Source organism: Rhamphochromis sp. 'chilingali' (genome assembly GCF_963969265.1).
Source record: "Rhamphochromis sp. 'chilingali' genome assembly, chromosome: 3".
Taxonomy (NCBI): domain Eukaryota; kingdom Metazoa; phylum Chordata; class Actinopteri; order Cichliformes; family Cichlidae; genus Rhamphochromis; species Rhamphochromis sp. 'chilingali'.
This window is the reverse complement of record NC_137931.1, coordinates 34137801-34209889: the sequence shown is the minus strand read 5'-3', so window position 1 is coordinate 34209889 and position 72089 is coordinate 34137801. Positions and strand designations below refer to the sequence as shown.

Below are 72089 nucleotides of genomic sequence, written 5' to 3'. Positions count from 1 at the left end.
TTCATTTAGCTGTGTCTCATCACTCTCCTGTTTCGATGTCCCTTATGTCCCATTCACATTTATAGTCCTGTCTTCCTTTGTTCCTTCAGTTCCTCTCCTTCCCTGTGAGCTTCTTAGAGTTTGGGGTTATTCCACTTGTTTACCCTTCATGGAGTCTTGTTTTCTTGGACTTGAAATTTCACATGATAGAAGGATAGTTTTTTGTTCATTATCAGCATGGTTGAGTGTTGAGTTTGGGTCCTTAACAGTGGCAGCTCATCAATAGAGTACACCTGGGCCCTGAAGTCTACAGTCTGCAATATATAAGTACTTTTTTTTTTTTTTTAATTAAGGCATCCTAGCTTTTAAATCTTTTGAAACATATTTGTGACAACTAAAAGCCACTCTGAACCTTGTCAATACAGCTAATCCTGTCTAACAAACTAATCTGATTAGTACAAATCTATCAAAATGAACATGATAGAATGAGTGAATTCTGTATTTAAATTCACAATAAGTACAGATACATGAATTTCAGTAGGCTATTTAAGATTTGTGTAGTTATTTGTGTTTTTTACCTTTTTTAAACATTTTTTGACAATGACACAATTTTTTTAATTTTGCTTCTGTAGCTCACTGCTGTGAGCAAACACTCGAGGTCATCATTAACATCTCTTTGAACTACTTATGGTGGTCCTTGTTGTTTTGTTACAGTCGATTAATACATAAATTTAAAGAAAATGTAAACTCCGAAAATAAGGTGCCACCTTCAGAAAACTAAAGAAGGTGGCAGATTTCTGCTGCAGCCGGTCCGTGGTGTTTGAGGTGATGAGAAGGGGAAGGAGGACAGTTTCCTGTGGGGCTCCTGTGTTTCTGAAACAGAGTGCTGCAGGCGCACATACTATGGTCTGCCAGTCAGGTAGTTAGATAGTTCAGGTCAGTGGGATAAGGATGATTTCCTGTGGTGCATTGTGATGAAAGGAGTCTTTTGTTTTAACCTACTCCTGTCACTGTCCAGTAGGTCATGGAGAGGAAATGAAGTCTTGTCCAACACAGGATGCTGCAATATCCTCCTTTCTGATAGCCAAGCTACACATTCATAGCATTGCTAGCTTTCTGGATCATTTTGAGACTGCTACCCTCAGTCTGTCTTTAGTCTTGAGTGTGATTTATGTTTGGCTTCTTTAAGTTGATCTTGATGATATTTCTTTATACTGTATGTCGAGTCTTTAGTTCTTGGTAGTTCTGCTGCAAAATTGATACATATACTCTTTTTTTAATGAAGTTTATTAGCCATTTGAAAACTGGATAAAACTGGTGCTGACTGTGTGGAAGTTACTCAAAGCTCAAAATCTTATTTCTGCCTTATTAACTTTTTTTTTTATTAAGTTAACAAATGTGTAGGGGTAGAGGTAGTACTTTTGTTTCAGCTATATCTAACTATTCTCCCTGTTTCCCGTCCTTAGGATTTGCTACTTGACTACAAACCTTTCACTGAGACTATTTGTGATGAGTAGTAACAGTTAAAGTATGAATATATCAACTATACATTATTGGCATTATATTTACTAATGACATGCTACTTAACAACTGCTAAGAACAATGCCAAGTTTTCAGGTAAAGCTTGCAAAGATTGTTTGCAAAAATACATTTTTACATCTGTTAAACTGGCATTTTACACTGATCCAACCAAAGAAATGGGAACAAATTTAGTGTTTTTAGAACAGCTACCTGGCAAGCCATCTAAAGTTTCAATTTCCAATTGGTTCTTTGCTAACTTGTCTTATGTGTCGCCAAAACACTTCTTCAGCCCTTCTGTTACGTGCATTTTTCAGACTGAATGACTCACAGGTCCATGTTAACTGGATTAAAAGCAAAAACTTTCTTCTGAAAGACCTTCAGAAAGTCTGGAGAACACTTGCTCAAGAGCACTTTAAAAATTCAAACAAAAGTCAAGTTAAATATAAAGAAATAAATGGTGACTCGGGACTTTTACACAGTGCAGGTAAATACAGACCAAAGATTATTGATAGTGCTACAGTTATGTATGTTGATGTGTGAGAACTGATTCATGAACAGACTGCACTTGAGGCTGACCAGTGATAGCGGTGTTAAAACTGGTTTCTTCTTTACTCCAAGGCCAAATATGGGAGAAATACAAAACAAGAGTACCATTAAAAGAAGTGGACTTGTTTCTTTGAAACACTGTCTCTACTTTAAAAAAAAAAAAAAAAAAAAAGTAGGTATGTGTCAATGGCATGTGGCAACTTTATCAGAAAGGCAAGCAGAGAAGATAAAACCTCTCTCACCCACACACACACACACAATCCTCTGTTTAACAAGACAAATTGGACCACATTAAAACATACCGATTTGTGCTGCCTGCCTTTTATTCTTTTAAATATGCTGACAGCCTCCTGCAGCTTGCTACTTGGAGATCTTCACCTTCCTGCACTCCTTTCTGTTTAAAGAACTGTAAAATATTATTACTTGACTCACTACAGTTATCTGCTACACTGCCAAAAATGATTTACTACTAGCTGACAATGAGGAGGGTGGAGGATGCTTTAGAAGTGTTCCTTTAGCAAAACAAAACGCCTCACAACACATTATTCTGTATATACTAGTAAACTGTACGTAGAGTATCAACAGTGAAGGCCTTTAAACAGTGATCGCATTGCAAAAAGCATAAAAATAACAAATGTTTCAAATGCAAATTTGCTATGTAGCATATATCCACTGAAAGCATGGGGATTTTGCAAAAGATTTGTCCTTAAAAAGGCACTATGAAAACAATTGACATCAAGCAAACTCCAGCTGGTCCTGATGTTTCTAAACATGAGAAGAAAGAAACTGAGATTCTGGGTTTATCCAATTCTCAAGAGTAGACAGTGGAGTTTGGTGGATGCTAGCCGGCTAACCGATGTACAGAAAGGTTTCATGGTGCAATAACTAACTACTGGTTACAGTGCCATTGCATCATACACCAATTATTTACACTGCAGGAATGTCAAAGACATGAAACCCTGGATGACCTCTAATTCCTTTATAAATTCAGATAAAACTGAGCTCATTGTACTCGGTCCTAAAAGATAAGCTCACAGTAGACTTTATTGTCCTACATATGAAATATGTCTTGGGCAAACAGTAACTAACAATAGCAGCACCAAAATTCAATAAATAATTATGTTAATTTGCAGATAAATTCATTTTAAAATGACTAGTTTTTTACAAAAATGTCCTTTAATGCACATATTACACAAATATGTAGGACTTGCAACTGTGCGATATCTTTAAAATTAGAAACATCCTGTCTCAGAATTGCTGAAAAAATAGTTTTTTGTTCTAGGCTGGACTACTGTGATTGACTATTATCAGACTGTCCTAAAAACTCCCTGAAAAATCCTGCAGCAAGAGTACTGACAGGGACTAAAAAGAGACAGAGGTGGCAAAAGTACAGACATTCTGTACTTATACCTTTACTTTAGAGTTGAGTTATTTTGTATTACTTATGAGACAATGTTAAGTTCTAGTATTATTATTAGTTTGTCTGGTTATGTTTTTTTTTTCTGTGCTTCCTCGTCTACGTAGGTTACCCTTGTCTCTCTCTCCTCTGTGTCCCTCTGCCTCTCTCACTCCCTCTGTCTCTTGTGTCAAGCTTGCGTGTCCCATGTCTCTCCATGTTTTGTTTTATTTTGAAACTTTTGTTTCTATGTTCATTGTGCTTAGTTTTACCTTTCTCTGTGGCGTCATGATTATTTGAGTGAGCTGTTTCCCCATGTTTTTCCACTTGCCCTGATCACCTCCTGTGTGTATTTAGTCTGTGTTTTCGTTCAGTCTTTGTCAGTCGTCTGTGTTCCTTCCCTCCACGTCATGCCGGGTTCCATGTATTTCATGACTCGGTTCAGTTCATGTTCATCCTTACCATAGTTTCTCGCATGTTCCTGTTCAGAATCATGTTCATGTCCTTTGTCATAGTTACGACAGTTTAGTTTTTCCAGTTTAGGTTTTAGTTACATTTTTTTGCCCCTATTCGTTATTGCTTTATTTTGTATTCTTGTTTAATTAGCCTGAATAAATGGCTTGCCTTTTGTTTGAACTCAGTTTCGTCTCCTTCCGTGTCCGTTTTTGGGTCCTCCTTCTCACTCCCCCTACAGTCTGCTTCGTCAAACTGTGACATACTTTACTCAAGAAAAGAAGTTTCTTCTTCTGTACCGGCTCTGAAATGTACTCATATTAAGACAGTAAAAAAGCAGCTCTACAATTCTACCTGTTTTTGTGCTAAGCTAACTGAACCTTGTACTATATTAACGTAATAATAAAATAATATTAGTAGATGAGAAAACAAATTTTGTTTTAGTCTAAATTTTAATCCTAATAAATGTACTCAGCTTGAAGTGTTGAGTAGAACATGAGCACAGTTGTTCAGGCTCATTTTCAAACTCTACACTGACACTGCTGATGCTGTCTTCATACTAGACCCTATAAAGTTGTTATGAAGGTGGAAGTCAGTGATGCACTTAACTTTAAATTCATCTCTGCTACACTTGATGTAACTCACTTCTTACCTTACCTAACGCAGTTCTTACCTTTAAATCTAAGCTCTCTTCTTCCTCTCCTGTCCTGTTTTTATCTTTCTCCATCTTTGAGTGAATTTAGCTCCCTCTTACTTTTCTCTCTCTGTGAAATACAGCAGCTACGTTTACCACCTCTTGCCATTCTCTGTGTGTACACACCACTCTATGCTTAATGATTAATTATTATTCATCTCTGGCTTCTTTTCAAAAGCGTGTGTTTCGTTCTGTCTCCCTTCCCTCACCCCAAAACCATACATGGTCATAGCTGAGGCTCTAAAAATTGACAAAGAAAATTGACAGCGATCAGTATTTTCAGTTTTATGAGCCTTGCAAACATTGTAGATTTCAGTATTTTAGTAGAAAATACTGAAATCTACAATGTTTGCAAGGCTCATAAAACAACAAAACAACACAATTAAAACCAACAGCTCTACATTAAACATACATTCATTGTCATGACAGAACAGGGCAGAAGTACTTTATTTCTTTTGTCACATTATTTACGATCCATTTCTCACAGTAACCATACATAAAAATGCTGGTTTGCTTTTCCTTTAGGGCTTAGTCCTCAACAGAAACCAATAAATGAAACGTAAAGATTAATGGGCGAGCCATAAAGCAGGTTTCAGAGGTTTCATATCTTAATTTTACTTTAGTTTCCCCTTTAAAATTTGGGAAAGTGGTGACTCAGGTGGCAAAAGCAAACTTGGATACTGAGGTAGACTAATTGTTCACACAAGATATTTCTGGTTTCCAAGTGCCTCTTTAGTTTGCTGCTACCAGCAGTGATGCCCTGTGGCTGTGCAGATTCCTGGTCCAGATGAAGCTGTAAGTATTTCCTGCTGGTATTTGTATCTGCACTGGTGTTCAGTCTGATCCATTTTCTCTACTCTTAATGTTCTTGTTGTCAGTCTGAGCTCTATATTTCCCACCATTTCTATCCCTTTTTAATTTAGTTACCCAGCTGGTAAATTATTATTCACGTCACAGCATATTGTGTGGATGTACACTGCAATAATACTGTACAGTCATAACAAAGCCCAACTGGCATACCTGGACTTGCCCCATGGCACACCATTTTGGAACCACTGTGTATAAATTAAAATCCTGTGTGCTGGGGCAATGATTTATGGCCTCTCATAGCTGATAGCTCTGACCACAAGCATGGATTTTCCACTCATTACACTGACATTCAAATTGGAAAACTTCCATCATCTCTATGACTTCCAGGTATAATGATATATAAATTGTCATTACGTGAGCTTGACATTAAAGCCAATAAGACTGATGACCAGAAAGATGAAGCAATCATACAGCCTTAGTTTAGTCTGCAGGGGCACCTCACTTCATATAACTGTCAAATCAAACCACCTCATTACTGAATATTTTACCATTTTGTAATTCTACAGCTGAAACACGTAATTATGGCATCAATCAATCAGTCGTTGACTGATCAGAGCTGGTGGTTCCACCCTCAGGGTCAGTCACTGTTGTTGTGATTGTATTTGAACTAAACATCAGCCTGGAAACAGAAAGTGCCCGAACTGTCACATGTGCCTGTTACACTGCCCCTGCGGGTCAGCAGAGCTTAAAGGCCATAATAAATTATGATTTGTGTGCAATAACTCCTCCGCAGGTCTATGGGATCAATGCCTGCCTGAGAACAAACTGCTGTTAATTTGGAATGAAGTATTGATTTGAGTCACTCAACAATGCCAAAGGGCTCGGCAGCCGCTATTTTTCATTTAAAAGCAGAAACTAACATCAGTGTTACGTTTCTGTCCATCACACTGGACTGTTTATTCACTGCATTTACTTCAATAACCAGAGATCATTTACATGTTTAAAAAAATGTGATAAAGTAATACTAAAGTCTAAAAGTTTAGGTGTTGGGTTGTGATAAAAGGATATATATATGGGGTAAATAAAAGCCATCTACTCACTAGACAGCATCACCAGTTTCATTTCAACAACCACAGTCAGCTTCTTGTGCAGCAGCCATGTAAATCTTTGATTCAATGCTTATTTCAATTGCCATTTGGAACCATGTGATTTTATCATCTTGGAAACTCTTAGCCAAACAAGAGTGGAAAGTGGATTAGTGCTAACCTGCAGACAGTATAACAGTTATGTAAACTTTAAGCTCACTGTCTTCATCTTTATCCATCACTCACTCATAAACAGGTGTGACACCAGATTAGGATTGTCAAGCCATTAGTCAGTGAGAATCCTGGATAAATCTCTATAGAACAGGGAGCTGACGACTGCTTATTCTTAGACTTCTACAAAACCGGAAGTCTAACCAGAGGATTCGCCCCCTGCTGGACATTAGAAAAAAATACAGGTTCAGGACACTTCCACATTGGCTTCCCTTTTCAGTGTGTGATCTGACCCCACACATTTCTTTCTTTACAGGAGGAAGGAAAGCCAGATGTTACCCAGGTTAAAAGCTGCCAGTGATTCTTGGTCTTTGTCTGTGTGATGCTGCTGCTACAGCCCAATTTTTCGACTATTTAAACAGAACGAGAATGTTTATGTGTTTGTATGATTTATGCTGTTTTTTTTTTGTTTTTTGTTTTTTTTTCTTGGAAGTGACATCAGAAACAGCAGCATGTGACATCACGTGATGGCGGAGCTTCAGTTCATCCTTTGTCATCCTTTTCTTTTTCTTTTTTTTTTTTTAATAGGACAGGGGGAAAGAATGAAAGAAAGAGGGGGAGAGGAAGAAAGAAAACCAAAGGGGAGAAGAGACGGTGAGAAGGGGGGGAAGAGAGAAAAAAAAAAAAAAAAAAAAACTCCTGGGTCACCTGTATGGAGAGAAAGAAAAACAAAAAAAACAGGGGAGACAGCAAACAACAAAGAGCAACATAATAATAATTAAAAAAAAAAGCACCATCACAATAAACTAGCTAGTCATAGATATCAATATTTACTAAATAATAAACGATATTGTGCAGCACGCAAGATAGACAGCGCACAGTGTGCTTTGAGGCAGCAGCCAAGAAAGCTGTAGTCCGCATCTGTGAATACCCATGTGTACACCTGTGTGCATACCTGTGTGGATCAGCATGCTTGCATTCCAAAGGTTTCTCCATGTAATGATCTGCTAGAGAGTGTGGGGAGCCACAGCCCCGTCCTCTATGGTATCAAGCAGGTATGGAGGAGATCAAAACTCCAGACATCCAGAGGCCCCCAGAACACAAGAGACCAAGGAAGACCAACAGAGGGGCAGCCGCGCCACTGTCCCAGTAAGAGCTAAGGAGAGTCCCAGATGAGAGCTCATTCAGCAGCCGCGGAGCAGAAGCCAGGGGGAGTTGCAGTGACGCGCCCGTGAGCTCCGCCGGCAGCCAGCTGTGCCTGAGTGACCGAGCCCCAGGCCGAGAGGCCGGGGGCACCCCACCTCCAAAGTGGCCCGAGCGAGCCCCAATAAGCGGCCGCCAAGGAGTGAGCCGGTGTGTACCCGGACGCCCACCCCCAGATACAAAGAACCACCAACGCACCGATACCTGAGGGAGTCCGCCACCGGCAGGGGAAGTGGTGGTGGGTGGAGATAGGCCTCCAAACCTTGGAGGGCCCGAGATGTCCCCAGAGAGGTGGCGTCTGATACCCAACCTGACATATAGACACAGACATACAGGCACACACAGACACAAACATCCATTCCCACCCTCATGCTCTCATATGTACTTCACACTCAACCGACGTGGAGACAGACATAAAGGGACGCTGTATACACGATCACACTCCCCAAGCGTACTCTACAAACCGGGTCTAGGTACCCTTGCCCCTGGAGGGGGGGACTGCACCCAGACCCAGGTGGTGTTACCCTTTTCCCTGCGGTGGGGAGAGGCAGACCGCCCCGACTCCGCAGCAGCAGGGAGGCCCCAGACCGCAGTCGGACGGCCCACTCCTCCTAGCCCCCCCGCTCCAGTAGGCCGCAGAGAATGGGGGTGAGAGAAGACTCCAAACCTCCCTCCACCCGCTCATTGTAGTGTTGATGCATGTGTGTTCTAAGGTGCAATTAAAACCCAGGAGGGCATGGAGCTACCTGCCAGAGAGCAGCAGGTAAGCGCATAGTCCCTCCTGCTAGCCCTCAATGTCTACATGTATTTAAAATTGAGAGGTGGGCAACGACGCCAGGGGTGAGGCGTACACCCTGATGGTAACTTGGACTCCGTGTATCGTTCGATTTATGCTGGTTTTGATGTTTTGGAACTCTGGTTAAAAGGTGTTGTTGTGTGTGTGGAACTGCTTTCGACTTTCAAGGCTTTTAGTTCTAAACCCATCATGATGCTTAGCACTGTAGCTTTTTCATCAAAAAAAAAAAGGTTAATTTCTAACAATTCTTCCATTTTGTTGATCCATAGTGCTCAAAAACACATCGTTACTGTGTGCAGATATCACAGGATTTAGCTGACTGCCTCTTGAATGTAATGCATTTCGAAGTTCACTGTGCAGAGGCCCAAATAAATCAAAATAATTAACACAGTAATTGATCTGATAAATTTTCCTGCAAAAAGGAGACAGTTCTGCTGTATCTGCAGAAATGTGCAGCGGCCTCGGCCTGAGGAAATCACACAAAGGGAGGTCTTGCATAAAAAACAAGCATATCATGTCAGCGGATAGGGCACTTTTACAGGACCACAGTATTTAATGAGAGACTGAAACACGTCAGTCAGATGCAAAAATTAAAGAATGAATGACACCTTCTGTGAAGCAGATAGTGATTTTTCTCAAATGAGAAATTATGACTGTAAGGTATGAGCAGCCCAGTGTTAATGAGGATTTGTTGTTTACTGAAAGAAAGTCAGAGTTTGAAAGAGACAATGTGACAGTGACTGACACAGTTTATCTATCAGTGAATGATTTTAGTACTTATTCCTGTCAACTTCCTTCCTCTGGGTCTGCTTTTGGAGTGTGACCAGACAGGAAGCGAGGGGCCAGTTCATAAATAAGCACTAATATTTATTATATAAAATAAATCAACAGTAAAAAAAAAAAAAAAAAAAAGCCCCCAAAAATAAAATCTCTCTTAACAACTCATTAACTACTTTAACATGAAACAACTTCACTTTGTTTACCAAAACTCATTTTTTAGGCACACTTTGGGCTCCTTTGTACCATCTGAGCATCATTTAAACTGCACAGCCTGCCTGAGATTTCCCCTATAATTTCCTCTCCCCTTAAATAGAAAAGCCTCTTAATCACCTCTTCTAAACATCTAAAAACTTCTAACTTAATGTAATTACATATTCCCACGAGTGAAAATTATGTAGGTAATTTTCTTTCACTGCTATTTCTCCAGAATTGCAAATGTAAACTTCTCTTATTATTATTTTCTAGGATTACAGCATCTTGTGGTTGTATACAGCGCTTTGAGTACTCCAGGAGAGTAGAAAAGCCAGTATATGTCTGTGAAGGTTCTCAGTCATCCAGGTCATCGTAGTCAAAGGAGCTTGCAAAGAAAAGCGTCTGGACTTCTTTAAGTTGCTTGAAGACGTTTCACCTCTCATCCGAGAAGCTTCTTCAGTTCTAGTTCCCAATCAGCCAGAGTTTCTGGCTGATTGGGACCCACGCCCAGTTTCCCACGCCCAGTTTCCCACCTTGGCTCAGGCGATTAGAGGATCATCAGGGGGTCCTTTTGTCCCTCTGTGGGGGGTCACTCCCACTAGGTTTATATCTGGGACTCTCCACCATTTGACCTTAGAACTGAAGAAGCTTCTCGGATGAGAGGTGAAACGTCTTCAAGCAACTTAAAGAAGTCCAGACGCTTTTCTTTGCAAGCTCCTTTGAAAAGCCAGTATAAGAATCAGTCCATTTACCATTATTTCTCAATCAAATTCCCTCTGAAATGAGAAAGTGGTGGTTTCACGAATGTCACAGAACATCTGTCCTCTCAGTTCTTTGCTGTGTTATACTGACTCTTTGTCCTGTTTTGTCTGCCCATGGGTTTCATCGTTGTGTTCTTCCTGTTTGGATTTATGGACTTATGAGCCGGCTGGATTCCAGCTGTACAAAATCTAGTTTTTGTTTGTTTGTTTGTTTTAAATTAAACCAATTTAACTGCATTTTGTTCTCGAAACCAATAAGACACTCTTTACATGACAGAACCATTTTTATTTCCTCCCCTGCATCATTGTAGTGATTGTCTTCACCTGTGTTTCCCTGATCGTGTCGTTATGTTTGTGGGTTTTTGTGGGTTTTCTGCCACTCTGTTTTGGATTATAAACACGAATAAAGGCTCATCTCTTGTTCTGAACTCCGCCTCTCTTTTTTGTATTCGAATTCTGACCTGCAAAATATGACGATTATCCTTTCAAATATTTTCTTTGTTCCTGTGTTAAGCGTCTGATAGCTACATTCACAACAAGAAAGATGCCACAATTCAAGTTTTAACAAAGTGCTTCATAACAACAACATCACAAGCAATCAAAGCACAGCAAAGGAAAAAACACCTCATGTCAGCTGCTTTTGATTAACACGGAGATATGGGAAGATTTAAAATGTCTCCTGGCACAGGAATGACCCTGAACCTCAGTGCTAGTAAGTCATATGCATCACAGTTACTCTGTGATGCATCACCGTTTCTCCCCTCTCAGAACTCACACAGCAGCTTCATGCTGTGTTGTTAATGACCTGCAGTCTTACTGCACAAATTTAAAGTTTCATGTTGCATTTTATTTTAAATCCAGGAGTGCATTAAATATATTTAATGTCATGATAAACAAAATTAAGCATCAATGATAATAACAGAGCCCGAGTCCATTAAAAAAACTGTTTGGTTTGTTGCAGGGATATAGAATATAATTCAGGTCTGACCAAAGAGCAGTCTTTTGTGTATTTGGGGGTTTTATGTTGTTTGAGGCTGAAATTATGGCTGCTGTTGGGGAAAAAATCCTGTTAGTCTCCAGTAACACTTTATTTTCACTCCACATGGTTCACCATGGCTAGCTGAAAGTGAAAGTCTTCTACAGAGCAGACCGTGCAAAAGGGCAGAAATGACAGCAACTTGAGGCTCTCTTTTTAAAAAAAAAAAAATATATATATATATATATATATAATATTTAAATATATATATAACACCCAGCACGCCCCTGCGGGCGGTTTATCCTTCAAGCTCGGGTCCTCTACCAGAGGCCTGGGAGCTTGAGGGTCCTGCGCAGTATCTTAGCTGTTCCCAGGACTGCGCTCTTCTGGACAGAGATCTCCGATGTTATTCCCGGGATCTGCTGGAGCCACTCGCCTAGCTTGGGAGTCACCGCACCTAGTGCTCCGATTACCACGGGGACCACCGTTACCTTCACCCTCCACATCCTCTTGAGCTCTTCTCTGAGCCCTTGGTATTTCTCCAGCTTCTCGTGTTCCTTCTTCCTGATATTGCTGTCATTCGGAACCGCTACATCGATCACTACGGCCGTCTTCTTCTGTTTGTCTACCACCACTATGTCCGGTTGGTTAGCCACCACCATTTTGTCCGTCTGTATCTGGAAGTCCCACAGGATCTTAGCTCGGTCATTCTCCACCACCCTTGGGGGCATCTCCCATTTTGACCTCGGGACTTCCAGGTTATACTCGGCACAGATGTTCCTGTACACTATGCCGGCCACTTGGTTATGGCGTTCCATGTATGCCTTGCCTGCTAGCATCTTGCACCCTGCTGTTATGTGCTGGATTGTTTCTGGGGCATCTTTACACAGCCTGCACCTGGGGTCTTGCCTGGTGTGATAGACCCCAGCCTCTATGGATCTTGTACTCAGAGCTTGTTCTTGTGCTGCCATGATTAGTGCCTCTGTGCTGTCTTTCAGTCCAGCTTTGTCCAGCCACTGGTAGGATTTCTGGATATCAGCCACCTCCTCTATCTGCCGGTGGTACATACCGTGAAGGGGCCTGTCTTTCCATGATGGTTCCTCATCTCCCTCCTCTTTCTTGGGTTTCTGCTGCCTGGGGTATTCACTGAGCACTCGGTCAGTTGGGGCCATCTTCCCAATGTATTCTTGGATGTTCGTTGTCTCATCCTGGACTGTGGTGCTGACACTCACCAGTCCCCGGCCCCCTTCCTTCCGCTTAGCGTACAGCCTCAGGGTGCTGGACTTGGGGTGAAACCCTCCATGCATGGTAAGGAGCTTTCTTGTCTTTATGTCAGTGGCTTCTATCTCCTCCTTTGGCCAGCCTATTACCCCAGCAGGGTACCTGATCACGGGCAGGGCGTACATGTTGATGGCCCGGATCTTGTTCTTACCATTCAGCTGACTCCTCAGGACTTGCCTGACCCTCTGCAGGTACTTGGAGGTTGCAGCTTTTCTAGCGGCCTCTTCATATATATATATATATATATATATATATATATATATATATATATATATATATATATATATATATATATATTTTTTTTTTTTTTTTTTAAAGAGTTATATATATATAACATGCGATATATAACATGCGCATAAAGCTGCCTTTTTGCTTCAGCCTCCATGCATCTGTTAAGCTCTTTAATAGACTGCAGGGGGGTGAGGCTCTCCAAGAATGCTATTTGGCTAGCTAGCTTAATTTTGTGATATGTTTTTTTAAATTTTACAGTGTGACTGAGGTATGAGTAATTTTTTCTCTTACATATTTGAATACAACTGTGATTAAGGAGGGTGTGCAGTTAATAGGAGACCTTCACTCCAAACTTAACAGTGATAAGTGGGCCTGTCACCATGCTGCACTGGGCTGCCAGCAGTGTTACTTCCTGACTTTTGTACAATGACCTTCAGGTTAACAGCTATCCACACGGAGCATCCAGTAAGAAAAACATCAAATAAGAGATGATTTTACTCAAAGTTCTCTGGACTTTTGGGTAACAATGTCCATGATCTTTCTAAAGAACTGAAGAGTTATTCAGGCTTTTATTAATGCATTTCCCCAACAGTTGAATCCCCTGAGAGCTTTGAATGTCTGTGTATCCTCTAGGCATCATGATTGTCACTTTGAAGCATCCATCAGGTGTTAAATTATGTTCAAGTAAAGTTTAAACTGTGATCAAAAAGCCAAAAGACTAACTGATTCAAGAAATGAAGACAATCCACTGCATAATTCAAAATAACTAGCAAATTTGACACTACACAGGTCAAACATTAACTGTCTACAAAATCAAAATATAAATATAGAAAGTTTAATACCCAGTGAGTTGCTTAATAAAGTCTCTCGTGACACAATGATGACTTCGTTTTTTTATCCCCCACATTGCTGTTGTATGCTCTGCTGTGCTATAGTGGCTTATTTCCACAAGTTGATCGATAATCAGCCTTCACTCAGCTGCATAGGGAAGATTAAACAATTTGCATTGACTGTTAAAAAATGTAGCATAGGGAACATAGGATGTGCATCACACATGTCAACAAACGTGTGGAAGACGAACACAGTCGTAAGGTCAGTATTAAGCGTTCAGGTTTAACCTTCAAATGATTTATACACACCACATTGGCAACGTTTATGCAAAGGTTCAACGGCATTCAGACACTCCTCTAGAAAGAGATAGGAAACATACTAATATACATATATATTTACACCATGACCTTTATCTTTGAATGGTCCTTAAATGAAGCTTTCCAAGACAGCCCTACACCGTCATTCAAATCCTTCTTTCCTCCGTTATGTCTCAAAGTCATTTTCATCTTGCTAATTTTTGCCCTAATGAATTTTTCCCACTCCACTCTGTTGTTTGTGTCACATCAGTCCACATTCTCCGACGTGCAGAATTCATAATAAGGATGCTCGGGCGCAGCTGAGGGAGATACTAATTTTAAAGTCATCTTCATCAAAATGGCAACACGTTTTTTAATTAAGCAGGCCAGTATCAACTTCACAAACTCTCAAGAGAAATGTTAACTCAATGAGCTCTATTCATTAAACACACATCACACTTAATGCTCAGTACACAGGCGTTCACTTGATTCTTGAGTTGCTTTAGCTTCGGTGTCATGTTTTTATTTTATTTTGTGGCATTTTCCACCTTTGTTTAACAGTGCAGCAGTGAAGAGTAGACAGGAAGGAGGGGGAGCGAGTGCGAAGGAAGGCACGCAACAAAGGGATCAAACCCAGGCCACTGCATTTCAGATATGTGGTATCACATGTTCAACCAGTGAGCTAGTCTTGCACCTGTCAGGGTTTATTTTTTAAATATAAACAGCCAAAAGACATACGTGACTTTATTCATTCTCATTTCAAGCTGTTAATCTGATGTTCCTGCCAGCACATGAAGGTAATGCCTGCTGGACCCCTGCTGTGGTGATGATTTCAACTCAATTTTCAAGCAACCTTCCTGGTGTTCCCAGAGTAATATGAGGCCATACAGTAGTTGGAGAATCTTTGTTATGGGGGAATCCAAAAATGGTGTGCATGGATACTGAAGCTGCAGAGAAGACATTTCCTATTTTTGCAACAAGATGCTTTATATTATAAGGTAAAATCAGCCATCCGCTTATCCAGGGCCGGGTCATGGGGGCAGCAGCCTAAGCAGAGAAGCCTCCCTGTAACGGTCCTGGGTTGGTGACCCAATGTTTTCTGTTTTACATTATTAATCTCTAATTTCATGATGTGTTTTTGTTAGTTCTTAGGGTTTGGGTTCTTGTGTTTAGTGTTTTGTTGTATCTACCTGTGTCCTCCCCTGGTGCTCTGTTAGTGTCCCTGAGTTTGTGTTTATAAGACAGTTTTAATTTCCTGTTTTACTTTGAAAGTCTGTGTCTCTCATGTCTAATTAGGTTCAGCTGTGTCCTCCTCTGGTGTGTCATTCCCTTGTTACCTTGTGTGTTTATATAATATGGTTTCGCCTGTGTTCATTGTCGCTCCGTCTGCATTACCTGGTGTTCCCGGCGTCTCTCTGCTCTTCATCACGTGTGTCTCTGTATATTATGATTTCAGGTTTGGTTTCTAGTTTTCCCAGTTTAGTTTATGTCTAGCTCATTCCTCATTTCCTGTTTGCCACTTTGCCACTCTGTAAATAAAGCTCACTTGCAGCACAGCTTTTGCCAGTATTTGGGTCATCCTTCACAACACCAAACGACTGCTGCCGCAGCCGTGACGCTCCCTCTCCCCGGCCACCTTCTCCAACTTGTCCTGGGGAATACATAGGTGTTCCCTGGCTAGCCGAGAGATATAATCTCTCCAGCGTGTCCTGGGTCACCCAGGAGATGCCCAGGAGGCATCCTTGTCTGATGCGTTAACTACCTCAATTGGCTTCATTCGATGTGGAGGAGTAGTGGCTCTACTCTGAGCCCCTTCTGGGTGGCCAAACTCCTGACCCTATTTCTAAAGGAAAAGCCAGCCACCGTTCAGAGAAAGCTAATTTCTGCCACTTGTATCCATGATCTCATTCTTTCAGTCAGTACCCAAACCTTGTGACCATAGGTGAGGGTTGGGATGTAGCTCGACTGGTAAATTGAGAGCTTAAATTTTAGGCTCAGATCTCTTTTTATCACAACGGACTGGTACAGCATCAGCATCACTGCAGCCACAGCACCAATTAGACTGAAATTAGCCAACTTGTATTTGTGTGCACACAAATATATCATTGTGTTGCTACCATATCATTGTCACGTTTGGTGACGAGGAGCATGACTGAAGCATTATCTCAGCATAAAAACATTAAACTTGTGACAGATTTGAATCATTTTTTTGTTGTTTATGTGGCAGAGGTGGAGTTTTGGGGCTTTTTTTCCTGGGCTCTCAATGATGTGCATTAACTGATTACCAGAGCTCCAATGGCCCTGAGCAACAGTACATCTTTCTAGCAGATTGATCAGCAGCTTCAACACAATCAGCAGGTTACCTCCTGGCTCACCTGGAAATCGAGCTCGGCGGCTATTGCTCATCTGTGTGACAAACATCATATCAATCCCATGCTTTCATGATGAGAAGGGGATTTAAGATCCAGTGATTTATTAGATACAGACATGAGAGGCATGAAAGAATTTGTAGCTGATCCCCTATGTTTCTTTGCATTTGCATCGCTGTGTAGACGCCTATAGATGTGTTGAACATCTCCCTGTATAACCAGCACGAGTTGTTCAGTACAGACATGCACTCAGTGTTATTTCCAGTTTAGAGCAAGACTCGCCATCAAATGTTTCTTGAATGCAGTGAGTGATGTGTGTAGGCACCAGAGATGAGCAGTAACGCGGTAAAAGTAACACGTTACTGTAACTCAATTACTTTTTTCAAGTAACAAATAAAGTAAGGGATTAATATTGCAAAAAAGTAATTAGATTACTGTTACTTTCCCGTAAGCACGTTGCGTTACTGAACCGTGATTTTGTTTTTGAGAGTGTCTCATGACAATGATGTATGAGTGTGCGGCGTCTGTGGCAGCGACATACATGTGTGGATCAACAATAATGTGGAGTGCGGTAGAGAGTACGACCGTGCAGCGTTTAAAGCTTGAAAGTACTTACATTACTTTGAGTTTGATTCCATAAAAAGTGGCAAAAACATTAGTGTCCGCTGTACACTCTGCCAGGGAAGAAAACTTCTTTCTACAGCGAAAACAAGGGGACAGGACTTCGTGTCGCTCAATCTTTGATTTTATCTATTTTTTGCTGTGTTTTACTTGCATCTGTTTGAAAGCGTGAGTGTAAACGCGATAAATTATTTTATTTTGTATGCTGGAAAATGCAGAAAATCGGTTTAAATGTTACAGAATTTCTTCAAGTCAGAGAATGTTGCATATAATTTCATCTTTGGTTGATGCAATGTGCATAAAGTTAAAAGATTAAAACTATTTCTAAAAAGAGACTTTTTCATTAAATTCAATTTTATATGATGGATTATGCAGAAAAAATAGAATTGGGCTGAAAGGTCTATTGTTTTATTACATATTTATTACATATTATATAACTAAATAATAAAGTAACTAATTACTTTTGAAAAGAAGTAATCAGTAAAGTAACTTTCTTGGAGAAGTAATTAGTAACTAATTACTATTTTCAAGTAACTTGACCAACACTGGTAGGCACTGTAATTTAATTCAAATGAATTCAAATGCCTCTAACTTGATGCCTTGGTCATGTTCAACCTAAAAAGCTCCGACATGTTTCAGTATATGAGCTTTCATCAGAGAGCTGGGCACATTTCCTGAAAACATCGTTTTTTTTGTTCCACCAACAACAAACTTCAGTAAAATATTCCTCTAGTAGTTTTCTATTAATAGGAATCTTCACACTTGGACATAGTGTAGGAGTCAAAAAACATCAGAAAATATTGTGGGATATTGTGGGTCAAAATTACACTTTTTAGTTTTGTATTTTTTTTCTCAGTGTATGTTGACAGCTGAAAAATGAAACCCACACTTCAGTGCAAACACATGCAATACTTATAACGTCCAAAATTTCCCCATAGACTCCCATGCTAATGTCCAGTATGCCACAAAAGTTTCAGGCTCTATAAAAAGTTCCCCCTGCAGACATCTGAGGATTGCTGAAGCATCTGGATACAGAATTAGCTTTGTGGCCACTTTGACTGACAGGTGTGCAGACACGAAACTGGAGCAGGTCGGTGTCACTGAACTGGACCTCTTCACTGTGAGTTTGCAGTTTGTGCCCTTTGGAGCATTTAAAATGCGTTTTCTGGCTGATATTAGGCCATGCAGTGTGGGACAGACCATCCAAAATGCCTATGCTCCAGTTTGGTGAACGATTTCATTATTCAAATAAGATTTAAAGCTCTTTTCCTTATCTTTACATTAAACTATAATAGCCGAACAACAGCAGTACACAGTTATTCCAGCTGACCTTATGTTATTTATGCCCGCAGTGCAAACACTGTGTTTCAGTTCAGAGCAGCATGACTGACTGGAGCATCATGCCCTCTTCTGGCAGGCCGCTCTCTGTCCCTGATGGAGATGATCTATTAACCTTCACGCTGCTCGCACAGTCTTCACTGAGGCTTTCATCTGTTTAATTTTGTACTTTTCTGTAATAAATACAATTTGAAGGATTTCTCTTCATCATTCGCCACATTATTGTGCTCTGTAGTTTTACTTTACTATGTCTGAAAACCAAATATTGTACTTTTCAATTTTACTTCTTTTCTTCTGTTTTCGTTCTAGGTTTCTGAGTAAGATTTTAAAGGTAAAGTCTGTCATTTTTGAGATTATTTAACAGAAAAAAAAGTTTTGTACTCATAAACATAACATAAACACAACAAACTGATTAATGAGTAATTTTATCTTCCTACAAACTGATGCCTTCTCATAATTTTAGAATTAATCCATTAATAATACAAAGGACTGGGTGCCAGTTTGCAGAAGCTGCCGTGCTGCTCGCTATGTTGAATACAGTGGCCAAGTTGGACTTTGCCGTTCTCCCTGTGTCTATGTACATGGCTCCAGACTGGCCACATACAAAGTACAACAGAGAGAAGAGAACTCGTAGGCGTGAAGGCAAATTTTAATTAATGTCTGCACCTTCAGACTCAAGATATGAAGGCTCATACCTATGTTTTATCATCTGAGAAAAACACAAAAAATGTGACAAAACAGCATGATCAGCATCTTAAATAAATGCCATCCTTTTCATCCTCACCTCAAGCCTCATCTTCTGAAGGGCTAACACATAAAACTTGCATAAACATGCTTATTTATTCCTGATACAGTTGCAGATCCCCTTATTGTCAACAGATTAGACATGTGACACTCCCATCTGTGGATATCTGACAAGCTAAACCCTCTGATAAACAGTTTGATTACATTCTCACATCGTATGAGAGTTTATCCATGTCAAAGTCCAACAAAGTTAGCTCCACTTCAAACCTAGCCCTTTTTTCCACTAGTACCTACTCAGGTCGGCTCGACTCGACTTAACTTGGTTTTTAGGGTTTTCCAATAAGTGGTAGTACCAGATAGATATCTGGGTTTTCTGTCATTCTCCCTTTCAGACTCTTTTTTTGTGCAGCCCTCCTCCTCCCCACCTCCAGCATCACACAAATCAGTCAGAGCTCCATCCAAGCCTCAGTATTCATCTTCACCACCAGCGGCGTCTAAACTCCAGGGGGGTCCTGTCCTCAATCCATTTTGCCGTGATGGTTCATCGGGATCTAATCACTAAATACATTAAGTTCTCCATCTCAGTAAATCATGTCAGTTCTTCCAAATGATCTCTCCTTATTAAACAAGTGGCAAGATTTTGCACACTGTAACTTTAAGTGCATTCATAATACACTGTTTCTAAAATATGCGAACATGATTAGAGTTAAAGATTTTAATGGTAAATGGACAGGTTCTTATATAGCGCTTTTATACTCTGAGCACTCAAAATGATTTACACAACTATTATTTAGACTCAAAGGCCATTTAAATAATGGAAGACAAGGAGATGCTGAATTTGTATTTATTAGATATTCATACAAATCTTTTTTTACTCTTTCTGTGCTTCTTTAATGATCTCAAATCCTGTCACATTCATCCCCTGACTGTTTGGATGTGTCCTTCAGAGTGCTGTAGTTATTATGCTGTTTCTTTTTGCTGAATGTAAATGTGCACCCTTTATGAAGTCATTTTTCCAAGTTGTTTCTGCTTCTTTTGCTCCTTTTAGTAGTCGCCACAGTGGATCATCTGCCTCCATCTCACCCTATCCCAGCATCCTCCTCTGTTACACCTACCCTCTGCATGTCCTCCTTCACTACATCCACGAATCCGCTCTGTGGTCTTTTCCTCCTGCCTGGCAGCTCCATCTTCAACTTCCTTTGTTCAATATATCCTAATCCCACGGACAAAAGGAAAACTCCAGGAGCAGTTTTAATAATAAAGAAAAGGTTTCACTGCGCTGTGTGGAAGAGGAAAATACAGAATAACACTCATGTCATGATGGTCCTTTTAAAAACACTGCACACACGTAATCTTATTTTTAAGAGAAAGTTAAGGATGATTTTATTTTCAGCTAAACCTGATTTAGTCTTTTTTTTCTTATTGTTTCCTCTGAGCCATGATTGGTTTTTTGAGGCCGCCGTCTCACATCCACCTCACTCTGCTCATTCATCATGTGGAAATTGAATTGTTCTCTGTGCCAAGATGCCACAGCGTACAATCAGCCATTAGTTTTTAGCCCAACAGCTGGATGCTCCTGTAGCAAATTGCTGCAGACTGCCCTGGAACAGGCCTGTGATTTATCACCTCAGGGGAACCTGCTGGCTAAGGGGCCAGTCAGCCTCTGGGGGTACTAATCTTTCAGAGCTGCAGCGTATTGATGTTAATCTTTTCTTTTAGAATAGTTTTACTTAGACTTTTCAGTCCTGCCATCCAAGTGAAAGCTCCAGTTTGCAGGATTTTTTGTTGGGACTTTATTGACTACAAGTGGATGAATATTAAAAGCCAGAGCTTGCATGAAATCACTTTTTTCTGGGATAGTATTTACATGAATTTATGACTATTTGGTTTTTAAAAATATGTAATAATAAAGTACCAGTAAAGAAATCACTGTTATCATCCTGAAACCCTCACTAATAATAAATACCTAACCGTCAGAAAAGCGAGTGGGATTATTTATAACCATTTTTTTAACCAACCTCTTTTCTGTTATTGTCCTACATCAGAAATCTTAATGAGTTCATCAGAGTCTGACTGAAATATTAGTCGGCCACTGTGTGCACTCTGTGATAGGCCAAAACAGAAATGAGCCCCAAAATTTGCAAAAGAGTTTGAAGTTTTGTATTTCTGGTTCTCTCATCTCAAAGGTCAGTGGATCTCATTCATGGATTTTTGGTCAGACTTGTGAAATAAAGTCTGTTGTTAACATAAACTTGCTAATATTTCTTTATCAAATCAAATGTCAGTTACTTCCTGTTGTGGTCAAAATGGCTGCAGCTTGTGGATTTACGGTGCAGGAGAAGCTGTACATGTTGTCATATTTACAAAGTCCTAAATTTAGATTTTGGATTTTCCTTTAAATATAGACAGATCTACTCAAGTCCTGCATTTGTGCAAATTAATGTAATTTTAAGGACATTGTCTGAAGAGCTTGTAAAAGACATGATGACACAGGTACAGAGCCATTCATACCCACAATCAGACTTAACAATTGCTTTTTCCTCAGCGCTGTGACTGCTATGGACCAGGCCAGAATACACACATACAATAGCTTTGTAATACTTGAAATATCCTTGCAGTACAACGCACTGTTCTGTACACATTATCCACTATTCATTTTCACAGCAGATGCTGTTGCACATGGCACTTTACTCATCCTGCTGAACTGTTGCATAATATTATTGTATCATCATTGCAGTCTGTGTGATTACTGGTGTTATTTTGCTTTTTTATATATTATTACATGTATTAATATTTAAAAAATCCTACCAATGGCTGCACAAAGATGGATTGTAAAACGGCAGAGGGACACTAATCATGGCAGCACAGGAACAAGCTCTCAGCCCAAGATACATATAGGCTGGGGTCTACCACTCCAGGCAAGACCCCTGGTGCAGGCTGCATATAATAGCAGGATGCAAGATGTTAGCAGGCAGGGCTTACATTGAACGCCATAACCAAGTGACTGGCATCATATACAGGAACACTAGTGCCAAGTATGGCATGGAAGTCCCGAGGTCAAAATGGGATAGGGTTTTTAGGTTAGCCCTCTTGGGTGGTTAATGACCACACTGAGCTGAGATCCTGTGAGACTTCTGGATGACTTCCGGATATAGATGGACAAACTGGTGATGGCTAACAGTAGTTGTGGACAAGCAGAGGCAGATGACTGTAGTAATAGATGTAGTTATACTGAATGATAACAACATTGGGAAGAAGGAACATGAGAAGCTGGAGAAGTACCAAGGGCTGAGAGAAGAACTCGAGAAGAAGTGGAGGGTGAAGGTAACAGTGGTCCCCGTGGTAATCACAGCACTCGGGACAGCGACCCCCAAACTGGGTGAGCAGAACCGTCAGAGATCTCTGTCCAGAAGAGCGCAGTCCCAGGAACAGCAAAGATACTGTCACAGTACTGTGTCTGACACAGTGTTTTATGTTTATGGGTTTATTTATGTTCTTGGATTAATTCATGTTTTTTGCTTGTGTTTATTCTTAGTTCCTAGGATTTAGGTTTCTGTCATTTTTGCCTTCCCTGTGTTCCTCATCTAGTCACTCTTCTCTCCATGTTCCCCCTGTTTCCCCAGTGAGTAGCGTCTCTATGTCTCTGTGTCAAGTCAGCGTCTTTGTGAATGTTTCTGTTTTAGTTTGATAGTCCTTGTCCTGTGTGCCGTGTATCTAGCATTGGTTCCCGTTGTCACATTATGCCCAATTAGTCCCAGCTGTGTTTCCCTCCTGTTTCCAATTCCCTCGTTACTCCTTTTGTATTTAAGTCCTGTGTGTTCCTTTGCCCTTCGTTGTGTCGTACCACCCTGTGCATTGTAAGTGTCTCTAGTTTCCTTGTTCTGTGCTCCTTGTGTTCTAGTTTCATGTTCCGGTTTTGTTTTTTGGTGAGTTTATTTTATGAAGAACTTGTCCAGCAATAAAGCTGGCACTTTAAGTTTACATTCTGTGTATGAGTCGTGCGTTTGGTTCCTTCATCCTGCTTGCCACACTCATGACAGATACTGCCCAGGACTCTCGAGCTCCCAGGGCTCTGGTAGAGGACCCGAGCAAGGATAAACAAAAACTGTCCAAACATCCATAATATACCTTTGGCAATGACAATAAAGATATATTCAATTTTATTCTCTACAGGTATTTTTCAAACAGGGATTTCATTTTGAAAAATAACTCCATCAATATGAAAAGGCAGAAAATCATCTCAAGCACTGGAAAGAGCATGCTAATGAAACAGGTGGCACTGTATCTGTAACCATGAAGAAATGTTGGCCAATCAGAAGCCCACAAACATCAACGTAGTTTGACATCAAAAAAAGGTGCTGTTGTGCACACCTTTCACATTGTGACACAAAATCATTCACTCTCCACCATTGCACTATAATTATGTTGTTTTGCCTGTTCTCTTTTGCTGGCTTGCCCACACCCCACAGTTTTTAGCCTTCATCCATCCATTCAAACTAATATCCAGTTCAGGGTCGTAGAAAGCCCGTGGATAAGTCACGAGGCTGTTTATTGTCCATAAAAGACCAACTTTGGCTTTATGTTTTACTCCACCTGCATCTGCAGTGTGTCTTGTCCCAGCAGCGGGGTCGCCCATAGTTTGGGAACCACTGCTAGAGTATACAACGATTGCGCGCAAACTGATGTTCGTTTATATTTTTGTGTCAACTATATTTTATACATTTATTCTCTTTGGATGATTAACGGCGTGGTGATGTTGTATTTGCTGTATTATACAAACACCGTGTTAAAGAGAAATTCTATAATAAGGATTATTTAAACACGCATTTAAAAAAAAAACATCCCACTCTCACGATAGATTCTCTCCACGTGGAGTTCTTCTTTTAAGCGCCACAGTTTTTTTTAAACAAAGTCAAAAACACCGAGTTTGGATGTGTTGCTGCTTCCTGTGGGCCGGTGCAAACCCAATATTACCGCGTGGCACTTACAGACAAAAAACACCCAGGTTGGCTCGAGGAGGGACCTCCCTCCGGGTCAGATTTCCAGAGGAGTGCGACCCCCTGAACCCTTCACGCACGTCCTGTTTGCGCTCAGCCTGCGCACACGGGCTGATCTGCACACCCCGCAGCTGCGCACATCCAGCGGCTTAAGCCCATCCGCATGGCTCACAGATCCGAGCCGTCCCCCCTTTCCCCTTCCCCCCCCCCACCTCAGCATCCTTTTCCAGCAGCAGGAGAAAAAAAGCGGAGACGCTCAACAAGCAAAAGTTTTCCTCTGACTCTGGAAAAGAGGAGTCGACATGGAGGAAATGGAACTGCTAGTGTGACCCCACGGAGAGACTCCCGACCCCCGTGGAAGAATGATAACTTAGCCACCACTTTGGGAGGCGGCTTTTTTTTTTTCCTGTGCGCGTGTGTCAAGTAAACTGTGGGAAAGTTTGAAGCTGGGGGGAGCTGGCTATGGCGCGGCACAGCGAGGAGGACGCCGGGATGGCCAAAGCTCCGCCAGCCGCACGGCAAAGAAAGAAGAAACCCAAAGAGAACAAAACCAGGACTGTCCACGCAAACATCCTGCACGACTGCGCCAAAGGGGACGAAAACCCCAACCGACACTATGCAAACAACAAGATTAAGACGACCAAATACACAGTGCTGTCATTCCTGCCAAAGAACCTCTTCGAACAGTTTCACAGGTTCGCCAATGTTTACTTCGTCTTCATCGCTCTGCTCAACTTTGTTCCGGTTGTCAACGCGTTCCAGCCCGAGCTCGCTCTGGCTCCCGTGGTCTTCATCCTGTCCGTGACCGCCATCAAAGACCTGTGGGAAGACTACAGGAGACACAGGTCCGATAAAGAGATCAACCACATGGACTGTCTGGTCTACAGCAGGTAAGCTGGGCCTCGGCTCGATCCTGCAGCCAGCGGTGTCCAGCTGCTGCGCAGAACTTTGGGGGAATGTGTTTTTATAGCGTCTCTCTGCTAAGCCCCACTCACACACACACATTCATTCATGGCGTCCACAGCTCCCTAACTTTGTACTTTCTGCTGTTTAAGAGGAGAAAATGCACATCATTGAACAAGAGCCTGCTGTAAATGTGCTACATTTAACCACACAGGCTCGTGCCAGGCTGCTGCCATTCAAAGGAAACCCAAATATGTAAATATACACAGAACAGAGTGTGAAGCACCAGCTCACAGGAACACAGTGACACAGTATACAGTAGTTTATTATCTTAATGTTCACACATGGTCCAATATTATAGGGATTTTTAACATTTTGCAGTAACATATACTGTGATTTATCACCCTTTTCAACTGTGTCAGTAACTGTTTTATCCTATAAGATAAAGTTTTCTCACTTCAGTTGTTTGTTTGTTTGTTTGTTTGTTTGTTTGTTTTACAAACTGGTCAAGAGTACCAACACTGTCAGCACAACCAGTTGGCAATTCCACACAGTGTGTTTCTGATAATACAACAATTAACTGTGATAACTGTTGAAAATCACATATTTGTTGCTGTTCACAGACAGAAACTCACATTTAACTATTACAGCTATTGATTCGCACTGTTGTGTTACAGCAGCAGGATAAAGGATAAAACTAGTGCAGTCTACAATAAACAACAAAGTAAAAATAAAAGTGCCGCAGGCTCCCAGTAAGCTCTTATACTGCGAGAAGGTGCAGAAGTGTAAATGTGCAACAGTGATTTAAAAATCAAAACAAAGAAAAGTACAAATAAATTTGGTTAAAAAAGAGAAAAAGATTAGAGCAAATTGTATTAATACAGAATACTACAATACTAGAGTATTCGGATACAGTCAGCTGGCAGCCAGTGGAGTCGAGTCCCCTCGTGTTGTGCTCGTTGACAAAGACTCAGTCAGACTGATGGCAGCGTGCTGTCTGTATTGATAAGTTAGACACTTTACCCATCAGGCAAACCTATCACATGAAATTCCCCCCCCCCCCCCCCCCCCCCCCCACACACACACACACACACACACGCCCCTCTAGTATCCAGCCAGTAGGTAGGCACTGATTTACAGGTTTAAACAAAGCATTAAGAGATGCAGTGTTTCCTTTGCTGTTGTTTCATATAGCAGGCACAGCGCATGATAATGGATTTCAATATGATAATTTAGGATTGTAAACAAGGCAGAATTTAGCACTGCTGCTAATTTACACCTGAGCGGGTCACACACAGGTGTTCCAGAAACACTTCAAAGCACACAGAAACAAAGACGTGGCTATGCAGACCTTTTTTCCTCTTTTAGAAATGGTAAGCTTTTTCAGTATGTATTCTACTTTCTGACGGCACAGTTTATCAAACTGTCCAAAGCATTCCAGGTATGTGACGCTCGACTGCCCAAAAGCTCTCTGCTCCACATGTACGCGCTTTAATTTTGTTTAATGAAGTCACGGAGAGAGGACGAGCAGCCAGACTGTGAACAATTTCAATTACAAATAAAATATCTGCAGATTTAATCGTGTGGAGATTCAGTTTAAGTAGTTAAGCATAAAGAGGAGTTTCTTAACCTGTTAGTCATCTTGACCATAACTGCTGATGATGTGACCAAACCGTCAACAGGTTACAGTAGGTACACAAAAAGCTTTGTGCCCCCCCTCACTAAAAAAAGCAAATTAAGTGCACACAGACGTCCCTTCATGCAAGTCCAGAATATTGTGGTCACCTCGGTTTCAGAGGAGTATGAAACTGTGATAGCTCAGCCTCTTGCCTCTGTGTTGTTTCTGCTTATTATGAGCCAACCTGATGACCTGTTTCTGACCATTTTCCTGACTCCGTGTGTGTGTGTGTGTGTGTGTGTGTGTGTGTGTGTGTGTGTGTGTGTGTGTGTGTGTGTGTGTGTGTGTACGCAGACTGTATTTTGCTAATGAAAAGCAGCACTGTGGTCCATGCACAGAGCATAATTCACCGTCATCAAAAGGCTCAGTGTTTAGTGACTCCACAGTTTTAGCTGAGTGCTGAACCTAAGTTGTTGTGTCAGGGCTGGACATGAGTGAACTTTTTTTCTGCGGTGGCAACATTGTGAAAAATGTTTCCTTTCTCAGCTAGAGCCTGACTGGTATGTCACTCGGCTGATACTGGGTTATCTCTGAGATTAGTATCCGCATATACGAGGTTATACGAGATGTTTTGCATAGATCGGATTTTTTTCTTCTTCTTTGTTCATTTAAAGTGTTGTCAACAGCTCCATTGTTCACAACTACAGATCAGTCAGCGTGGAGGTGTATTCTGTGTAATGGCCACCAGGTGGCGAGTCTCCAGTTACAAAAAGACTTCCTGCGATACATATATCTATGGCTCTCTTTCACCTCTGAAACTTACCTGATGAGTTTATGGGGTCATGAATATTTTTATTTTTCATTATTAGAGTCAGAAAGGAGGATTATCCACACGGTATCTCAGTAAGATCTTCCCCTCATCACCTCCAGTTCCCAAACATATGGCGACTGGGAAAACACTCAGCTCGAGGCTTGTTAACGAGATTTAACGTCACAGCGGTCGTGTCCATCTTTTATTTCCAGCCTATGTTTACAACGTACATGTAGTACACGGTGTGGAATCGTCACACTCAGAGTAGAAATGTAAAGAGTGCTGACCTGCATATCTCTAAAAACTTTTTACCTTTGGCACTATAGACTGTATGTCACAGATGGACCAAACAAACAGACTTGACCTGAGTGTTTGCGTGGTCATACACTAACAAATTGTGACTGACAAGGCCTTAGCCAATGAGCATTCACTAAAAAATCAGCTATGAGCATAATTTATAAAATAACCTTCATCTTTTTGTGGCAGCTGAGCCCATAAACTCATCAGCAAAGTGCCTTATGAGGTCACAGAGAAGGCTCACATCCAGCATAGGCTACGTCCATCTTTTACTGAGTCTGTGGTTATGCGTAAAACCACCCATTACACACATAAAAACAGTTGGTAGTTGAGACAAAGAATCTGATATATCTTCCTAAACACAGATATATGCCTTTTTATGTTATTTTTGTCCAAAATGCACTTGAAGTTTGGGTAAATTAAACCCCATTTAAAATAAATACTGGTTAAAATTGATGTCACAGTCCCAGGGATTTTATTTTGATAGGCATCGAAAGTACTACAGATGAACTGCAAGAAGTCATGTACAATAATTTTATTTATATAGTGCCAAATCACAAACACAGTCACATCCAAGTGTTTTGTATTGCAAGGTAAAGACCCCACAGTAATATGAGAACACCCCAAAAATTAGATGACCCTATAAGCAAGCTCTTGGTGACAGTGGGAAGGAAAAACTCCCTTTTAACAGGACGAAACTTCTGGCAAAACCAGACACAGGGAAGGGCAGCCATCTCCTGTGACCAGCTGGGGTGATTATAATAACAGATGATTAAATTCAGAGTAAAGAAGAAACACTTGGTGCATCATGGGAAGCCCCCAGCAGTGCAGGCCTATGGCAGCGTGACTAAGAAAGGATTCAGGGTCACCTGATCCAGCCTTAAATGTATGTTATATCGAGGAAAAAACCAACAACATAATTTACATGTTCTTGTTCACTTTTGTTTTTGGTCCCGAACCCTTCAGGTGTGTGATCTGTACAAGCAAAACTGGAGCTTAATGAATGGAAACAAAAAGAAACGGAAGTCTTTGGCTCACATGACGATCAGTCATGAAGCTTTTTTTGTTTTGTTTTGTTTTTTTTATGGGCTGTGGTGGCGTAAAGTTTGGGACTGGCTGTGTTATACAATCCCTGAAGATCGGTGCAAATAAATGTAGTTCTGTGGAATGTAAATAGTTTGCACCTAATCTGCTGCACAGGGTGCCAACAGCTGGAAACCATCTGCACTCCGAGTCTCTCAACCAGTTCGACCTCAGCTCTTTAAGGCTGGCATATTCTGCCATAACTGAGTAATGAATAAGCGATCGCTGAAGTGTGGAGATTAATTGAACATTTTAAGCAGCGCCGCAGGACACACCTGTGACTGTCGGCGTACTTTTTATCAGGCGGTGCGCTTCGCGGAAAGCTTTGGGTATGTGTGAATCTGTTAACAGTGTGGATTACAGGAACTGGTTCCCCACAGTAACAAATACAGTCATTCTTTGTTTTTGGCACGGGTGGGGGAACGGCTTCACAACCAGCAAATCCTTTTAGTTCTTATCATTTGTTCCACTCTCCAGGTCAAAGATGGATTCCTCTATAGGAGCACACACGAGTCAGAGTAATTCTGGATTAGAATCAGCTTCAGGTTGATTAGTTGCAGCTTGTCATAGTCTATTTTTTCCCTTTATTAACGGACTGATGCCAATGTCACTGCTTCTAATATCCAAAGTATGCACTCGAGTATTCGTTTCTAGAGTGTGAGACATCTCTTATTTCCTCCTCCTTCATCTTCCTGCTTCTTTTCACTCAATAATAAATTTATTTTCATGTGGTTTTGCAAATATTTATCGTCCTCGTTGTGTTTTTGTTCACTCCAAGATTTATTTGTCAGACGAGGAATGCAGACTAGAGCTAAAAGTAATTTTTTTCTGCTGGCACTGAATGTATTTGACTGTCAAAGTTCACGGAAAGGAATGTTTTCATATTAATGTAGGGAGGGTCGTAATGAATTAGTAACTCCTAGGCTCTGCACTATGGAGTTCAACGTATCCACAATATATTTTCTTTACCTGGTTTCGCTTATCCTAAAATCATCAATCAGGCTCAGAGGTCATAAGAAGGTGGTTATCAGCTCGATAAATCAAACCACGATTTATCACTATAGCTACAAGCATGTTTCGCACGAAAGAGGTGCATCTTGTGACCAATCAGAGACACGGACAGGACCACTTTCATTACGACACAGGAAGCTGTCCCTATGACAACAAATGTTATGTTCAGCTAAATTAGTGCACTTTATGTAAGTGTTTTTCAGACATTTTCAGTCTTACCCTTTCTGCCCGGCAGGGTTAGTCAGCTGACTTGCAAATTTTATATAAGGTCAACAAACACAAGGCCTAAGTTTCCTGTTTTTGAAATATGTTTCTATTTTAAGGCTTCTAACCACAAAATTTTGTTCGGATCGCTTGGAGCCAGAAGGAAAAAAGCAAGGAAGGAAGCCGATCCTCGCAACCTGTGTTTTATCAGTAATGTTTATCAAAGACAGATTAATCAAACTCATTATATTTCATGGGTTATATACAACCCGGTTTGATGCCAAACAAGTAAAACCACTGCATAAAAATTCTTATATATTTAAAAAAAAGACTTTTTCATTTCTTTAAATGGAAAGAAGTACTCTCTGAAGATGTTCATCTGAGCCGGGGGTCTCAAACCTGCCTCTTCCATCTTCAGTGGCTCCTCGTGACTTGAAACTATGTGACAGATATAGATATAGGCAGATCTTACTATGAGGCCTCTTCAAGGGGTAAACGTAAAGCTGCATCCCGTCATGCTGCTCTGTTGTTCAGGCTCCGGGACTGTTTATATGTCGGTAATAAGCTTTACTGACGTGAAAAGTTTCAGAGTAATTCATTATTTATAATAGTGGCATCATGTACTTCCTTTGACTGACATATTGAGGAAGAAGTGAAGCTGAATGTGCTTGACCGCGAGGAATGTCGCAGTCGCTTTCACCAGTTTTAGCATCAACAAACAGGCCGTCCTGTTTCTGCGTGGAACGTGTTTGCTGTCCAGATTTATGGAGGACGGGCTGAAGTTTCCATTTTTAGATTGTTGAACTGTGGAAAACAATAGCTCTGCATCTTTCACGGTTCGCCCTCTTATTGTTCCGCCAGAGCAGAGAGACGCTATGTGGAGAAGTACTGGAAGGAGGTGCGGGTGGGAGACTTCATCAGGCTGCGATGCAACGAGATCCTCCCCGCTGACGTGCTGCTGCTGAGCTCCAGCGACCCCGACCGCCTGTGCCACATCGAGACCGCCACCCTGGATGGAGAGACCAACCTGAAGCAGAGGCAGGTGGTCCGCAGCTTCTACGACCTGGTGAGATGGATGCTTCTCACTTCCTCTCTGCTGTGTTTTCTCTTTTTTTGTCAGAAGAAAAAACTTTTAACAGGTTGAAACTTTGAGTTCTCTCCAACTTTTAGTTGTCAGGAGTCTCTTTATGGCAGGCGGGGGAGTTAACGTTGTAAAAAGTCCCCTCGAAATAAGATATAATTAAAATCCATGGCTGTTTGTTTTTTATTTTAATTCTAATTAATATTTGAGAAAGTCTTTCTCTTTGCAAATTGAACTTCATGTCTTGTTCTCTATAAAATCTTAATGAGGCCTGGACTTTGTCACTGGTCATACTAGATTTTATCTAGAGCTACATTTCTTGCACTCATGTACAAATCTGCACTCGTGTATTTGAAAGCTGTCACACACGAGCGCCCTGCCCACCAGCAATAGTTGTGAAATGAAGCAGTATAGACATATTCAGCAATATCAGCCATTTTTAACGTAGTATTTCACATGTGTAACAGTCAAAGCCATCAAGCCTATTTTGGCCCACAGGTGCGCAACAGCTGCGAGCTGAGAAACGTGCTAGGAGAGAATGCAGGGAGGTTAATGCTGATCTTTTTGCTGAGGTGGGAGAGGTTAAACGAGGCTTCTTCAAACCCGGCAAGAGGTGCACGACCAGCCGGAGCGCAACAGGCCAGCAGTTGTGACGCTGCTGTTTTTGGTGCGCGTGGGAAGCAAAAACCAGGCGCTAATCGCCCGGAGCCTGATTTACAACTAGGAGGACTTGATTTTGGGAAAGTTCCTCAGGTCCAAAAGCAACTGTTTAACAACAAGACAAGCTGATCATTTATTAAATAACTTGTGTGGGTGGTTTCTGAGTTGAAAGTCATTGAGTTTTTTTATGGTGGTTAGAGGAAGGGTAAGTCAGCTCAAACAGTGCAGCCTAATCAATCTAGTTAATATGCAAACTGCCCTATTAAAGACTAATACGTTCCATTAGCTGCAACTTTAGTCAACTAACAGAGGAAATAATAGAATGAGTGCAGGTGGGAGTCTCACTTCCTTCACTTTATCCTATCTCGGATGGGCTGTTTGGGCATTAGTGTTTTGTAATGCTGTGTAACTGTACTTCCTGGGGAAAGGATAAATATTCCACCTGTCACCTGAAGCTGCATTCTTTACCTGAGTATTGTTTGCTTTCTGTTTGCAGGACTGCGAGTTTGACCCTCTAAAGTACAACAGCATCATCGAATGTGAAAAGCCCAACAACGACCTGAACAGATTCAGAGGCTACATGTGAGTCCCGCCTTTTCTACGCAACTGCCGTGAGGCTGCAGCTGCCACACAGCAGCTTCTAATGCTCGAGTGTATTAGTGATATCAAAGTCTTGTTTTCGTTTCCCTGTAAATGAATGCAGTGTTGTTTGGAGTATCGCCTGCTGCTGGCTTCTGACTGGAAATAATGCGAAACTGTGGTTTGTTGAGAAGCCAGCAGTTTCCAACTCGTAATTATGACTCAAACGGTTTTTCCAAGTCGAGATTAAAATTTGCTTTCCCAGGAAAAAGGGCGCAGGGTTTGAACAGTTGAAGGTGTATGTGCTGTCTCGTGACCAGGAGAACCTGCAGATAATGAGCCCTGTGTGTGTTTTCACTCTCTTTTGTCTGTTGCGGAAATGGTGTGTGCACGATGTACAACAAAGAAATAAGAAAGGAAGGACTAAGAAACATTTCCAGAGAATAAAACCTGAAACAACAAAACCCACTCTGGAATCTCACTGAAGGGAAAGTGAATTAAAAACATTCAACATGAAATAAAAAATAAATAAAAATTGCAGAACTATAATAACTCTGGTCCATCTCCACTTTTCCTTAACTGCTACCAGGAAAGGAAAGCACATCACTGTGTGAGATGACAGATTTTCACATTTTAAAACCCTCTGTGTGTCATCTCCACAGTATATTTGTCTCCAGGTCACCCAGTGTAAGGTTTGTGCCACAGATGTTCTAAATTAACAGTATTGGCAAATACAAAATGAATAATTCTATCAATGAATTTTAAAATGTATTATTTTACAAAATAACAATGATTAAGATGCTAAATTGCAGTCATTAGGAAAAAGATTTGTTAATTTCCCTCATAAATAATATAATTGTTGTGACAGGTGGTCTAAATACTTAGCTAACAGGCTAATGTTTCAGGACATAGAGAACCTGAAAGTCACGATGCCGATTAACTTTTTACAAACTAAATGTTTACAAAATGAGCAAGAAGTGAGCAAAGAAAACCTAAAAGTTAAGTAAAGTCAAGAAACTAAACTAAAGCTGAAGTAACACACTGAGAAAAAATGCAAAACACAAGCTAGGATGGGTGAACCAGACGAGTGGACAAAGAGTAGACAGAACAGGAAACGGGAAGTAATCAACGCAGGTGAAGACGGACGAACGGGAAGTAAAGCCCAAAACATAGACACAAGTGACAGCCCGAGTGTTAGAGTAAAACAGACACATCCTAAACACGGAGACGAGATGACGCACGGCAAACATGAGCGAGGAAAAGGCACGAACTCACAAAAATAAACTTCATCGCCAGGATTTGATTTCACAAGTGCAAAAACTCAGAACGATAACAAGTAAGACAAATTGGGCAAACACAAAGCTTCAAATCCTGGAACAACCTAAAAACGAAAAGCACAGATCATTCATATTCATGCACCAAACTCTCAGATCGTGACGGAGTCGGATGAAAGATGCTGCAGAGTTGCATTTGCAGCATCTCTCTGGGACTTTTTGAGCTTTGCTCATATAAGAGACGAGAAGTCAGAATATGTGAGTTTCTGCTGCTTTGATTTTGACGCACGTTTTCCAAGGCGAAGCTCGAGACACCTTTCGACGTTCCTCAGAATGAGTCAGGACCGTTCGCGTCTGCAGTCCTGCAGTAGCGCTTGGATATTTGATGCGTGCAGTTGTGTTCATGCTGCCTGTAGCTATTGGTTACATAATACTTCCTGTGTGGGTCAGACTTGGTCACTTTTCTGTTAATTGCATTATGTTGGACAAAATGGTTTATATTGAACATCTCACACAGCCATTTGAGGTCATAACGCATATCTATTCCCACTCTTTTTACCCGCGGTGGTAAATGCCGCGGGGGTCAGGTTTCCGCCGTCTAATTGAAGTACACTTTATGGGACCTCCTAACTGGATTTGTTTCAAATATATGGCACCCCTCGCCCGAGAAGCCTTCTGGATGTGTCTGCTCAGGCTATTTTTGGATCTTTTGTAATATCATAGTGGAAACACTCGTTAAAGGCATCAAATACGTCTTTCCAATAATTTTCCGACTTTCCTGGGGATGAGTAGAAGAATGGGTGCCAATTTATGGTCCTGCACTTAACCTCAGGTAGTGTTGCCTTTACCTGCAGACTCTGACTTTTTCTTTATTTATAGTACTGCAGTAAATTGGCACTGTAGCTTTAGCAGAAATGGAACTACTCTTCACAGCAATGCAGACCTCAGCTACTGCTGATAGCAATATGTGGTGTGAATACAGGGGTACTTCCTCAGTGAAACACCATGTAGTAATAACAACATTATTTTTATTTTATCATTTTTATAGCGGCTCTGAGTTTATAAAGAGCTTTAACAGACAGGCTAATGAAGTTAAACAGAGAGCCAAGCAAAATGGTTATAATGTGATGGTTAAAAATACACACCAGGCAAAAACTTGCCTGAAAGATGATAGGATACATGGGTGATTAGCCAGGTGGACGCTGAGGATCTGAGGCTACGAACTGATTCCTAAGAGCTCGTGTAGCTCGTGTAGCTCAGGCCCAGACCCAGATGTGTTTTTTAAAGCTTTAAGTACAAAGCTGTGAAAAGTGCAGGGAGCCAGAGGTGAAACGCAGGGATCGGGCTGACGTGATGCTGTTTGCTAGAACTGTGAGAGAGTGATGTTTGATTTATAGCAGAGAGGAGGGAGCTGCAGAAGTCCAGCCTTGAGAAACGGATGCTCGGGTGATTTTCTTTCAAAAGTATTGGTTTTTGAGAATCTGAGATTCTGTTTTGGAGAAAGTTAGACTGGTCAGCTTCTCTAAAGCTTGAAAGTTTAAATATTTTGATGTCATTTTGACACAAAAGCTTAAATTTTAATTTAAACTGCCTCATTTAAAACTTTGGAAATGTAGTTTTAATTGTTTCTAGCTTCTCCTTTTGCTTCAGTGAAAACATGTCTTGTTTTTGTAGCTTCTTCTAATGCTGTCAGCGTGTGCAATTTTTCAAATTTTGATGGATCGGCTCTGAGATCTTCTCAGCTACAAGTTATAATAGCAAAGGTACATAAATAGCAAAGATATGGCCACTACAGCGCAGGTTCTTTGAGGATTTAGAGAACAACAAATCATGCAGTCTTTCTCCCCAGACGCCGACTGCTGCTTCTCTGGATTTTGGCTCTATGAGTCATAAAGTGTTGTTGGAGTTCGTGGCTCTTTATTCTAATTAGATTCAGTGAGTATTTTGGAGTAACTCCATCTTTTACAAAGGTTGCTCCTTTTAGAGCAGGAGTCGAGTCCCGCTTTAGTTGATCGGCAGCATAAAGCCCAATCTGTTCCTAAATGAGCCGTCCCAATAAAACAAATGCATTATATCTGACCTGTCTTTAATATCAGTGCAGTCTCAACAGCATGTCTCATCACATGCGGTTACAGAAGGTATAAGCAGTTGTGTTATTTGATTCTTTATGACTTAAACAGTTTGTCAAGATCTGGAAATACTTGATATTTTCAGGCATGTGAGGAACACTGAAGTTGTTAAAGATCTTCAGTCATCTCAAAGATCTCAGTCAGTTTCCCTACTTTGTGCTGGACTGGATCCTTTGCTGTGCCAGTTGTGCCCCACTGCTTTATACACATGTTTAACACTTTATGTGTTACTTAACTGAAGCATAAATCATGCTGAGGATGCTGGTTGTGTAAGACGCCAAATCTGGGAGTCCCAGCCCTTCTTTTGGTTTGGATTGTTTAAACCATTTCAGTCTTCCGCTGGATCAGTTTTCCTAAAATATGACTGCGGGGATCATGGGAAATAGGCTGAGTAACCTTGGTTAACCTCGCTAGTTCTCAGGAACATGTTTATCTGAGTTAAAACTGTTATAGTTGTTGTAGTGTACACCTTTGAGAAAGAAAACTGAAATGATATTTTGCACATTTAAAATTAAAGTAAATGAAAACGTGCAAGAAACGTCTTTTAGTTTTCATCTTTCTTTTTTTTAGGGCAGACTTGTCAGCAGTGCCAGCCTGAGGAGGCTTTGGTGCTGTGAGCTGATTGATCATATAAAACCTGTCCTGAGCTTCCCCTGAAAAATGTCCTCCAGTACAAGAAACGCAAGCTAACGGAGTTCAGATGTTTTGTCTTTACACCCCCTGCTTTTACCACCATCATGCCTCTCCAGGTGTTGTCAGTGTGGTTTGACAGCTGGATTCACGCCAGCTGTTCTTCCAGCGTGTCCCCTCAGTGAGACGTGTTGTGTGTGAGAGACAGAAGATGAGACGCGTCCTCGGCAGCAGTCGGGCTGACCTGCGCACATGTGATTATGACTTGTGTTCGTCTCTCAGAAGGAGACCAGATGCTGCGGGTATTCAGTTGCCAGGCTACAGTGCAGCGTTGGGCACAGAGCCTCATCTCACCAGAGTTTTATTATATTACAGCCACTGACACGAGTCTAATTTCAGACTTAGAGCACTCTCTGCGTATCACGTGCTGTTATCGGCTTCTCCCACTGTCTGAGCTGCTAGTGACGGCTCTGTTATCAATCTATGACGTGTCAGTCATAAGCCAAGCGCTGGACTTTCCTGTTGGTAAACACGCCGATAGTTGTGACTCTAAAACCGGCAACAACAGAGATGATTAAATGCGGCTCTCCAGCTAAAGCTTGCTGGGCTGTTAAACTAACGTGCTTGTAATCCTTGATTTAGTAATAGGATTAATGCTGACATTAAAAGCTCAGCACCTCCCTCATAATATCACTTTGAGTTTCAAAGTGAGGGGGGGGGGGGGGTGCTGCTTGGTAACTGCTCCAGTATCAGAGGGAATTTGTGCTGACTCCTCCGGAGAGGTGTGGGGATAGGAGTGATTGATTGACCGAGGTGCTCGGCGGTAAAAATCGATGTTGTGTTTGGACCGGTAATTTTGTTTCTCTCAGTATTTCTCACTTGAGTGTAACTGTGATCCTTTGGCTGTCATTCTCACGCCTCCTCTCACCTGACAGAATCCATCGAAGCGGCAGGAGAGACGCGCTTTACAAAGAGAACCTGCTGCTGCGAGGCTGCACCATCCGCAACACGGAGGAGGCCGTGGGAATTGTCATCTATGCAGGTCGGCCCCCGAAATGACACCTCGGCTGCCACGCAGCTGATCCCACCTCTGACTAACCCGCCGTGTAACTCTGCAGGTCACGAGACCAAAGCCATGCTGAACAACAACGGTCCACGTTACAAGCGCAGTAAACTGGAGAGGCAGATGAATGTAGACGTGTTCTGGTGCGTCATCATCCTGCTGGTCATGTGCCTGTTTGCTGCTGTTGGTATGTAAACAGCTGTTTGGAAGTTTAAGGCGACCTATTGTGTTCATTTCCAGCTGCTTGGTATCTCCTCAGGAGTGGTGCAGCTTTGTATCATCCACACCTCAAAATTCTCCTTATTTGTGTATATAAATAAATATTAAAATAAGATATTTTAAAAATGCATACAGGGAAAATGAGAAGAACTGTCAGAATCTTTTGGTTCTAATAACAGAAATCTGCTCTTTCCTTAAAAGATAAATGAATTTGTTTAATCTGGATTTGCTACTTAGCGTCACACCTGGGAAAACATATTTTGTCGTGACTTTGTCGTAGTCGATCTTTAATGAAAACCCTTCGTACGGTAGCCCTGAGAGGTCAAACAAACTGCAACTTAAGAAAACACCAGCAAATTTTTAAAAAATGCTGTAAAATGTCACAAAACACAGCGGAAAAGTTTCTGTGGAGACATTAAAGTGTTTGCATTAGCCATTTACTGTTAGCTTGTCACTTGTGCAGCTGCTCCGTCACGTTTCACCTCCCCAAAAACGTTTCCGTTTTGTTTTGTGAGTTTTTTGTTTTTCTTTGTGTGCTTTTGCTGCGTTATTCTATTTGTGGTTGTTTTTGATCTTTCATGGCCACCGTACCTTCACCTGTGTTAAAGAATATTTCTACAGGCCTCCAAACCTGCAGGCAGAGACTGGACATCTAAATATTTTAGGGATTGCAGACATCCATCTTTTTGTGTTACCCTGAGCTCCGCTCCTGAGAGTCCATATTCACAGAGCTGAAGTACCATAAAAATTATTGCAAACCTCTTGAAACCAGATTAAAGAAAACCAGAGAAACACACCAAAAGAGCGCAGATGAGGAGGAGAAGACTGCAAATCCACATCCATCTCAGGAATCTGAAACAGTCATTGTTAACAACCTGGAGCCACAGCAGCTCGATCAACAGGCGCTGGAGGCTTTGTAGTTGTAGCCAGAGCTGTGCCTGAGATGACCCCCACTGACATCACACAGAGCCAAGAGTAGAAAGATAGTCTGAAATCTGAAACCTGCTCTAAACAATACTAGGTTAAGACCTGCGAATGTGTTGCCTTGCAGGGATTTACCTAATTTTAATTCATCTTTGACCGCATTTAATATGAGCATTGATCACAGAAACGTCAGAAAATAAATCTAAATATTAACAAGGAATAACAAAACTCTTACACAGAGCTTCCTCTGCTTCTCTCTCCTGTCCTTCCACTGTTTGCATGAGCTGACCTTGTGCTGTTGCTGTTGCAGGTCACGGGCTGTGGATGTTTCAGTATGGAGATAACAGACCCGTGTTTGACGTTCTTAGCCCAGAGGGGACCAACTTATCGCCCATCATGTCAGCCATTTATCTCTTCCTCACCATGATCATCGTCTTTCAGGTACTAAAAAGAAAGCAGCTTAAAGAAGCAAAGGCACAGATAAAGATATAAAGGCAATATCATGGACTGTGAAATGTTTTATTCTGCTGTACATCGTGGCAGTATTTCAGCCTCCCTCTGCGTGTGACTTCTAGATCTTTTTCTCTGTTTGTTTGGAAAAGCAAAGATGAAAAATGTGTTGCTTCGAGCAGCAAGACAGTCTCTTTAATCTGAGCTCAAAAGGAGAGAAAGTGAGACCCAACAGTTATTGATCTGGTTGTGTTTTTTTTAGGCAAAAAGTTTCAGGGAAAATGTCGGCGTGTCCCGTGTCACAGCAGCAGCAGACGAGCCGCCCCGGTGTCGGCCTTTCAAAATAAACGAGAAATCGCAGAGGGCAGTTCCTTGGTCTCGCTGTGCAAATAGTAACAGTAATGCCAGAAAAATGATACACTCTGAAATAAACACATGACTGTTGAGCAGCACGAGGACTGTGTGCAGACGTCGCTGCCTTCCCCAAAGCTATGACTCATTTCTCCGGAACTACTTTCCATAAGCGTTGCCTGGAAATGTTCCACTCTGGATTACACCAACATTTTTTAAACAATCCAGCATATGCCCAGTGTACTTAAAAAATCACTTGTTTAGCATTTTGGAACTAAGAAGCAATAATTCTTTTAATTATGATGTTTTGGTTTGGGGGTTGTTTTTTTTTTGTCAGATATAGCCCCACAGAAATCCCAGATGAACTCTTTCCTCTTATTTCAGGCATCTATCTGTTCCTATTCATCCATTTTTAACTTGTTAACTGTTTTAGATATATCTAGCCACCATGTGTAGCCAGTGTAAGCATTGTAATATGTGCAATATGTAATGAGTTGCAAGAGGAAAGTTATAGAATGATACAAAAATGAGCCACCAAATGACGAAATATAGCACTTATATTTTATTAGATGTTGGTGATGATGATCTTACTGGTTATGGTCATGGAGGGAGTTGTCCTATTGGTTGACTTCCACATTAAGAAGGTGTGACTGGGCCTTCCTGTCCTCTCGTTTCCGTGCTTTTTATTACCGTAGTTACTACTGACCATGTAGTCATAGCACTGCTGAACCCAAACCCTTTCATTCGCTGCTAAATCGTCCCGGTTACGACTGCTTGAGAACCTCTGTGACTTCTCAGTGGACACAGCGAGCCAATGAGAAGAAAGCTCGCCTTCTGTCTGTACTTCACTCATTCCAGTAACCTGTGAACTGGGATGGATTGTGAGACGGATGAGCTATGACGTGTTTGACGTACTGGTTTTATCCCGAACTTGTGAACTGAGCAGTTTGAGCTGTGTGAGGTCACAGACACTAAAAAATAAATATCTGTAAAATATTCGGTTAATGCGACATCTGCTGCCACCCTCATGCTTCCTCCCCAGCCTCTGGCCTCAGGCTTTCCATGTGTGATCATTTAAAATTTGCTTTAAATTAGTATTACCGGTACTAATTAATGTACTTAATATTTGACTGTTCAAGATTTTCTTTTTGGGTTTTCCAATAATTGAATCTCTTTTTTACAAGATTTATTTAATTATTTATATGAATTGATTTTTTTTTAGCTGCAGTTTACTTTTTTCTGTCTCTACTGTTCATCCATTTAACTTCATAACTGACTTTTCTTGTTGCATTTAGCTACGTATTGCACCAGCACATCCCTGCAATTTCAGTGTATCCTTTCTTTTCATATTTTCAACCCTTTAACCATTTGAGGTTTATTTGAGTCGATCTATTTGATCTCTTTTACCTGTTTTATTTTTAAGCTTCGCTTTTAACTTACATTGGGTTTTTTTGGGTTGTTTTTTTTTTTTTTGGGGGGGGGGGGGGGGGGGGTCCCTCATTAACGCATTTAAACTTTTTTACATCTTTAGCTATTTGTTCTTCTGCATCTTCACTCTTTATTTGATTTGATTTCACGTTCAGACGTTCACACCATCTTTCCATCAGTTTCCAGGATGACAGCCTGCTCTGCCTCTCTCCTCTCCTAGGTCCTGATACCCATCTCCCTTTTTGTGTCAATTGAAATTGTCAAGATCTGCCAAGTGTACTTCATCCATCAAGATATGGATCTGTACGACGAGGAGACAGACTCCCACCTGCAGTGCAGAGCACTTAATATCACAGAGGATCTGGGCCAGATGCAGTATATCTTCTCTGACAAGACAGGCACGCTGACGGAAAATAAGATGGTGTTCCGGCGCTGCACTGTGGCAGGGGTGGAGTATTCCCATGATGCCAACGGTGAGACGACCAGCCAACCCTCTCACACGCTCCCTTAAAGAAACAGTAAGCGGTCATCATCTTCTAAGTCACCACTAACGGTGTGTGTTTGTTTTTCAGCTCGAAGACTTGCCATGTACCAGGAAATGGACTCAGAGGAGGAAGAGAGCATGTCTCACGCTGGCACCCTCCCCAGGCGGGACAGCGTGACCAGTCACCAGAGCGCCCGCGTGGTGCTGCGGTCCCAGAGTACCAAGTCCCACCGCAGGACAGGCAGCAGGGCCGAGGCCAAGAGAGCCAGCATCCTGTCCAAGCACACGGCCTTCAGCAGCCCCATGGTGGGTCCTCATTACTGCTCTACAATCCTCATCCTGCATCCTTTACCCTAACAAACCTCCGTCTGTTCTGCAGGAGAAAGACATCACCCCCGACCCCAAGCTCCTGGACAAAGTCAATGACTGCAGCAGTCAGATGGACTTCATGCGCTTCCACAGCCAGCCTATGTCCCAGCTGCCCTCTGACCTCTCAGACATCATCGATTTTTTCATCGCTCTCACAATCTGCAACACGGTGGTCGTGTCCTCCCCCAACCAGCCAAGACACAAGGTAACACTCACCTGTTCAGGTCAGAAACATCAGTTTGGTCAAACCTCTGTCAGGTCAGAGAGGGATTGTTTGTGGACTGGGCCGCACAATGATGTTACCTCAACTTCATTCCACACCTCCTGATTTCTTCTCTTTTGACTTTCGTGTGTGTGTGTGTGTGTGTGTGTGTGTGTGTGTGTGTGTGTGTGTGTGTGTGTGTGTAAGAGAGAGAGACTTGCAGGTGAAGCAAGCCTCCCCTTTAATTCCTCTAATAGGTGCATGTGTGCAGCTGGTAAAGACACTAAGCTCATAATAAAGTGTTGACAGCGTGTCAGTGCCTGACTTGCTGCAGTCATCAGAAAGCATCTTAGCTTTTTATCGGGGCAAGTGTCGGCTCTGGGAAATTATTTATATAAAATCTGTTTTGGTTTTTTTGGACTATGAAGCCTAAAAAAGACAGAAGAGTTACAGGCCCTTGGTGTGCAAAGGGGTCGGTTCAGATTTCATAAGTACAGGAGGTAGATGAGATAGAAAAGTCTAAAGCCTAAATATATTTTCTGTTAAGAACAATTTTTTTTTCTCTTAAGCGACTCTGAGCGTCAGTATCTCAGGATCTATCATAGTGTGAGAAAACTGCACCGATTTAACGTCTGTGACATTGAAGAGCATTGGTACCCTGCATGCTTATTTTTTTCTGAGAATTCACTGGGGAAAACCTAAAGTGCATTGTGGGTAAATGTTTAGGGCTCATGGTGGGATAGTTGCCATTATTCCATCTTCATCGAAATAAGTTTTTGTAGAACAAGTCAGGTTCTTGGCAGGGGCAACAGGAAAGGTTTTATAGGCATGAATTAAAAAGGAAGCATTAGATTGTATATGTTCAAAATGGCAGGATATTATAATAGTCCAAATCCATGATTCGGTTCATTGCTTAAGCAGCTCCCTATGACTTATTAGAATAAACACCAGAGCACATGACAGTTTCATGTGTCACCACATGCACATTACTGGGCTGTTGTTCAGCCTCTTTTTGCACGCCTTCTGTTTACACCAGCACGACATGTGCACAGCTAACCATCACACCACAGACTCGTCTCTGCAAAGTGACGTGAAGTCTCCTCTGTCAGTGATGTAAGGAGGGTAATCTGCAGTGGCAGCAGATCAGCGTTTGGAGTTTTTCCATATCTGGGATTGTGATTTACAAAGTATTAGGGCTGTTCGATATAACGATATATATCGGATGACGATATAAAAACGTCTATCGTTTCATTTTATGCTATCGTTTGTTTCGTGGTGTCGCAAAATAAGCTGTTTATGGCAATATTTTTCCATCGTTTTGATGGTCACTGTAGTGGCTATATTAATTTCTTAAAGTTCTCTCTTTCTCTTACATTTAATATAACCACACTATGGAGGGACAAGCGCCTGTTTTTTATGCGTTGTTGTTAGCAACAACGACGGTAACAGCATCGGTGTCTGCTTGTTTATGTTCCACATAAACCTTTCACAATAAAGCTCAAGATCCTGTTGAGACTTTTCAAAATAAACTTTTCAAAATAATCTGCTCTTTCACGTGAAAGAGCAGATTATTTACGGATGAGAATTAAAAAAGAGCCGGCAGGTGCTAAAAAATAAACCTTAGAACAGGCCTTTCCCCGCAGCACGCCGTGTAATAAATACTCATAAAGAAAACGGCGGCCTTTACAACTTATGTCTAAAAATGTATCGTTTCATGCATCGGTTGAAACACTCGACTCCAGCTACACGACGCGCAGCTGGAAACACTTCACGCAAGTCGAGCTGCACGAGATTCACAGAATTTACAGAAAATGTTACATTTTTGTGATTTATATCGTTATTGGACGATTCTTATTCTTATATCGGGATATGAGATTTTGGTCATGTCGCACAGCCCTACAAAGTATCATTAAGAATTCATACATAACTGGTTTGGTTCACAGTTGCACTGATGGTTAGTGGACATGTAGTTTGAGGTCACAATCATATAATGCTCCAAATCATTAGTTCCCATGGAGACACTTTACTTTCTTTGATGGTTCCTTGTAATCTATATAACTATTAAATGTACAGACTGGAGGTATTATAAGTAGTATTGGTGGAAAACATTTAATTGAAAAACAATAATAGACAGAGTATAAGAGCATTCTGGATCTCAGAGCCCATCGACCTGCTCAGAAAATTATGGGGTTGCACAATCATTAGTGGTTTAAAGCATGGGTCTGCTGTGTGTTGCTGTCTGTAGAAGTAGATTTATTTTTGACTTCTTTACAGTGAAATAAGTACAGATCCTGTGCTTAAAAAATACTAACGAGCCTGTTTTGAAAATGTAAGAAGTAGAAAGCACAGATATGTATTTAAGCGAGGAGTAAAGTAAAATAAAACGTTGTCAGAATTCTGCCTAGGTTTAGTAAAGTATTTGTACTTTGTTACCTCCCACCTGTGGTTGCAGGTGACCTCGTTCTCATACAGCTCACACTCATGAGGTGAACTTCAGGTTTTTCACAAATCCTTTGTGATCCAAAGAAGATTCATATCTTAAAGCTGTGTCTGTATCAGTGGAGAAAAATGCAACTGAAGTCCTTCCAGCACGCTAACAAACGAGCTTTGTGTTTTGTGTTTATGTTTTTTTGATCCATGTGGGAGTAGTTTCCACCTTTTGAGCGAAAGCTGCATGTTACGAGTTTAAAAAAACGTTCCAGATCTGACGCTGAAAGTGTGCGCTTGCACGTAGCTTTCACTACTTTTTCTGTTAGCGTATCCGCGTTTTGTTTCTGGGCCTGGGTGTGGTCCTCCTGTCAGGAGGCGATATCCTCTCCTCGCCTCACGCGGCGTGCACTGGCTCACAATGGATCCCGACTGTCAGAGCACAAATCTGCTCGATGAAACTGTACACGGTGGCACACCGTTTATGTATGTCTGTGTTTCTCTTTGGAGGTCATCTGATAAGATGCACGTCTGCACAGAAGCGCTGACTTTTCTTTCGGTTTTTATCGGTTGTTTTGCTGTCCCGTGTTCCAGAGCAATTGTTCACATTTTTATTATGATGCCCTTGTGCGTAGCTGGGCCACTGAATGATTTATTCTTGTATATATATGTGAGAACTGTGGTTCCCGCTGCCAGGAGACCTTAAAGTGAGTCGCTTTTTCTTCTGTTGTACTGCGGCACCTTGGGATGAATGATTGGCCGAAGGATTATGGCCAGGAGAAGCTTTTTCATCAGAGATAAAGTCCTCTGTAGTACCAGAGCTTTTCAAACATTTCTAAGGACTAAAACGATGTAGAACATCCATCTTATGAGCTTCTTAACCTTAAGAAATATTCCCCCAAAAGCAGCACCTGAATTCACTCGGAAGTCAACTTCTTATTCATTTCATCCATTTGAGCATCTTTCTTAGTAATGCCATATGCTGCAGTAGTCATAGAGCCAGAGTCCAGTGGCTAAATTCATCGTTATTTACGTTAATATCAAGTATTTTAACCTCAGGATCTCTTTTAACCAAGTACCAGTCTCCCCTGCAGAAAGCTGCAGTTCCTCCAACGTCCATCGGAGGCTCCAGAAATGAGTCAGTCCCTCTGGATTGCCACATTAACATCTCTGACTTTGCAACACAAATGGGTTGAAGCCTTTAGCTGTTCACTCCAACAACAGTGGTTGATGTGACAGTGGCTACATCCATCTTTTATTTACAGTCTGTGATCTACACCGATTCCCACCCAGTGACAGAATCTCGCCTCAGAGCCCGATTTGGATTATTTACGCAGTGCTGCGTAAGTCGTTTTAACTTGCTGGCCTTTTTCTTAAATCCACTTATGCACAAAATCAATTTTTATATTTGACCTTTTTAGGTATTTTGTACTGGCTGATGAGCATAAATGATTTTTTTTTTTGACACAACTATTTAACAATCTATAGAAAGAGCACTTGGCTTTTATCGCTGTTTTTTACTGTGTTGGTTCTTTTTATGGAAGAATCTGTCCCAATGTCTGTTTAAGTGAGAGAAACACTGTTGTGTCACATTCTCTGCGTCAGACTCTTATTGCCCTAAAATGAGCCTGATGGGTTGTCTCGTGTCTTTTATCACTTTCAGTGGTCTGTGTTAGATTTAAGAGCACCTGGAGAAAAAAATGAAGATGGAATCAGGGTCTGTTCTCTCTTGGATTATAAAAACATTATTTTATGCCTACACTTTCTGCTCCTGCAGGTCAGGATGAGGTTCGAGCTAAAGTCTCCAGTGAAGACCATCGAGGACTTCATCAAACGCTTCACCCCCAGCCGACTGACCTCCGGCTCCAACAGCAGCAGCTCCTCCAGTCTCATCACCAACCGATCCTCCAATAAGGGCTGCTCCAGCCTGCTGTCCTCGCCCTCGGCAGAGAGCACGCTCACCAAGCTGCACGAGGAGCAGCCCTCGGGAGGTTTGGAGCAGGCTTTTAGCCCCATCCCGCCATCCTACGATGGAAAAACCTCCTGGAACCTCGACGAAGGAGAGCTGCGCTACGAGGCAGAGTCGCCCGACGAGGCCGCTCTGGTCTATGCTGCCCGGGCCTACAAGTGCTCCCTGGTCGGACGCCTCCCCGACCAGGTGATCGTGGAGCTGCCTCACCTGGGGAAGCTGAGCTTCGAGCTGCTGCACACACTTGGCTTTGACTCCACCAGGAAACGCATGTCTGTGGTGGTTCGACACCCTCTGACTGATCAGATCACCGTCTACACTAAAGGAGCAGACTCTGTCATCATGGATCTCATCAAACCCCCCGACACAGGTAGGAAAACACTTGTTTGGGAAATCTCTGCAGACCGTTGTGACCAGTGAGATTTTTTTTTTTTAAATGTTAATGGGGATAATAAGCAACGGCACTGCTTTGGCTTGTGATCATGATGTGGTTTGGAGTGCTATGTGAAAGATGAAGCATTGTTTAGTGAAATTACAGTTTCATTATAGCATGAGATATCAGACATGGAGATCAGCCTCAAAACACAGCATTTAATCTTTGCAGCTGATTCTGTGGTCCACTGAAACTGCAAACATAACAAATTTCTCCCAAAAGAATTATTGACTGAGGGAACTGATTAACAGATGACTTTCAAAAAGCAGGCATTTCCTCTAAATCAGGGATGTGAAACTCATTTTATGTCATTGATCGACCAAACTGGTGAAAGTGCCAGTCGCAGTTTGACATTTCGCTAAACATTTAACAGTTTTTCTACATAAGAAAGACGTTCTGCAGTAGCAACTGAAAGAAATCTGTCAGGATGACTCTTTGGGCTTTAAATTGTAAGACATAAATGTTTAAAATTACAGTAAAAAGCTCCAGTAGCCCAGACTGAGTTTTTAACTGTTAAATAAATATATTAAAACAAAAAAATATAAATTTCTATCATAGTTGGTGGAAAAACAGGACATTTTCTGTCATTTCATTGTTTCCCTTTTACTTCAGTGTAGTATAAATGAGCATGGGGGAGGTCTTCATCAGTAGAAAAGTTGTCAAAGTCTTAAACATTTGCCCTCCTTCACATTTTTCACACCTGTCCTGCGGGCCGGTTTGGAGTCTTTGCTGGGCTGATTCTGGCCCCAGGCCTAGTTTGTGACACTTCCGCTCTAAAGCTGGCTTTTGACATTTCTTTATACTTTTCTGCTTCGTTATGCAAATCAGTTTCTGTCATTAAAGGTGAAGTGAGGCTTTAGCTCGATTGACTGCAGGTAGGGCTGTTCAATATAATGATATATATCGGATGACGATAGAAAAACGTCTATCGTTTTATTTTACGCTATCGTTTGTTTCGTGGTGTCGCAAAATAAACTGTTTACGGCAATATTTTTTTCATCGTTTTGATGGTCACTGTAGTGGCTATATTCATTTCTTAAAGTTCTCTCTTTCTCTTATATTTAATATAACCACACTACAGACAGACAAGCGCCTGTTTTTATCCATTGTCCTTAGCAACAACAACGGTAACAGCATCGCGTGTCCACTTGTTTATGTTCCACCTAAACCTTTCACAATAAAGCTCAAGATCCTGTTCAGACTTTTCAAAATAAACGAAATCACGTGAAAGAGCAGATTATTTACGGATGAGAAGTAAAAAAAGAGCCGCCAGGTGCTAAAAAATATACCTTGGACTCAAACGTTAGAACAGGCTTTTCCCCGCAGCACGCCGTGTAATAAATACTCACAAAGAAAGCGGCGGCCTTTACAACTTATGTCTTAAAATGTATCGTTTCATGCATCGGTTAAAACACTCGACTCCAGCTACGTGACGCGCAGCTGGAAACACTTCCCTCAAGTCGAGCTGCCCGAGATTCACAGAATTTACAGAAAATGTTACATTTTTGTGATTTATATCGTTATCAGACGATAGATGTCTTATATCGGGATATGAGGGGTGGCTGTAGCTCAGGTGGCAGAGCAGGTCAGCCACTAATCAGAAGGTCGGTGGTTTGATCCCAGGCTGCCTCCTGGCTGCATGCCAAATATCCTTGGGCAAGATACTAACCCCGTATTTGCCTACTGGTGGTGGTCAGAGGGCCCGGTGGCGCCAGTGTCCGGCAGCCTCGCCTCTGTCAGTGCGCCCCAGGGCAGATGTGGCTACAATGTAGCTTGCCATCGCCAGTGTGTGAATGTGTGTGTGAATGGGTGAATGACTGAATATAGTGTGAAGCGCTTTGGGGTCCTTAGGGACTAGGAAAGCGCTATACAAATGCAGGCCATTTACCATGAGATTTTGGTCATATCGTACAGCCCTAACTGCAGGTTGACTCTAGAAGTAGCTGTGTGTAGTCAAGAGACCGCTATAAGGCGAGACTCTGCTGTGATCTAGAAGAAATTAACACCACGAGTTAGGACTGTTTGCTTTTGTTGTGTCTATGTATATGTTGAAAGTGCATGTATGTCATGTGACTACAGTGGTTAAAGTATCCACACTTTACCTGCTTCACATTTTGTCCAACGTGGACAGACACATGTGGAAACGGGACGACAGTGTTATTTTGTTTTTTCTTATATAGTAACTTTGAATCCCTTTTGGAATAAGGCTGTAACGTGACAGAACAAGTGAACACTGTATACTGTCTGTAATTGTTGTAGAGTCTTTATGCTACAATATGAAACGCATTGAGATGACAGACTTCATGAATTGGTGCTTTATATCTGATCGTCTATTTCAGGTTTGAGTGGTTCATTGTATACAGTCTGTGGAGGTCTGTGGTCTTGGTCTTTATAAACACTCGAGGTTTCACTGATACTTCCCCAAACCCTCATGCTTTCTACACAGGTGAAAGGATAAGGTCACATGTTATATAAGGACTTTTATTTTTAGAGCTGCTGAACTCAGAGCCTGCCTTGACTAGGGTCTTAAAAAAGAAAACTTCCCTGTGTTTTTTTTTTTTTTTCCTTTTTTTCCTTGTTCCATATTCTACAGCTTCTTTTATGTCCTAAAGGCAAAGGTGTAGCAGGGTCTTACTATTCCAGTCACACAAAGACCTACACAGACCTGTACCAGACATCTGTCCAGGGGTGCTTAGCAAAGACTGTTTCAACCCACAGGAACACGTGACACAACACGCAGTGTGGAGGTCTGCAGCCTGGGATTACGTCACCTTTTTTAATGATATTATTGCTTTAGAATAGTTTAGAAAATTCCCATGACAGTGTCAAAGAGTTAACAGGTTAACATCTTTATTCCACATCTTAGAGAAATCTATAAAGAACTGGAAACTGTTTACTGACTCAAATAATAATAATAATGGATTGGATTTATATAGCGCTTTTCAAGGCACCCAAAGCGCTTTACAATGCCACTATTCATTCACTCTCGCATTCATACACTGGTGGAGGCAAGCTACGGTTGTAGCCACAGCTGCCCTGGGACAGACTGACAGAAGCGAGGCTGCCATTTCGTGCCATCGGCCCCTCTGGCCAACACCAGTAGGCGGTAGGGTAAAGTGTCTTGCCCACGGACACAACGACCAGGACAGAGAGCCCAGGGATCGAACCGGCGACCTTCCGGTTACAGATACGCTTCCCAACCCCCTGAGCCAAATTTAACCTTTCTTAAAATTCACCGTAGTTTCTTGGATATTAGTTATTTGTTGGGAAAATATTTTATTGTTATCTCTAGGGCTGTTCGATATAACGATATGTATCGGATGACGATATAAAAACGTCTATCGTTTCATTTTACGCTATCGTTTGTTTCGTGGTGTCGCAAAATAAACTGTTTACGGCAATATTTTTTTATTGTTTTGATGGTGACTGTAGTGGCTATATTAATTTCTTAAAGTTCTCTCTTTCTCTTATATTTAATATAACCACACTACGGACAAGCGCCTGTTTTTATGTGTTGTGGTTAGCAACAACGACGGTAACAGCATCGTGTGTCCGCTTGTTTATTTTCCACATAAACCTTTCACAATAAAGCTCAAGATCCTGTTGAGACTTTTCAAAATAAACTGAATCACATGAAAGAGTATGCAGAGAATTTACGGATGAGAAGTAAAAAAGAGCCGGCAGGTGCTAAAAAATAAACCTTAGACTCAAACGTTAGAACAGGCTTTTCCCCGCAGCACGCCGTGTAATAAATACTCACAAATAAAACGGCGGCGGTTAAAACTTATGTCTAAAAATCTATAGTTTCATGCATCGGTTAAAACACTCGACTCCAGGTACATGACGCGCAGCTGGAAACACTTCCCGCAAGTCGAGCTGCCCGAGATTCACAGAATTTTCAGAAAATGTTACATTTTTGTGATTTATATCGTTATCGGGACGATAGAATTCTTATATCGGGATATGAGATTTTGGTCCTATCGCACAGCCCTAGTTATCTCCAGTTATCGCATTTACATACAGAGTTTTCAAACTGTTTGACGTTTGTCTTTCTTTAAACTCTGTTTATCAGTTCCGGTTTTCTTGTTTGATTAACTTTCCTTACCATAATCCAGTCTGAATCCAGATCTCTGCTGGCATCTCCGTAATTGTGATATTTTGGAGCAAAGAAATCCTCTTCCCATTCAAATGTTTTGAATCCAGATAAAAAACTGGATAATGTTAGCAGATCTTTTACGATTCTGTAATTCCATTTACTTTTTGCACAACCGGATTTCAGGATTTGGTCCTATCAGATTGGATTAATCCTGCCAGATTATATTTCAGCAACTGGGCCCTGAGATTTACTAAAGCATTAAAACCTGCAGTTCCTCCAACATCCACCAGAGGCTTCAGAAAGGACCCACATTTTAAAACATCCAACTTTACAGTAGAAATAAACATGTTTTTATTCGGCCACAAAAAAATGTGTCCCTCTTTTATAAAAACAGACAGATACATTCATCTTTATACTGGAGTGAGGTAGTCACTGGGTGTGGCTGCTTTGATTGGCAGACTGCTGGCTGGCTGCTAGGATTCATCTTTGGTGCAACTCTCTGACAGATGATGTGAAAGGCAGAGAAAAACACATACAAAAATGCAATCATTTCATTCCACTTATTATAATTCGCTAATATTTTAGAGTCATAATAGTCCTTGACATTAACTGGTTCACACAGAATTTCCACATCTGGACACAGATGGCATCGACTTCTCACAAAGATGAAAAACAAAATGAAAAATGTTATAATGAGCCCCTAAATACACTGAGTCTACTATGTGTGGGAAGCACGAGTAGTAAGTGAATAAATCGAGTCGTAACTGTGTCAGTAGATGTTGGCATATCGTGGACTGCGTGTGTATCCTGCAACAGTGTTTACCACACTTTATACAAGCTTTCCTATTACAGCACAATTCCTTCACCGCATCATTTGCTCAGAAGTGTAAAAGTGCTCTGAAGTGCTTTTGTTTTCATGGACTGAATCAGCCGGTGCAGCAAACTGTCTTGGATCCCCTTCAGTAAGAGCATGCTGTCACGTTGTGCGAGTAATACATTTCTTTCACGTGCCTGCTTAGTGGCTCCCTCCTGTTCATTAAAGGCATCTCAACACGGCTGCGTAAAAATGGCTCTCCAGCTGAAATGATCCTCCTACGCCGAATGAGGACTTGTTAACTGCAGCAGACAAATGGAGATGAGCCCACCCCCCAAACCTCGTTTTGGCATGTTTTCTTGCTGACATGTAATCTTATCCTTTGGAGAATTCTGAATTACAGTATGATTAATTGTATTGATTTTCCATCGTGCATCCCGTGCTGAGCCCTGCACACAGTGCTGGGTGCACAAGTTTTTCCGCTTACTTAAAATTCAGTTGCTCACAAAAACAGATCATACAGCCTAGTGTCCCAGTTGAGCAGCTTTAATGACCAGGGTTGCGTGTGTTTTCGTGCACACTTTGGTTCCCCATTGGGCAAAAGCAGCCAATTAGAGCTCAGCAGGCACCGGGCCTTCTCATAACCCAGAATGTCCATAATAGCTCCATTCAGGGGATGAGGGAGTTGTTCAGTGTCATTCTTTTTTCTTTTTTTTTTTTTTTTTTTCTTTTTTTTTAAAAATGACATCAGAAACAGCAGTATGCGACATTACGTGATGGCAGAGCTTCAGTTCATCCTTTGTCTTTTTTTTTTTTTTTTTTTTTTTTAATAAATAGGACAGGGGGAATGAATGAGAGAAAGAGGGGGAGAGAAAGAAAGAAAACCAAAGGGGAGAAGAGACGGTGAGAAGGGGGGGGGGAAGAGAGAGAAAAAAAAAAAAAAGAACTCCTGGGTCACCTGTATGGAGAAAAAAAAAAAACAAACAAAAAAACAAACAGAGGAGACAGCAAACAACAAAGAGTAACATAATAATAGAGAAAACAAAGCACCATCACAATAAACTAGCTAGTCATAGATATCAATATTTACTAAATAATAAACGATATTGTGCAGCACGCAAGATAGACAGCGCACAGTGTGCTTTGAGGCAGCAGCCAAGAAAGCTTTAGTCCGCGTCTGTGAATACCCATGTGTGCATACCTGTGTGGATCAGCATGCTTGCATTCCAAAGGTTTCTCCATGTAATGATCTGCTAGGGAGTGTGGGGGGGCCACAGCCCCGTCCTCCAGGGTGTGAAGCGGGTATGGAGGAGATCAAAACTCCAGACATCCAGAGGCCCCCAGAACACAAGAGACCATGGAAGACCAACAGAGGGGCAGCCGCGCCACTGTCCCAGTAAGAGCTGAGGAGAGTCCCAGATGAGGGCTCGCCCAGCAGCCGCGGAGCAGAAGCCAGGGGGAGTTGCAGTGACGCGCCCGTGAGCTCCGCCGGCCCCCAGCTGTGCCTGAGTGACCGAGCCCCAGGCCGAGAGGCCGGGGGCACCCCACCTCCGAAAGGGGCCCGAGCGAGCCCCAGGCCCCAGGCCCCGACAAGCGGCCGCCAAGGAGTGAGCCGGTGTGTACCTGGACGCCCACCCCCAGACACAAAGAACCACCAACACACCGACAGTGTCATTCTAATAACAGGACACGTGGAGGTGACAGACTGTAGACCTTTGGAGATGAAAGTGTGCCTGCAGACTCCTGTTTAGTAGTTGCACTGTGAAACTACATTTATTATTTATTCACACAATAAATAATTCATTTCAGCAATAAAAAAGGGCGTGTCAATCCCTGTCAGTAGGTCCCAGATTTGGATCTGAAAACAGCTGAAATCGAGGAAACTGTAAAGTTAAAATAAACAAATTGGTGTGGTGTCTGCAGTAAAGCAGGTATATTGGACTCTCGTGGTGAAAACGAGGCAGAGTCACTGTCAATTTAATAGTTGGTGTACGTTCCAGCCTTCGCCTGTAGTCGTGCAAGGTTGTGTTTCGTTTTTAGGGTGGCAGTCGTAGAGATAAAGAGCTTGGAGTACAGTCAAAAGGAGTCCGTTGAGGTGATTGTGGGTTCATGTAAGGATGCTGCTCAGAAGCCTCCCTTTTTTCAGGCACTCCCAACTGGAGGAGACACAGAGGTAGATCCGTATCCCATTGGGTAGATTATATCTCATCTGGGCTGGGAATGTCTCAGTGTCTTCCAGGAGGAACTGGAAACTGTTGCTGAGGAGAGAGACATCAAGAAAAGCAGCTTAGTTTTCTGCCAACGTGGCCCAACTTCAGAAAAGCGGACGATAACGGATGTTCAGTCAACTAACTTGCAGACATTTAGATGATCACCTGTCACCTCACTGGTCTACACTCATGCGGTAGCCCAGAAACATCGATTTCTTTATAATATATTATATATAGAACTAATCAAAACTAATCAAGCATCAGGAAGGCCATCAGGCATAAAATCTCTGCCAGTTCAAACATGTGGATCCATCCGCTGTAGAAATGAGGGCGCAGCCAAAAGTACTTTTATCCGATAGCCACACTAGCCATCTGTTTAGGGGTCATTAAGGTAGCAGCTAGCAACTGTGGCTAATAATTAAATGATGACATTAAATTGGGAGCGAGGCTGCAAACGCTGTGATTCCTGCCCATCTGTAACAGTGTAATAGAAATTGTTAATTTAACAGTTGTTTGTTTCCAAAGTCACAAATAATTTTGCATTAGTAACTTTGATCAGACTACATCAGACAGATTGAAATGCATATATATATTTGCACTACCTTTTAGATTCTGGAAGTATTTGTTTCATAGAGATCTAATAGTTTTGTTAAAGTATATATTTTACAGTATCGATCTATGGCGTTGGTATCTGACAGAAAACAGCCTGTTTGTGTTTACAGTGGTCGGAGATGAGGTGAGCATTAAAATCATGTTGTCAGGCTTGACACAGCCGGGCTTCTTGTTGCAACCATATATGGTGCTATTTAAGGCACTTCAGCTTTGGCTTTACTCTTCAAAAGCAGCTCTGTCTATCTTTTATATACAGTCTGTGACACGAACTGTATATAAAAGACAGGGGAAAAATGCACCTCAGTTTTCTGACTGGAAACCGAAACATGATGTGAATTTCCACCTGTGTCTGGGAGCTTGTCTGCTCCCAGCAGCTGTTCATCAGAAAAGCAGAACTCACGCTGTGTTTTTGCTTTAGTTTTTTTCCTCCACAGCCAAAGAGAAAATAGACTGTTGGTGTAATTATAACTTCTTCATAACACAACTCGCTTTTAGCGGTGAATAAAAGCACTTAGTTTCGATTATTTCCTGACTTTCCGAGCTGGAACTGTTCGATCGCTGCCAGTTTTGTGCTAATTTGTTCCTTTCAGTAAAAATAATTTTGCGTGGCGGTGCATGTGAGGCTGTGCCTGCCAAGCTGTTGTGTTATTAGTGAGATTTCATGGCTGGCAATCAGAGTGTTGGCTGGTGCATCTGTGTCAGGAGACCCATAAGGCCAATCTGTTTGTGCGCCGCTCCCCTGCCAGAAAGATGGCCGAGGTGTTGCCAGAGAGGCGCTCCAGCAAGACGCTTTGAAACGTCTTAGATAACTTCGAATGTTCAGTCGTTTTTAAATCATTTGGGCAGAAAATTGAAATAGATTAATTATATTTGCGAACGCCATAACCCAGATGCCGCTTAGTGAGCAATATGATGGCTTTACGTTGAGGTGTAGCATGCATGGTTAATTTAGGTGTGAGGACAGATGGCTTCTTGGATGAAGTCTTTTGTAATTTGGAACTAAAATGCTGAACCACTCATGCAAATTCCCCCAAAGCGAGAAAATCCCATCTCCGTTTATTTCTGTCCTTTTCTGTTTTTTAAGGAAACTCCAAAGGGAAACGTCAGAAAAAGATTGTCTGCAGGACCCAGCACTACCTGAATCTGTACGCTGCAGATGGACTTCGCACGCTGTGCATAGCAAAAAAGGTATGCAAGCACGGATCTGTAAACCTGAACAACTGCCCTCCATCATTAAACTGCTTTAAAAGGGGGACGGAGGTGGTGTGTCTCAGTGGCTTCTTGACAGGATGTGTTTGCAGCCCGGCGCAGATGATCACATGGACCAGCCCTTCCACAAGTGACATTCTTCGTGACTCAGCTGCAATCTGTGCCACTTTCCCAGGCTGTTAATTTATGCTCTCACAAGCTGGGCTCATTATATTCCTGCCTGTGCAGCGCCATCACCAAAGCAAAGCGATAAAACACCTTGTCAAGGTCTCACATTCTGTTATGGAGGATCCTGACACGTGTGTGTGTGTGTGTGTGTGTGTGTGTGTGTGTGTGTGTGTGTGTGTGTGTGTGTGTGTATAAACGTTTTGTGTTTGTGTGTCAGATTCTGAGCAAAGAGGAGTACGCCTGCTGGCTGCAGCGGCACTTGGCGGCTGAGACGGCCATTCAGGGAAGGGAGGAGCTGCTCTTTGAGTCGGCCCTGCAGTTGGAGACGAACCTCCATCTTCTGGGTAGCTCTCAGTTACAGCTGAAACTGTTATTACGAATGTAATTACTCTAATGTTGGCGAGTTTGTCACAGACTTGCCTTCTCCTTCAGGAGCGACGGGCATTGAGGATCGGCTGCAGGACGGCGTGCCTGAAACTATAGCTTCCCTGCGGAAGGCGGGCCTACAGATATGGGTGCTGACGGGGGACAAACAGGAAACTGCTGTGAACATCGCGTACGCGTGCAAGCTGCTGGACCCCGAGGAGGAGCTCCTGACACTGAACGCTGACTCTCAGGTGAGCAGTAGCACCAGCCAGGTTTTAATAAACTCTGGTTTCCTAAACGTGGAGCGCTTTCACACCTGCACGCTGTAATTGGATTCTTGCTCATTTCCCCCTTGGTACCATTTGTTTTGGCACATGTGACTTCCTTGGTCACAAATAAACTCTGCAGCCACCGACTGCAAAGTGTACGCTATAGTCTTGAGCTAATCAAACGGCAGCAGATTCCTGTGTGAACAGTGGTGGTCTAAACAATCAGTGTGCCACCCAAGATTAGAAAGGTGAAAACGGAAAAAGTGGCTGCAATCAGCAACGCCAAATCACAACAACAGTCGCCTCAAGGCGCTTTATATTGTAAGGTAGACCCAACAATCATATGACCCCCTATGACCAATCACTTTGGCGACAGTGGGAAGGAAAAACTCCTTTTTAACAGGAAGAAACCTCCAGCAGAACCAGGCGGCTATGTGCCGCGACCAGTTGGGGTGAGAAGAGGAAACTCCTCTGTCATGTGAGCATCTCAAGCTCCTGCAGTGATGAGTCACTGAAATGCCGGTAAAGACCGACCCCGGTCGTCTTTGCCTAACAACGTTTCAGAGGACGGAGTCTCAAGCCATTTGGATTCTTATTCACAGTCTAAATGTTTTTCTACAAAAGTGATCGGCTGCCTGAAGAGAATAACTGATTGCACAACTTACTGCATTCATTTTGCATTGCTCAAGAACATCGCCTGTGAAATTGCCAGCAAATAATTAGATTTATTATCAGATTTAATTCATTTATCCCAAAAATTGCAAATTGTGTCTTGCAGCATCCAAACACTGAACATAAGATTTAACAAAACAGCATAAATAAAGTATAATTACAGAGAAAAAAAAGAGCTCAATAGGTAACAAGCTGAGTGTACTGTTGTGGAATAAAGTTGGCTCATAAAGCAAACTAAAACTTGCTGAATGCATTAAAATATCTGCTCTAAACCCGACCGACCCGAGGACAGGCAGGAGATCTTTATTTTAGTTGCCAAAGTTTTAGCACAAACTGACAGCAGAATGGGTGAAAAACGCCCCACAGAGCACAGCGCAGAAAAAATGTGCTGGCCACGAATCTCCTGTGGTGACGAGTCGGGTGGAAATGTACGACATGTGTCAAATCAACCTTCGGCTCCGCTGGTGGGATGACAAACAGCTAGTTTTGCGTTGGCATCATAGATTGTGTGTAAAGCGTTAGCACAGCGTTAGCATGCTGCTGTTGTAGAGCTTTGTTGTCAGACTCACAGCTGTGTGTTGTTGTTTTCTAGACCGAGCACAGGTTGATCTTTAGTGTCGCGTTCTTGTCCCTTTCTGGAATAAATCAGAATAAATCCTCATTCCAAAAGATGGAGATCGCTCATGTTTGTGTCTGATCTGACCCACCCTACATCATGTGTTTCTACTACAGACGTTTACTGTGTTTACAGTAAAGCCTTACACAGGATTTAAATTCATATTTGATCTTAAAGTATCCAAGCTCTAGAGCTCCGGAGATTGTTGCAGCTGAATTAACATGCCGTCCTGACGCTGAACTTCTCTGTGACCCAGGAGGCGTGCGCGCTGCTGCTGGAGGAGAGTTTACACTACATCCAGGCCAAATTCCTCTGCAGCCCATCAGGCCCAACCACCAAGAGCTTCAACACGAACTTCTCACCCTTTGACATCTACTCCTCTTCATCTCCGTCCTCCCAGTCCACTCCCTTCTTGGTGCACCGGCTGGGCCTGGTGATAGACGGGCGGACGTTGGCCTACGCCCTGGATAAGAGTTTGGAGGATAAGTTTCTGGCCGTTGCACGGAGCTGCCGTTCCGTGCTGTGCTGCCGGTCCACGCCGCTGCAGAAGAGCATGGTGGTCAAACTGGTGCGGAACAAGCTGAAGGTCATGACTCTGGCCATAGGTAAGGACCGGGTGAGCATATTCAGACACAGATGGGCCTGATTTTAAAATCCCGTCACAAGCTCACTGCTGGACTTAAAGACAACTGACCTCACCCGGAGTAAAAACTAAACATTTGTCCTATCTCACGCTTACACGTGTTTATAGTTGCAGATATAAAAATGAGGCCTGTTAGGCTCTAACGTTGTGTTAAAGCATTCCTTAGCTTTGAACGGCGTAAACTGTGAGCTGTTGTCTTGAACCTTCAGGCTATCCCCAGTATGTAAGATCCCAGCAGCGTCCGGACAGATCAGAACGTGCCTGAGCTCTCGAGCACAGCTGCTAACCTGCTCGCAAATTGTTCCCAAATATTAACGAGCTTGGATGAGGGATTTTTTTCTCAGCGTTGAAAGACATTTTTGGAACACACAGACTCTTCCAGACAAGTGTACAAGTGACTTTCCCCATCTTCATCTTACTCTTTAGCTGTTCTAACAAAGGCATGAATGCCATATTTTAATTGCAGTGTGCACACCTGAACCTGCCAGCCCTGAACATTCACTTTATTTACTTTATTCATTGCATCTTTACCTCATCGTGCAGCCAACTGGCTGCTGCACGGCTCCAGTGAAACTCCTGTATGTTCCTCCTGCCGTGATCTCCGTGTGAGCTGATTTTGAAATTTGCCTGAGATGGAGGTGCACCATTCATCATTCAGCCTCCGCTCTGAGTTATTCTTAGTATTTCTACACTTTCCCTACTGAAGCTGCAGCAGCAAAGAGGCGACGCGAGGACGTCACGGTGACCTGCGTTGGTCTTTTCTCTGTTTTCCATTTATTTGGTCCAGCTGCGCTCAGGAGGAGCAGGTTTTATTTGCCAGCGGGGCGTCTTTTTTTTCAGTCAGTGCTATGTTAGCTTTTGAGCTTTAATATCTTTCAGTACTTCAGTCTTATTATTCAGACGTGTCACACTTCACGAGCTGGTACGGAGCCTTACTCACATTATTTGTAATAATAATAAATCATGGCCTCCTCGGGCCACTCTAGGGTTTTAATGCAAGTATCTGACCAATAATATCGCTGCGCTGGGGTTAATTATACTAACACACTGTCCAGTTCTGGTGAGAAAAATTCAGGAATTTAATTTGGATGTTGCTGATCACTAATAAGCAGATACAATAACATCCAAACATGGTCACGTCTGGCTCCAGAAAAACTGATATGGCAGCAGCCGAAATGCACTCTGGTTATACTTTTCTGAAAAAGTCGTGATGGCACATTAATCACGTTGTTCCATCCCACTCACAAAAAAAAATCCAGCCTTGTGAATTCTCAGTGAAAAAGGAAAAAAGGAAAAAAAATTCCAGCCAACTTCTATTTGAGTTCTTCTCACCACCTACCTTTCATTATCAGTCTGTGCTGCCACTGCGGTGCCATTGTGACAACAAAATCCTCCTCCCCTCCCACTCCACCACCTGTAGTGACAAAAAGAAGGGAAAACAAATTTATCCACACATCCGGAGACACCGCCTGTCGGCTGCCGCAGCAGGAAGGCCTCCGCCTCACGGGAGGCCGAGCTGCAGAGGTGGCGAACGGCACCGCAAGCGCGCGGCTCGTATAACGGCTGAGGAGTCTGTGAAAGCTTCACGTTCCTCTCGCAAACACTGGGCACGCCGGCTTCTCCATCTTGTCATCTTCACGCTCAATAAAGCCCCCCCCCCCCTTCTTATAAACTGATGTACCTCCTCCTTCTAACGGTCTATTTTCTCTCTTTCACTTCCCTACATTAATCACAGGAGATGGGGCCAATGACGTCAGCATGATCCAGGTCGCAGACGTGGGTGTGGGGATCTCAGGACAGGAAGGCATGCAGGTAAGGTGATGAATAGAGTGGCACATGGGGCGGAGAGGAGAGGTGGGTGATTTACGGTGGGCTGTAGGGAAAAAAAAAAAAAAGCAGCGCAGCCTGAGAGCTCCTGAGAGCGAGAAGAGCTGCAGATAAAAGATTGGGGAATTGGGAAGAGGGGGAGACACTAGCATTCTTTAGGGTTGTTAATGGCTTTTCATTACACTTAAGTGCGGTTTTTAGCCCACATCCATGACCATCCTCTAAATAGGATTGCCTGTGCTGTGCTGAGTCAGCAGGAAGGCCCTGTGTCCTGCAGAGAAGCAGCGCGGCGTGGACGCTCAGCTCCAAGGCCACAGCTGAGAGAGCATCTTCACGAAGAAAACCCTCCTCCCCTCCGCTCATTTACCTGCAGCACCCTGCTCCAGAGCTGTGCTCTTATGATGGAGATTCCCAATTAACTTCCAGGGGAGGCTTTGCTGGCACGCTGCTGTGTAGCACATCTGCTAAAGCCTCAGTATCCTGTCTTTAACCAATCCGCTGCATTAATTACCGTTAATCAAACTGCCACTTAATGAGACAGCGGTCACTCTCGGGGACTCCGCCGCACACCACGTGCTGAGACGCTCTTTACTGCGCCCCGAGCCTGCACGCGCTGCTGCATTATCATTAGCGGACCATTCGTCTATTAGCGACGCGCTCCCTGTGTAGTCGTTAGGAGGGGTTATTGGAGCGCAGCAGAAGCGAGAGGCCTGCTGCTGTTTCTGTTGCTGACAGCCGAGAGGTGCCGTAAAGGGTTAGCGGCGGTGTTTATGACGTAAAAGCAGGGCTCAGTACTGGGAGTGTTTTACACGGTGATGGATGAGACTGACAGCTTCCTGCCGCGCTAACGGTGAATCCAAGGGGAGGCCAACTCGTTTACGAGTTATTGCTTTGGAAAGATTATACCCGCTAAAGATTCATTAAGAAGAGGCGAGAACAGTCAACGAGTAACTGCCTAATGTGTGCTCGTCTCGTGTACGTAGGAGAGAGGCGGCAGGAGACTGAACGTTTGGTTCTTGTGGTGTTCTGCAGGCAGTGATGGCAAGCGATTTTGCCCTCCCACGTTTCCGGTATCTCCAGAAGCTCCTGCTGGTACACGGGCACTGGTGCTACTCCCGCCTGGCTAACATGATCCTGTATTTCTTCTACAAGAATGCAGTAAGGCCCCTCCCAGCGCACACAGATCTGAGTCAGAAAGGATGAGGTGTTCCGCTTTTTCTCACTGCTTCCATCCCATTTGTTCCCTCAGATGTTTGTGGCGCTCATCTTCTGGTATCAGTTCTACTGTGGCTTCTCAGGTTCAGCCATGATTGACCAGTGGTATCTCATCTTCTTCAACCTGATGTTCTCTGCTTTCCCACAACTCATTACTGGCACTCTGGACAAAGACGTGTCAGCAGAGACTCTCCAACAACTACCTCAGCTCTACGTGAACGGCCAGAACTCCGAGGTGCGCTCCCTCCTAATGATCTGACAGCACATTTCAAATTTTTACTAAGAATATGGGGAAAAAAGAGAGTTCCACAGCCTGGGAGCAGAGCAGCTGAAAGCTCTGCTTCCCATGGTGGTGCAGTAGGTAGGGAGAAGTGCTAATTCTGGATTTAACAGGGAGACGGTGAAGATAAGCAAATATGGGAGAAATATGAGCGCCAGTTACAGCCAGTTAATACTCCCTCTATAGCATTTTAGATCAGCTGAAGGCTTTTTAGAGAGCTTTTACAAAAGTCTGATAAGAAGAAATTACAGTACACCAACCTAGAAGTGAAAAATGCATGAACTAGTTTTTCAGCATCACTCTAAGGCAGGATGTTTGTAGCTCCGTAGTGTAGTAAGTTTACACAAATTGCGGCTGTTTCAGGTGCTGAGTTATCTGTGAGCCAAAAGCTCAGACTGCTCTAAACGCTCAGTTCACACTACTACTGTTGACTCATATGAGAGAGCAAATGTCCCTACTGTAGTTATCTCTGTCATAGAAGCCCCACCTTCTGTTTGTGAGAGGCAGCCAATCAGAACGATGTTAGCTTAAAGGCAAGTTGGCTTGAAATGAGGGGTTCCAGTGAGCCCTAAAATCTTAATCATGCAAAGTTCTCCACGATTTAGTCTAAGAATTAAACTTGGTATTACCATGAGGGTTTTTTTCCTCTCCCTGGCATAGGTGAAAGACTTCACTCTTTGCTCCAGAGAAAACCCAGTTTGTCAGTCTTGACTCAAAGGTCAAGAATAAGCTGGAATTCATTTTGCATGCTGCATAGATACCATTCAGTTTAGAAATCCACATTTTTCCTAAATAAAATGAATTTATGTTATAATATAGAATAGAATAGAATAGAATTCAACTTTATTGTCATTGCACATGCACAGGTACAGGGCAACGAAATGCAGTTTGCATCCATCCAGAAGTGCTTTAGTGATATAGATATATTACAATATATATTAGCAATAATATAGATATGTGAGTATATTACAGAAATGGGTCTATTATGGTATGTTATAATATACACGGTATGAAGTATGTTGTGAATATTCTATAACTATAAGTATGTACAGGCTGTAGTGAGTACAAGCTATGTACAGGATATGAACAGGATATAAATATGAAAAACTATACAGAATATGAAATAAATAACTTTACAGAATCTGAGATATACAGCTATACAGAAATGGGAACTATGCAAGTTGTAAACAGTTGTAGGATTAAAGATTATCGAATGTACAGAATGATTATTTACACAGAGCTATACAGTAGTGCAGTTAAGATAAGTGAGGGTGTAGATAGTTTCTACAGAGGCTATATAAAGTGCTAGTGGTTGTGAGTGGTGGTTCAGTCCATGTTATTATTGTGTTTGAGGGTACAGTTGTCCATTGTGGGTGTGTGTATGTTCAGTCCATGAGTTTAACGTGGGTCAGATGTCAGGAGGCAGAGTTCAGGAGTCTGACAGCTGTGGGGAAGAAGCTGTTCCGGTACCTGGTGGTCTTAGTCCGGAGGCTCCTGTGGCGCCTCCCAGAGGGCAGGAGGGTGAAGAGTCCATGTGATGGGTGACTGGGGTCTTTGATGATTTTCCCAGCCCTTTTCAGACACCGCCCTTTTCAGACATAATATGCCATGATTTCTGTCATTAACCTTTGATTTCTAGCATAAATTTTAGCGTAAAGGTTAAAACTGTTGCGCTTCTTCATTGTTTTGATGGGTCATTAATTTTATTTCTGACCCAGAATTAATCAGGACTAGTTAACTGCTTCTGGTATCAAATGTAGGTAATAGAGACATTTTTATATGTGTTTTGAATATTTACATTTTTAACATTTTTCTTCTCTACAGTCACACTGATGCTGAGTGTCTGTGTTTATCCTGCAGGAATATAAGCCATATATGTTCTGGATGAACATGATTGATGCCTTCTACCAAAGTCTCGTCTGCTTCTTCATTCCTTACTTTGTAAGTGTCACGTCTGCCATTCGTCTTCACCAAGTTATTAGAGTTTTACCTTTGTATTGATTTGTTTTTTTTAGTGTTGATTTTAATGTTTTATTCTCTTTACATGGTTGTTAAAATGGATTCGTCAGCAATGAAATTTATTAATTCACATTTTATTTATTAATTTCTTCAAATTTTATTTAAAAAGAATGTTTTCAGTACAAAGCATGAACCTGGAAGTGTTGTAGTGATTGCTAAGCTCACATTTTTATTTATACAAAACTGCAATATATTCAATATATATCAATAAATGCACAAAAAATGCTTAAAAATACAGAAATTCAGTGAGATCCTCCTATCGGTATGTAAGGTGTGGTCTTATGTTGTTTTGGTCGATTATCAGTTCTAGCAAGCACGTGTATTCACGTCGCTTTATGTTGTGTTGGGGAAAAAAATTGACTAAAAGAACAAAAATCTGTTTTCTGTATATATTTTTTTAATGAAATGTTCTTCTATGCTACCCAGGCCTACGCTGACTCTGACGTGGACCTGTTTACATGGGGAACTCCCATCACCACCCTCGCCTTATTCACTATTCTGCTGCATTTGGGCACCGAGACCAAAACATGGGTAAGAAATCTGATTATAAAGCCAACAGATGACAGCAGCGATCCCTGATGTTTATTTAAAAATAAAAACAATTTTAAGCTCATAGTCAGTCTGCTTTGGATGGTTACAGCATTGTAATGCTCAAAATCTCTGTGGTGGAACATGAGTGGTGTTTCCAAAACCTCACTGTTGGCCTGTGATTATCATTCAATGGTAACACATTACAGGAACCTTTTGTAATAAATTATAAAAATGATAGTTTTATGCAAAAAATTCATAAAATTACATATTTTGTAACCATTTTTTTCATGGATTGGAAAATCAGCATCATAGAAATTTGCCAGACATGAACAATTTATTGATTTATTTTTGAAAACTTCTGTTTCATAACTTGTGAAAACAAAGTTGACATTTAGTTTAATTCCTGGATTCTGTCATATGTAGCTTTAACATACTACTTTAACCCGTTTAATTCTGTTATTTATCACCAAGACCACATTAATCACGTAGTGTACATATTTACGACTTTTATTGTGAAAGGCAAAAGAAGCCTAAAACAAACTGGGTTTCCGGTAGAGTCTGTACAGGAGGTGGATATAGAGCAAAATTGAGTATTTTGGTCTAAGTAACCCAAAATGTGATGTCCACATATATGGACGCCAGGTCCGAGGAGGTTAAGCAGAGATTTGAAGTTGTGCAGAAGATGGAACAAAGACTAGAAAACGTCAGAAACAAACCCCATGTTTTTCCCAGGGTGAGACCAGCCTCGCTCGAAACTGAACCAGGCAGCCAGAGATCAGAGCTTAGACTTGGAGTGCTATAAACTCCAGTTACAACTCATCACAGCGTGCCAACACCTTACACCGCCAGAGAGCTCAGACATGATGCTCATAAACTGCTGAAATTTATGACTTTGCCCTGAGTCCGAGTCTTCTCCATCATCTCTGTGGCTGTAAATTCAGCCTGATGAGGGTTTTTTTTTTTTCTTTCTTTTTTTTAAACACGTGGGAAGAGTGTCCTTTTTACTTACTGCCTTCATGGACATGACTGCCCCTCATTTAGAGGCGCTTTCATTAAAAGGAGCACGATGGAAGGTACACTTCCACACACTCGGATGGCAGGCCCTTCATTTCCTCACTGCTCAGGAACATAATGCATGCCTGATTGGTAAACTGGTGTGAAAGTCAATTAAAGGTAGGTAGGTGACAGCAGCCCCCCCTCCTCCCCCAAAATACAGAAGCTGTGAGGCTGTAATTAATTACGTGTGTTAGTACAACACTTCAGTGAGCCATCGTACACGATTCACTGTGTCAGACGTCTCATCAGCCAATCATCTCCAGGATGCAACATGAGGAGTTTTTTCCCCTCGCTGACTAAACTCATTTTAGGGCACGAGAAGACGGTTTCGCATCCACACTTCTGTCTTTCCGCCTGGAGGAAACTTCTTTAATGTCGCCTAAATGTACAGCAAGCTTTAGCTTCCAGTCACGTTTGCCTTCATTTTAATATATATGTTAACAATATTTTGCAGGCAGTAAATCAAATCACTGTGTATCCCTTATAGAGAAATTGAGAGTCTTATATAAAAACAGTGTTATATTAGTATTTCCGTGTCATTGTATATTCAGTACCGGTGCGTGTTCTGCGCTACAAGCGAACTTGGTGAGATCTGATTATTCGCATGTGAAAAATCGAGCTTTGTTTGAAAAAATAACGACAGTAAAATTACATGGTTGGTGTGAACGCCTGCGTTAAGAATAGGTGTGTAACGTCTTATGATTTTAAGTTTCTGTTACTGTTTCTCATCCTCGTGTCCTTCCCCCTGCAGACGTGGATGAACTGGATGTCGATCGCCTTCAGTATCGCCTTATTCTTCACCGTGGCGCTGTGCTACAACGCCTCCTGTCCCGCCTGCTACTCTCCTTCCAACCCCTACTGGACCATGCAGAGGCTGCTGCAGGAGCCCCTCTTCTACCTGCTGTGCTTCATCACGCCCATCGCTGCGCTGCTGCCTCGGTACACCGTGTTCAGTTTGTGGATGAGTGAAAACACGAGCCTGTTTTTCAAATATTTATGATCCGAGTGCTGAATTGCGTCTGTTATTGATACCAGATGCCTTTCATGTTTATCCCAGCCGCCTGGCGATCTTCGGTGGAGCGATGCTGATGTCAGTCTCTGTTTTACTTTTCAGATTTTTCTACAGGGCGTGTCAAGGCACGCTGTTCCCGAGCCCAGTCCAACTTGGAAGGCAGTTGGATAAACTCCCCGCTGACATCCGCAGGAACATCCTTAGCCTGAGTCGGGTCAAGGTGGGGTCGCCGCTCTGCCCCAAGCTTCCTTTCCTGTCCCTCGCTAAGGCCTCGCCTAAAGGTTACTATAAAAAGGATGGGAGGAGCGTCTCTGGCTCAAAACAGGGGCCTCTATTACAAACAGATGAAGCAAAGAGAAGCCCGCTGCAGCCCACAGACAGCGATATGCACCTTTCAGATCTCTATACACCAGCTCCGTCAGAAGTAGACACCCTTCCCTACACCAAAGACAACCCCGCCCTGTCAGGGGAGCTGCAGACTTCTTCTGCCGCAGACTCTGAGCATCTCAATAAGACTATAGAGCCGTCAGATGTCAATCTGTCCAGCTGTGTCACCTCCACACCTCTGCCCGCTCAGGCAGACAGCGTGCAGCTGAGCATGCCCCCCGACGGAGCCTCGCAGTGCGTCAGATACACGAGGAACTCAGAGGAAAGACTCAAATCTGAGCACGCCGTCAGTTCGGCACACAGGACAGAGCAACCGACAGAACGGCCGCTGCAGGCCGCTTCCTTCAGTCTTAACTAGGAATTCAATTGCACAATAGTTTGTTTGTTTTTTAAAGATCTAATTATATTTTTCAAGCAGATTCTTTTATGAAACATGCAAAGAGGTACTTTATATTTTGGATGTAAATCTAAAGCAGAGATATTTTTGCCTTTTGGGAGATTTATTTTTCTGATACTGGGAAACTTAAAGTTCACACAGAAACATCTCAGTACTCTGTCAGGTCTTCATGAAAAGAAGAGCAGAGAGATTCCACCGTGATATGGTACCCAGTTCGTTCTTTCAGCTTGGCCTGTAAATGCACCAAAACCGGGATCGGAGCCGTTCGTGGCCTCGAATCGGTGCTGACGAGGAAAGAAGTTCCCGTACTTTACTTATACTTAATGGCCACGCAGAAGCATATTTCTGTGAGGACTTCCATGCAGATGATACCAAAGGTTTATATTCAAGTGCAGCAAGTTGTGGTGCTGGCTCTGTGCACATTTTCTTCTTCTTGTTGGATCGGGAAACATAGAAGTCCGTTTCTAGCTGTTCTCTTGCACAGTAAATTCTTCTAAATTATAGTTATTAGAGCTGTTGGCTGTAAAGTTATTTGTGCATTATGACCAAGAAATCGCCATTTCAGTCTTTATGCACTAAGAATCCACCAGGAATTATGCTGTGTGTATGTGTGGGTGCGTGTGTGTGTTTGTTTCTACAGGGTTAAGACTTGGTTTGAAATGGTTAGCGTTAGGATTATGTTCAGATTAGGGTTCGGGTTAGACGTTTAGCTGGGCCATGGAATACGCTACATCCTCGCAAAAGCAAAACTCTTATGTGTGTGTGTGTGTGTGTGTGTGTGTGTGTGTGTGTGTGTGTGTGTGTGTGTGTGTGTGTGTGTGTGTGTGTGTGTGTGTGTGTGTTTATCCAATGACTCATTGGATCTCTTTTAAGAGCCAGTTCCGCATAAATGTAGATTTGCTAACTGTTGCCAAGAGTTGAGGTCAATCCGGTTTCCATGACTCTGTCAAATATAAAGCTGAAGTCGGAGGCGTTATTTTCTAAAAAAAAATAAATAAATAATAATAATTTTTAAAACCTGCTTTCCAGCATCTCTAAAGCTCATTAATTAACATTTCATAACATCTCCTTTCTTTCATTTTTGTAATCACCATATCATAAAGATAATGTATGTATCATTGCTAGCGGTTAGCTGCTTCTGTCTTCACCTTCATGTACTGAACCCGTCACTTGTCAGCCTCCATCCGAGTGAAAACCCTCCTCTGTGTGTCTGCGCAGATGTTTTGCAGATGTCTTCTCATCTGCATCCTTTACAGTTTTACTAGGAAGCACTTTAAAAGCCCCATTTTGCTTTTAGCTTTTCAGTTTTTAAACACCACGTTTACAGTTGGATATTTTTACCTTAAGCTGTTTCCCTCTGCTCTTCGACTTTATACACAGCTAAGCTAACGCTATCATAAGAAGCAGGATTTTTGCTACCGTAAGCTTTTTTTTTTTTGTCTTGTTTTTTTTTTAGTCTGACTTTAATCATGTTTGATCTTTGGCCCTGTGCGAGTAACATAGTAGCATTTAACTAAATGCGATCTTAAAACTGGAATTATTCTGACAAAGATTTATATCTTCATAAGCAACAACCAGTACTCAGAACAGGAGGTCTTGGCCTGTGCAAGTGTCCTGACTCCAACACAAACATGAGAGAGAAGGATTAAATTTCTTTTGTTTGTGAGAAACAGCCAGTTGGAAAGAGTTTCAGAGTAGAAACTGGGCGATCGATGCCCAGAATAAGAAAAAAGGGGCATTATTTTGAACTTTTACTCATGAAAAGCTAGGCTAACGCTAATGAGTGAAATAGTAAATACATAAAGCTGAGCATAACAGAGGCACCGCTTAGTCTGTACAAGTCCCCTTTTTCCATTCATGTCATGTGTTTAGTTTATCTGAAGCCCATCTGAGGTTTTTTTTTTTTTTTTTTCCTAAAGCTGTAAACCAAATCCTCGGGGCTCAGTCTGTCCCAGATCTTAAAGAGACTGCTTTAAGTTTGCACTTTGAAAGCTTTCAGTCGCTGAGTGTCGTCGGTGCTGCAAGGAGAGCGGGAGCTTTGCACCCCTCTTACCTTTGCAGACACTTTGATGCGTTCCTCCAGTTTATGGTTGAGCATTTAAAGCAGCAGCACCTTTTTAACATTTTCTGAAGGGCGTGTCTCATTCCAGGATGTTTTTGTAAAGAGTTCAACTTTTGCCAAAGGTCATCTATATATTCTACGTGCCTTAACACTGGATAAGAAATGAGAAATGTGCTCGTGATGCTGATTCTGTTTGTTTAATGATGATGGAGCATATATTCGGAGGCTGCAGGCTCTGTGGTTTCTCTCCACCTGTCCTTTTGCACATGGTGCTTGTTCCATTGGCATGCTGTTGTCTGCAGTCTGTTCGCTTTGTTTCAGAGGTTCTGTCATTTGGGGTGTTGCACTTTGTGTGCCAGGCTGAAGCTTAAGTGTTTCTGCGATCCTACACACACACTGTCACACAGCGTATCTGAGCATATTCAATATTTTTCTCCTTATGTTTCTTTTGGTTGCTGCATCGGCCGAATGTGAGCTTCACTGTTTGAATGGTTTCGCTCTCAATGCTGATCAGCCACAGCATTAAAACGTTTTTTAAAAACCACAATTATTTTGAAGCACAGTAGTTTTCGAAAAGTCAATGAGACATTGAGTCTTCATGTTAAAATAGCTGCCAGGTTAATGGGATGTGAGATGGGTTATTGTTGTTGACCGAGACCAGAAAAACAGCAAGTCGCTCCACTTTCACTAAATTAATTTAGGAAGACATCGAAGCGTTCAAGGTGTTAAACTCTGCCACTGCCAGCTGGTGAAGCCGTGTTTCTACCAATCAGATCTGTTTTTTATGTTGTGGCTGATCAGTATATTGAAAGGTATTGATCAGAGATTTTGGGATAAACACTGAAAAGCTGCAGCCGGTCACCAACGTAGAAGAACTGTTTTAGGTTTTTATTAATATTCCACATTTTTATCAGTTCTTTGGCCTTTGTGCAACTGGAAAGTTTCTGTACATGGCTACTTTTGAACAAAATAAAAATGCTAAAGAATTTATTTATGCTTTCCTGGTCTTATTAATATACTAGGGCTGCCACGATTAGTCGACTAGTCACGATTATGTCGACTATTAAAATCGTCGACGACTAATTTAATAGTCGACGCATCGTTTGAAGCTTTGTAAGATCACAAAGGACGCAGGAATGAGTAGTAGGATTTAAGAGTGTAATAACGGACTGAAACAGAAGATGGCAGCACTGCATGTACAAGGATGCCAGCTGCCGTTAAACCCCGAAGAAGAAGAAGCTGTGTCCCAGAATTCATAGCGCAGCCCAGCGCAGCTGTCATCAATGGCGGCAGCTAGTTAGTTTTAACTTTACTCTTATTATTCTTTCTGGGTCACAAAATAAACGTTTAACATATTTTCAGGCGAGAATGTAGCTGTGTAAACCTCAAATATCTGCTCAGTTTATCAAGACACCACATATTTTCAAAAGCGCTCCGACGTTTTCGGAGACGTCTGTTACCCACTAGCTCGTTAGCTAGGCGGGGGCAAGGCTAACTAGAGCCATGAGAACACCGGACTCCCGGCAAATCATTTTCAAACCCACCGCCGTCTTTCGCTACTCAGGTTAAACATATATATAAGTCACTTAGATAACTTAAAAATGTTATTGTTTGGCTTTCTTTAGTATTTTATTTGTTCCTGAGTAAATCGGTTTGGCTGAGATTAAAGTTATAGTTTTTTGCACAGCTAAAACTGTCAAGCAGACAGCTGATTATCAGAAGTGTGAGATGCTGGAGAATATACTCCGGTGTCCTGTTATATTTTAGAAAGCAAGGAGTTTATTAAACTTCACCGAAACAATCTGCAAATTTCATTAAAAATTAATAAACTACCATCTTGTCTTTATTTTTAGTTAGCACAAACACTTCAAGCTGTAAGCTAATGATAGTTATATAAGACCAGATGCTGCCGGTGCAATAAGCAGTACGCTGTACGTCCAATGGATGATGATCTGATTAGTCGACTAATCGCAAAAATAATCGGTGACTAGTCGACTATCAAAATAATCGTTTGTGGCAGCCCTATAATATACATTGACTTATATTATGTATAGCAGGCTTGCCCACTATAAACGTGAAACCAGTGAGCCATTGATCATACCGTAGATAATTCTCCTTTCTGACTTGCATAATTGCCATAATTTACTAAATTAAGTTTAAATTTAATTCAACAAAAGCTGAAACTTTTGACTGAGGTCATAAGGACATCAGGAAAGTGTTTACTGGGGTCCCAGACTGAGGGAGATGTGCACTATTTTCCCCTTACACTTCAATTCAATTTCAAGTTTTGTAGAACCTGAGTCGCCCCCTGCTGGCCGTTAGAAAGAATGCAGGTACTCCCACATTAGCATCGCCAGCTTTTTATTCTACCTTTGTAGTTTTGGTAGGAAAATCCTGATTCAAAGTAGAGTCTAACAGTCATCCTCAGAAACATGACTGTTGGGGGTTTTGTGTGTTTTTTGTTTGTTTGTTTTAAAGCTCATCTTCCGTTTCCTTCTCTGGATCCATGTGCTGTACAGTGTCCTCAAATTAATGACCGTCGCAGCACTTTCTCCTCGGACACTGAGATAGTGATGACTCCTTCCCTCATCAGCTGTTTTTTTGTTTGTTTGTTTGTTTTTCTGCCTACGCATGAAGGTGTGACTTTGAGCAAAGCTTTTGTTTTTTGGGTTGGATTGCTGATAAGTAACATGGGTGTCCGTGGATCAGAAGGTACAGCGGGTCCTCCACTCTGTGTTTCGTTCCCCAGCTCGTATCCTTGGGCAAAATACTGAACCCCGAGTTTCCCCTGATTCATCCACGAGTGTGTGAATGTTAGGTTAAACGTGTTTAAGGTGAATGGGTGAATAAGATTTGTAGTAAGAAAGTGCTTTAAGTGTTCAAATAGAGTAGAAAAGCACAGAAGTACCAATCCATGTACAGTAAAACTGACTTTTGTCAGTTTTATGATGATAATTA

At 42.1% G+C, this 72089-nt stretch overlaps 1 protein-coding gene across 1 annotated transcript; it reads left to right on the top strand.

Annotated features, from left to right (window-relative positions):
* Positions 1–24282: 24282 nt before the first annotated feature.
* Positions 24283–68981, top strand: atp10a (ATPase phospholipid transporting 10A). Its single transcript, XM_080877617.1, has 21 exons — positions 24283–24961; positions 30860–31064; positions 32236–32321; positions 37287–37393; positions 37470–37601; positions 38868–38998; positions 41007–41259; positions 41359–41576; positions 41650–41844; positions 46046–46607; positions 55487–55590; positions 55997–56123; positions 56212–56396; positions 57959–58307; positions 60081–60157; positions 61205–61330; positions 61422–61622; positions 63528–63608; positions 64113–64217; positions 66025–66212; positions 66388–68981. The coding sequence occupies exons 1-21, from the start codon at positions 24534–24536 to the stop codon at positions 67028–67030; spliced, it is 4503 nt and encodes a 1500-aa protein (XP_080733743.1). The 5' UTR covers positions 24283–24533; the 3' UTR covers positions 67031–68981.
* Positions 68982–72089: the final 3108 nt, after the last annotated feature.

What these genes read in the sequence shown, in the direction of transcription:
- atp10a (XM_080877617.1), top strand. Translation starts at nt 24,534, where the DNA reads ATGGCGCGGCACAGCGAGGAGGACGCCGGGATGGCCAAAGCTCCGCCA. An exon ending in CCAACCAGCCAAGACACAAG is followed by an intron (nt 41,845 to 46,045) that starts GTAACACTCACC and finishes CTGCTCCTGCAG; the next exon opens with GTCAGGATGAGGTTCGAGCT. An exon ending in GGTCATGACTCTGGCCATAG is followed by an intron (nt 58,308 to 60,080) that starts GTAAGGACCGGG and finishes CATTAATCACAG; the next exon opens with GAGATGGGGCCAATGACGTC.